Source organism: Lissotriton vulgaris, unplaced genomic scaffold (assembly GCF_964263255.1).
Source record: "Lissotriton vulgaris unplaced genomic scaffold, aLisVul1.2 SCAFFOLD_837, whole genome shotgun sequence".
Lineage (NCBI taxonomy): Eukaryota > Metazoa > Chordata > Amphibia > Caudata > Salamandridae > Lissotriton > Lissotriton vulgaris.
This window is the reverse complement of record NW_028247673.1, coordinates 674,488-746,576: the sequence shown is the minus strand read 5'-3', so window position 1 is coordinate 746,576 and position 72,089 is coordinate 674,488.

Genomic DNA, 72,089 nt, shown 5'->3' with positions numbered 1-72,089 from the left:
ACAAACACAATAAGTGTGAGCAGCAGCCACTAGAGTTCTGTCAGTTTGAGTTATTACACGTTTGCAGTAAAGCTGTTCTGCAAACTGCACGAAATGTGGTATTGTGCATTATTTAGAAACAAGCGCAATTTGAAATGCCTAAAATGATGCGAATTATGCCGGCATAGTTCGAATTTGGCCCGGACGTAAGTAAAACCACCTGTGGAAACCTGCCCGAACATATCCAACCAAAAGTTCACAAAATCTAGAAAAAATGGAGGGGCATATATCAAGCAACTTCGTTAAAATTATCGCCGCTTTAGCGGCAGGAAACCGCCGCTAAAGCGTCGATAATGGGCTTCATAATATGCTCTTGAGAATTCCAATAGAAGCCCATGTTCTGGTGTTAACATGGGCTTCTATTGGAATTCTCAAGAGCATATTATCAAGACCATTATCACCGTTTTAGCAGCAGTTTCCTGCCGCTAAATCGGTGATAAATGTAACACCGTTCCTTGATAATATGCCCCCTAGCGCTCAAACACGCGTCCTGAGGTTATTCCCCATTCTACATGTGAACATTGATGATGATGTGGTAATACTGTAACTAGTAATTCTGATGCTCTGTGATATTGTGAATTCCCGGTACAGCAGTATTTACATATTAGTTGTCCACAAAACATAAACACGAGAAACACTTTCAAAGACGATAGAGGGATGCTCAAGGGGACCCTTCACCCTGTCTTCAGGCAGGCCACGCCCCACGCCGCGCAGCTCCACCTGACTGCGCCTGTGATCCTGTGCTCCCGCTCCAGCTGCTGACTCGTTCCGTGGGTGTTCGAGGCCCCCCTCCACCCGCAGGCTACCACCTGCGCCTCATCCCTGGTGGCCAGTGGGACTTAGGTTTGTTGTTGCCACTTGTTTTGTGCCCCCAGTATCCTTTTGTGACCGCTTGTATTTGTGCCCCAGTTGTACTGTGACCGCTTGCATTTGTGACCGTATTGCCTCTGTTTTCCTTAAGATGGTGTTGTGTTCCTCAAAGTCTTTCCCTTAAATGAGGATGTCGTCCTGGAAGCAAATGGTATTCGGGAGTCCCTCCAGTACATGTTGCATGATCCTCTGGAAGGCAGCGGCTGCCGATGCCAAACCAAAGGGCATGTGAATGTACTGGAAGGCCCCTAAAGGGTTAATGAACGAGGATAAGTGGCGTGAATCTGGGTGCAATTCCACCTGGTGGTAGGCAGACGAGAGGTCTAATACCCTGAAACAGCTGGCGCCCTTGATTAGTGTGAGGACTTCATGTATGCGTGGCAATGGGTGCCTGTCCACCCATATATTGCTGTTCAAGTCTCTAAGGTCCACACATAATCTGATTTCCTTTATAAAAATGTGGTTGTAAGAACGATCGGGCCAACCATTGTGAACTATCTATTAGTTCAATGACCCCTTGAGCCAAAAGTTTGTTTAATTCGGCTTGCAGGGGTGTTTGCATCAAGTGAGGTATGGGTCTCACCCTGTGGGCCATTAGTTTAGCCTTACTCTTAAGCTTGATAGAGTGTTGGTAGTTCTTTAGTAGGCCCAGATCCTCTGTAAAAACTCTGGGGAAATCATCGCAAACTTCAGTGTCCCCCATGGACTGGTCCACCAGGAGTACCTGGTCTGGGCTATTGGGGTCTAGCTTGATACCCTGTTGTAATTGGCCCGGCCGCATTAGCGATTAGCTGAACCTACACGTTGTCCTCCTTAACTTGGCTATATATGAAAACGCCATTTTGAATGTTGCAGCGGCCATCTTAGATCATGAGCGGCCTCGTGGCTGGCGTGCCCTTTAGTCCGTTGTCCGTTCCGCTGACCACTCCTATCTGCCCAGCAACAGGCTATTTTTAGTACTGGTCAAGTCGCACATGCGCAGTTCCCACTGACCCGTAAACCTTCTGGAATGTGCACCAAACTGACCAGCGGAGTTGTGCCCCCTCCAATGAGCTGGCAGTATTCCAAAACATGACCATATATGTCCTTAAATGTGTCTTAACTTGTGCCGCCTATCTTTTATTGCCCCAAAACTGTATATAAACGGGGTCACACCGGTGTTCGGTGTGATACCTCTTGCATTACCGAAGGGTGCTGTTTGAGTGTACCACCACCCCATGGGGTCTTAATAAATTTGTTCTTTGCCTTTTACAGTTTCCGTGCCAACAGTTCTTGAGTGTAAGTGGGTTATCTCTGGAGTGTGTAGGCCTTGGGAACCCCGAATTACTTCAATTGGCGACCACGAAGGGACTCATCGGCGACTCGGATGCCCGAAGGAAAGATCGTGACGAAGGCTTGGAAACTCGCCATGGACGCGCGCTGCCACGAGTGACCCGAGTCTTGGCTGCCACGGTGTATTTTCCTTTCCTTCCGATCTGACCTTCCAGGTGGCGCCGGTCTCCGACTGCGTTTCCGAAGTGTCTGCATCGCTGAGAAAGTGCCGTTTGGCTGATTTGGCTTACAAGACCTTGGCAGTTGGAATCTGGACATTTGGGAATTTGGGTAAGCTTTGTGATCGGTAAGGTAGTCTTCGGACGCTTACTGAGGTCCTATGATTTGTGTTCGGTAAGGTAGTTTTCGGACGCTTACTGAAATTCTGTGATTTGTGATCGGTAAGGCAGTCCTTGGACGCTTGCCGAAGTCCTACGATCTACGTCTTTGATTTGAGTTAGCTAACATTGTGAATTCGTGATCTTTGAACTTATATGTGTAGTGCACTTCACATAGGCAGGCATGTAGAGATGTTTCTCTAACTTTGTTTTTTTTCCCCTGAGCGGCACACTTGTGTGAAGAACTGTAAGCGCCATTTTGTGTGATGTCACGTTTTCGTGATACTTTTTGAACATGCCTGTTTTCAGCACACTCCGAGGAATGTGTTGTCTTGGAGAAGGTACCTCAATTAGATTAGCAGAAGCACAGCCGGCTCCCCCAGAGGGAACACCAAATAGGGACATGTATATAAAATTTGGCCTTCCCCCTATTATGTACAGTAAATTATGGCATAAGTACACCAAGGCCGATCCTGAATTGCAATGGCCTCTACACGGGTCGTTTGATTTAAGTAAAATACAATTTGTAGAGCAATGTTTGTTTCAACGTAGGTCTAGACAAAATATGTTTGATTGTGTGCGAATGTGGGAGAAAGCGGCGCGTGAGCGAATGAAGCGTGAAGTTGCCTTGGCGGACAAAGAGCAGCGTAAGGCTGCTCGGGATAAGGCTTTACAGCTTGAGGAAAAGGAGGCTCAGGAGAAGAAAGAAAGGGAGGAACGGGAACGTAAATTGCAAACGACTGGTCAATTTCCTATTCGTCGACCACTCTATCCTGTCCTTAATAATGAAATTGATGATTTTTCTTTGTTAGAACGGTCACCGCCTCCGTATGTTTCGCCGATGGCTCCGGATGAGGATTCAGGGGACGACGGACGGCATAAGTCGGACAAGAAGGGTATATCCGCTCTCAGGTTCACTGCGGAGAGGTCCGCTCACCTACGCAGTTGGGTTCGTAAAGTGAATAAGCGTAGTATTACTCAGGAGCAATTGTTAACAGAAAAGAAAGGGTGGTCGGATCTTGAATTGATGTACTTTTTGTCTAGTCTGGCGGATGAAGTTGTAGGCGCATATCGTGACCTTTCTGATACGTTTGAGCCCAAAGCATTGTCAGTGTATCGTGAAAATTTGACTAAAGGTGATTTTGATCTTTCAGATGTTGATGACCTGTTTACGCAATTGATCAAGCTGCGGGATGAGACAATCCGATTGAGGGAGGAACGGAAAAAGAGCCAAAAGGAGGCCGAATTGGAGACAAATGGGCAGGCCAAAGAGTGTTCTCTCCGTGGTTCAGATAAGAGTTTTGCATTGCATGTTATGCCTATGCGTGAAGCCGCACCTTTGTATGTTCCGCCAAAAGGGGAAGGTACGGATGATGATAAATTGTCGAAGGATGCGAAAGGGTATTTTTTGTATAATTGGGTATATACGCCGTGGAATAGAGCGGATGTTATGGCATTGAAAAATTCTTTACCTGATCTTCGGAAGAATCCGGCGGCATTTTATGAGGGGGTGGAGGGGGCTATATCATCTTGTGTGATGACTCTTGTGGATATAGATTTGTTTTTTGGGCTAATATTACCACCTGATATGTGGAGGCAGATTCGTAAAAATAATGACGAAACGATGTTGGGGGGAACATGGAAGGAAATAAATGCTGCAGATTTAGATAGAGAACCAGCCTGTAAGCCTTGCCAGTTAATTCTAGATCTGCCGGCAGCTATCTTGAACAAATTAAAAACGCTTGTTCCCTCCAAAAAGATTGATTGGACTATGCTAACATCGTGCAAGCAGAAACCCGATGAAACGGTTTCAGATTTCTTTACACGCTTCGAGGAAGCATTTCATGATTACAGTGGTCAATCCTTGACAGACGATACGGGCCGGCATTTGTTTGTAGATAAGTATGTAGCTAATCTCCTACCAGAGATTGCAAAATGATTGAAGTCGAGTGAAAGTTCCTGGGCCACGGCGAACCCTGCGTCCTTGTTAACTATGGCTCAGTATTATGAGCGACAGGAAGTGGAGGCTAAAGAAAGTGTAGAGAAAAAGGCGAAGGAATTGAAAACGAAGGTGATGTTGGCGCAAGTTCGGGGAACACAGGGTAGAGGGAATGATAGAGGTAGACGAGGTGGAGGAAACGCATCGTATGGTCATACGGATATTGCGGAGGATCAGTGTGCTTATTGTAAGGAGTTTGGGCATTGGGCCGAAGATTGTCCGGTACTTCGTGAACAGCGTAGTCAGCGTGGTCGAGGAAGTGGAAGGTCGAGAGGAGGTTATGCTGGAGCGAGGGGTGGCGGAGGTGATCGTAGGCAGGTTGAGGAGAGGGGCCGTGGCCAGGACGAACGAAATACGTTTGATAGACGGAATCAATATCAGATTTTGGAAGGAGAGAATGTGGAACATCAGGATTATGTGCATGCATAGGATTGCGTAGGATGGGGTAAGGAATCAGTTGAAGTGCCGGTAGATCAGCAAGGTCCATATGTAACAGCGGGCATTCTGGGTTCTACTGATCAGTTTCTAGTCGACACAGGAGCTACTCGTAGCGCTTTGTCGAATAACTTGGTTCCGAGGGCTCCCCTGTCCGGCGAAATGATCACGTGTGTAGGGTTTGATGGCACACCCTCCCCCAGCCCATTGTCCAAGCCCCTTGCATTATGCATAGACAAATACTTTAGTTTTGGCCAATTTTTGTTATCACCCCATACCCCAGACAATATCCTGGGCATTGATTTGCTTAAATATTTTCGAGCGACAATACGTTGCGCTCCAGAGGGAGTGCGGGTTATCCTGAATGACAATTACCCTGACCCTGACAGATTTTATGCAATTTTAGACATTCCAGCTTTGGCCTCTCTACCGCATACGTTGTGGGCGACCTCAGATACGGATGTGGGAGAGATGCGTATTCCACCAATCCACATTACTGTTAAGGAGGGGGCCCCTCTACCACGAGTACCACAGTATAAGATTTCGAGAGAAGGTGAAATTGCATTGACACACATTGTTCAGGATTTGATTTCTGCAGGGGTTGTGGAGGAGGTCCCTTATAATGTTTGTAACAGTCCTATTCTTCCGATTCTTAAGAGAGACACTGATGGCAAAATCTATCGATTTATTATCGATTTGCGAGAGATCAACAAAATTGTCATTCCCCAATACCCGGTGGTGTCTGATATTACGACCTTGCTTACCTTGGTTCCACCGACAGCCACCACCTTTAGTGTTATTGACTTAAAGAATGCGTTCTTTTCCATCCCTGTTCATCCTGATAGCAGATATCTGTTTGGTTTTACGCTCAATAATAAATCGTATAGATTTTGTCGTGTTCCCCAAGGATATACTGAAAGTCCTAGCATCTATAGCCAGGCTTTGAAAAGGCAGCTAGATTCGTTTAAATTGCAGTCTGGCGTTGCGCTCATCCAGTATGTGGATGGCCTTCTGCTTGCTGCTGACTCTTATGCACAATGTGAACAGAGTACACTTGCGTTGCTTTCCTTTTTGGCACAAAACAATCACAAGGTTTCTAAGAAAAAGCTCCAATACTGTAGACCCCAGGTGACCTACCTCGGTCATCTGTTGTCTAAGGAGGGGCGTGCATTAACATCTGATCGAATTCAAGCAATTTTAGACACACCAGTCCCCCGCACGCAGAGAGATGTACGTGCCTTTATAGGGTTGACGTCTTTTTGTAGGCAATGGATCATGGGTTTTTCGCATATCATAAAACCTTTGCTAGCATTACTGTCCAAAGCCACACCAATGCCTCTTGAGTGGACAGATGAATGTCAGAAAGCTTTTGAGCAGTTGAGGCAGGCCCTTTGTTCCGCACCCGTGTTAGGTACACCAGACTATACGAAACTTTTCACATTATACGTGCATGAGAATGATGGGTGCGCGTTGTCAGTGTTAGTGCAATTACACGGGGATAAGCAGAGACCATGTGCATACTTCTCTGCAATTTTGGACCCTGTAGCGCGAGGGTTGCCCGGGTGTTTTCGAGCGGTAGCAGCAACTGCAGTAGCCATACGACAGAGTGAGGGAATAGTGTTATCACACAAATTGTTGGTGTTAGTTCCTCATGCAGTAGATGCCCTGTTAAACCAAACTAAGACCCAATACCTCACAAGTGCACGGCTAACAGGATACGAGCTGACACTCTTGGCGCCACATATTACATTGAAAAGATGCGCTACTTTGAACCCTGCCACTTTATTGCCCTATCCGGCCGAGGAGGGTCAGGAAGAAAAACATCACGACTGTGTTTTCCTGACCGAGGAACAGACAAAGGGTCGTGTCGATTTACAGGATGTGCCACTTCCAGATGTGGATGGGGAACTGTGGGTTGATGGGTCGTGCCTAAGGCTGCCAGATGGCACGACTTCCGCAGCATATGCGATCACGACACTTAAGACAGTGGTAGAAACAGCTAGGATACCACAAAAGTCGGCTCAGGCAGCAGAGCTGATAGCTTTAACAAGAGCTTGCGAATTAAGTGTTGGATTATGTGTGAACATATACACGGACAGCCGGTATGCCTTTGGAGTGGCCCATGACTTCGGGCTACTTTGGAGGGAACGTGGGTTTCTGACATCACACGGAGAGCACATTATGCATGGAGAGCTAGTGCGTGATCTCCTAAATGCATTGCTTGGCCCTAAGAAAGTAGCGATAGTGAAGTGCAGTGCCCATAAAAAGATTACGGATAAAGTGGGTCAAGGGAATGCCTTTGCAGACAGCATAGCCAGACAAACGGCTATGTCCCGAACTAGCTCCCCCATGTATGTGGTACAATCACAGGCTGAGCGATGGAATAATGCTAGAGCAGAAATATTGGATATTCAAAAATCAGCTACTGAATCTGAACTTGCGGCTTGGGCAGCAGACGGGGTACTAGATGATGAGGGTTGTTGGAGAAGTAAAGACATGGAGAAGTGGAAATTGCCTGCAGCTTACTTGCAGGCGATGGTCCAGATGACGCATGGACTAGCTCATGTCGGGGCTCTGGCAATCACTCGGCTTTTAACACGAGTTTGGGAACATCCCGAGATTGCTAATACTGCAACGAGAGTAGTGCAGACCTGCCTGGTGTGTTTGCAACACAATCCTGGAAAGGGGACCCATACTCCGAAAGGAGGTTTCGTTCCACCTTCGGCACCATTTGAAGTGCTTCAAATGGACTACATCCAACTCGAGCGCTGCAACAACCTGAAGTACGTCCTAATGGTGGTGTGTGCTTTTAGCAAATGGGTTGAGGCCTACCCCACGAAAGACAATACGGCTTTGACGACAGCTAAGGTGTTGCTTAAGGAATTCTTTCCTCGCTTTGGAGTTTGCAAATTTTTGTGGAGCGATAATGGGCCCCATTTTGTTGGAAAGATTGTGGAATATGTACTGAAGGGGTTAGGGATTCAGCAGAAGTTCCACGCTGTATTCCACCCTCAGTCAGCAGGTTTGGTCGAGCGGTACAATGCTACGCTGAAGCTCAAGCTAGCCAAAATTGTAGTGTCTACATCGTTGAAGTGGCCAGATGCTTTGCCGTTGGCACTGCTTTCTCTTAGATCAGTACCCCACTCACGAACCGGCCTTACGCCTTATGAGGTGGTGTTTGGCCGCCCGATGAATATCTGGGGGGTGCCCAAGCCGCGATTAATACATGATGTGCCTTGTGTTATGATGAATGATTATTTGGCACGATTAACAAATGATTTGCTCTCTATTCATCAACAGGTTCGAGAAGCGCTCCCTGACAACTCTACTGGAGAGGGCCATGATCTTCGTCCTGGTGATCATGTAATGGTTCGCTCGTTTGAGAGAGCAAGCAGTTTGGAGCCCAGGTGGAAGGGCCCCGAGCAGGTCCTCCTTGCGACCCGCACCGCAGTACGAGTGACCAACAGAAAGCGGTGGGTGCATTCGACACATTGTCGCCGTGTCTCTCCGGACCTGGTGACTCCTGCTGTGTTGACTGATTATAAGGAGATTTTGGAAAAAGAAAAGAGCCCAGCTGTGACGTCGCCCGAAGTTGAGGGAGCCTTCCCGGACCAATCTGCTACCGGAAGAGAGCGTTACGACTTGCGCCCACGATAAGAAGATTTTTGTTTTGTCTTTTTTTTTAATGACTGGTTGGTTACCGCTCCAGGTTTGTGAAACGGAAACCGGGAATTCCAAGGGGGGGGGATCAGTTCTGCCAGAGTAGCGACACCCGTCTTGGCCCGGAGAAGAAAACAACGGCTACCTCGGAGTTCAGCACCGTATTTTTCCTTTTTTTTAGGTATACACGTACGTGTATCTGAGACTTTGGTGAACAATTTGTGAACAATTTGTGCTATTTGAGACTTTTCACGAACATTCTTGAACTATGGCATCAACGGCATCCCGGGATAAGAAAATATTGGGTGCCTTTTTCTTTGTTTTGACCATTGTGGTGATAGCTGTTATAGCCTGGGTAGTTGAGCTTGTGGTGCCTGTACGTGAACATTTGCTGCCAACCACCCCTGCTCCGTCTGAACATTTGCATTTTACACTGCCCTTTCATGAAGAGCGACATCGCCAAACGTACTTAAATAACAGCTTCATTCAGATTCTTCACCACACACATAACATGACCAATACTTCAAATTGCTGGGTATGTGGGATGTTGCCAGGGCACCAGAAGAGAGGGGGCACTCCACTTATTCCACTCCCATTTTCCCATAATGGGTCATGCAACGCTTGGTACACCCTCCTCTTTACTATGAGATGGCCAACCAAAGGGGGGGTGCTTTTCCGTTTGAATAAAGTATGTTTCCATGACAAGGATGGGTTTCCCCGGGCTGAGGGCACTCGTTTCGAATGGGAAGAGTACAGGCCTGACAATGTGTCTGCCCCACGTGTATACAACAACCAGAGGAGCATTAATGTCTCTAATGCCCATGTTATAAATGTTATTGCTACAAAAGCCGATTTATGTATCAGGAATAAGGGTTCGATTGCAGTGGGGAAAAGCGAATGTAACACTACTCTCACGTTTGATAGCCCGAATGGTATTTCATTTGTTGCATCACGAAATACATATTTTATCTGTGGAATGAAGGGCTACCATCAGCTTCCATTGGGGTGGTTGGGCACGTGTTATGTATCGTTTGTGTTACCTCCCGTATTCATTGCCTCTCCGATGTATCACAATGACTATACTTTGTACCATGATTTTGTTCTGAATAGGGTTAAACGAACTGTTGTCCTGGAGGACATTGACCAAACGGACACTGCGTTACAACAATATGTGGACTTTAATCTGGGACTATTCTCCTTTGTGGGGGCTGCACTGAACAGCCGGAAAATCAGACGACTGACACGTGTTGTCGAGGCTGTTGCGAATGACACTGCCATTGCTCTGGGGAATATTACCGAGGAACTACAGATTTCCAGAATTGTCACCCTCCAAAATTGAATGGTATTGGACGTTGTTTTGGCTGATCGTGGGGGGGCATGTAGGATTATCGGAAGCAGCTGTTGCGTATATGTCCCGGACAATTCTCCATCTGTGTATGATGCTATTTCCAAGCTTCATAAAATAGCAGCTGAAATACACCCGGACAATGGAACTTGGACACTTTCGGGATGGTTTTGGTCTATGATTACAACTTGGGGCTGGAAACTGTTGACAATTCTCTGTATATTTGTAGGAGCCATGTTTTTTATATGCCTATGTATTCAATGTGGCCCAGCTTTATGTTCAATGTGTTTATCAGCTTGTATACCATCAAGACGAGCTCTTGCCCATGACAAAATGATGCTTCACAAGGAGGTAACACAAATAATGTTAATAGACATCGAGGACGAACATCCTGACTATGTTCACTATGAGGTAGATTCAGCTAACCGCTAAAAGGGTCGTCTGTTGTAATTGGCCCGGCCGCATTAGCGATTAGCTGAACCTACACGTTGTCCTCCTTAACTTGGCTATATATGAAAACGCCATTTTGAATGTTGCAGCGGCCATCTTAGATCATGAGCGGCCTCGTGGCTGGCGTGCCCTTTAGTCCGTTGTCCGTTCCGCTGACCACTCCTATCTGCCCAGCAACAGGCTATTTTTAGTACTGGTCAAGTCGCACATGCGCAGTTCCCACTGACCCGTAAACCTTCTGGAATGTGCACCAAACTGACCAGCGGAGTTGTGCCCCCTCCAATGAGCTGGCAGTATTCCAAAACATGACCATATATGTCCTTAAATGTGTCTTAACTTGTGCCGCCTATCTTTTATTGCCCCAAAACTGTATATAAACGGGGTCACACCGGTGTTCGGTGTGATACCTCTTGCATTACCGAAGGGTGCTGTTTGAGTGTACCACCACCCCATGGGGTCTTAATAAATTTGTTCTTTGCCTTTTACAGTTTCCGTGCCAACAGTTCTTGAGTGTAAGTGGGTTATCTCTGGAGTGTGTAGGCCTTGGGAACCCCGAATTACTTCAACCCAGTTCTCTTTAGTGCTTCCAACCCAACAAACTGGATCCTTTCTGTGTGACATAAATCTTGCCCACTGTGTTCCTACCTTTGAACCCTATGTTCATGGTTGTCATGCCTAATAAGGGTATGGGGTCCCCATTGTAACCCCCGGGGTGTATTTCAGGGAGTTGTATACTCTGTTGCCACAAAGGAAACATTTTGGTGAAAGTATCTGCTTCCACCAAGGTGTAGGGTGAGCAAGAGTCGGCAAACACGGTCACCTCCCTTTGGTCCAATGTAATGGTACAAGACGGGAAATCACTAGTCTTGTCCCCATTTTGTAACATAATCACCAATTTAACTTCTTTGGGAGGTTTGTGCTCAATGGAGAGAACTGCTTTGGGTTGGTGATCTCTACAGAGTCTGGCCAAGTGACCCCTCCTCCTGCATTTGTGACAGGTGACTGATCTGGCTTGACATCCTACGTAATTAGCCAGATGGCTGGGGCTTTTACACCTGTAACACTTAAGATTGGTCCCTGTGGGAAGAACGCTGGGCCCTTTACTCTTGTTTTCCTTATGGACTTCTTGCTTGCTTATTGCAGTGGAGAAGTGTGGCTCAATGGTTAGAGCAGCAGACCCTGATGCAGAGGTCTAGCCCGGGACCAGGGTTCAATTCCCCGCCTCGGCGGGTCTTGGGCTCAAAATTCCACAGACCTGATAATTCTTGCCTTGGTACCTATTCTAATGATGGAGTCCCACTCTGCAACTCTGGGAAATAGCTTGCTTAATCTCCACAACGGCCCCCACAACGCTAAGGATGCCTGGCCTCCACCCTGGGGGTGCCCAGGAGTGGACGCCTCACAGGGAAAGCCAGGACGGGTTCCACAGCGGTATTCGTACAAGCGCCTTGAGACCCTTGCGGGTGAGTAGTGCGCTATACAAGTATCAATTTACACTACATTACATTACATTTACATTTACATTGCGTTTACCTCTGTGCTTTTCTCTCCCTCTCCCTTCATGGCTACCATGCAATCTGCAGTGTGTTTGATCCCCACAGCAATGTCAATAGCTTTTTTTAGCAACTAGGAGCCTTTCCTGTATTTTGGTGTTGTTAGTGCACATTACCAGCTGGTCCCTAATGAATGAGTCTTGCATGGTTTCAAATGCACATGTGTTGTCCAGACATTTAAGCGCTGCAATATACGTTTTCACTTTTTCATTCTTCCCTTGTACCCTCGAAAATAATTTGTGCCTTTCCAACACAACATTTATAGTTTCATCAAAATGTTTTTCCAATCTGTTAACTGCTGCTAGGTATACATTTTCATCACCATCACTGTCTTCTTCTGCCTCTGCTGATATGTTATCATATGTTTTCCGCCCTTCAATTCCTAAGTTATGAAGTAAGGTATGTAGTTTTTGCAATGGCAAAAATGTTTCACCACCTTCTGCTATGAGATATGACTCTAAAAGTCCAAACCATTGTTTCAATGGTAACTGCGGCTCTCCCACTTTGTTGAGAAACGGTGGCGGCTGTAACATGTTTGTGCTCGCCATTTTAAGAAAGAGGGGTTAAGAAATATTCCCCGCAGGACCGCTAAAGGTGGAGTACTCTCAGATGAAGTGTCCCTTCCCCCCGCAAAGTAGAATACCTTCCGAGAAATGCAGTGTAATTAGAGCAGAAAGTCCAGCTGTGCCTGTCAGCATGTAAAAGGTGACAGGCTGGTGGAGGTTAGTAGCTGTGCTTGTCTGCTTGGTGGAAGGTGGACAAACTTTGTGCTCCTGGTGAAGACAGCCACAGGAAGGACCTGAGAAAATAACCCAAGGACACTGTAAAATAATGATGAAAGTATGCTGTGCCTATCAGCGTTATGGATTGACAGGTGAATCATGAACAAACAAAGCGGTAATTTATATCCATCTGTGCCTGTAGGAGAAGGATGAAACAGGCTATTGACTGCAGAAAATGGTGATGCAAGGGTAAACTTCTGCAGCGCGGCTCTGAGGGAGGCGCCGCTCGTTAGTGCCGCCTCCGGAGATGACGCGCTCCATTGAAGGGACGATTGGAGCTGCGTCATGAGGCAATCACCGCTCCCGCAGAGTTATGGATAGAACCCCCGGGGCTATCCCCTTGAAGCCTCCGATAAAGATTAGTTTATCCCCTGAGAATGATTTGCCAACGTTGGCCGGGGTGCGTTGTCGCTCTGCGCGGGAAGGCACACGCGCCCTCAGAACCGCCTCCGGTGATGACGCACTCCCCGGCGATGATCGCTAAAGCTACGCTGACAGAATTAGCTGCTGTTCTCTCAAGGAATCTCCCGCCTCCTCCGCACACCTCCAACGATGGCATAAACCCCCGGCTTCTCCACTGCTCAGGCTGGGGCGCTACGCTGCAGGTAACGGTGTGGTGACAATATGCCGCTGGCAACCGTGCGGTGAATTCCACAAGGCTCTTCTCCTCCCCTCGCAGACCTCCCCAAGGAATGTCACTGATACGGGCTGCCACTCGCCACACCGCTCATAAAGGCCATGGAAGCCGGCTTAATTGCCCCTGCTTACTCTCAAACAATGTGGCACTGCTGTGGGTTACGCTCACCTCACAGCATCGCTGTATGTGGCCATAGAAGGAGCTCCGGTGGCCGCTTTACTCTCTCACAGCTTCCATATAGGCTCTGGCTCTATTTCTTCTCGATTGGAGACTGCTCTCTCTGCCTTGGGGTGACCCCAAGATCCCCACTGCCATCCTCGGACACCTTCACAGTCAGTGCAATGTAAGAGGTACACTTCGCAGTATGAAGCTAAGCTCGGCAGGGGTTGCAGGATGTCTTGAATTACAAGTTCAACCTTCAGCATCAGGTAAGTCAGAAATCTTCCTTTAAATCACTGGCTGTAACTGGAGTACGTATTGGAGGTGATGATGTACCGTCCCCACACGGTTTTGCGTTGCCAGTGTTACAAAGAAGAGGTGCACAAGTAGATCATCAGGAGTCTTCTTTATTCAGTCTCAACACCATCACAGGTTCCAGTCAGCTGGAGTCAGCTGTGGAATGTTCGCACATTCTGCCGTGGGCTGTACCAGGGAAAGGAAAGGCAGGGGGTGGCGGGGTGTACCAAGTGAGATTACAACAGTAAACATTTCCTATTTTTAAATAAGAGATCACTTTCATATGAACAAATACAGATTGCAACCATGTTCAACTGGCGTGCAATAATTTAAAAGTATGACACCCGCATCACGCAGTCAGTTAAAAACGTAACCGCTTACTGCAAATCTATCCCTCACCAGAACCAACAATTCCATGGTAGGAACACCATTCCTTCCTTTAGTTGTTAAATTCGAACACGAACTATCCTACATCCAAAAAACACAGCAAACTAACAGATATAATGCCACCTTGACTATTTACCAATCCCATTTGTGATACTGAGATGGAGTCTGTACCAGAAGTACCCAGACTCCTCCCGGACTTTGCCCCAGAACTCGCTCATTTCTATCTATCTATTACAATTAGTACATTAACAGCATTTTTTGGGTAGCATAGTTGCTCAGCCAAAAGGATGTCTGTCGAGTTGAACGCTCACTGTTGAAATGGTGAATAATCTACATGCCAAGGGTGTGAATCCTGTATGTCTCATATTAATAACTTCTCGTGCATCTGAGAAATGTTTGTACCTACTTTATCGGGGGTCCACACAGATCTCACTTCTTCTGGAGCCAGCCGCTGCTTGCTGTTCCAGTGCTTTACTTTTATGCCATAGCCCCGCAGATGCTGCACCACTACGAAGCGCAAAAGACTCTTGTGATCGGTCAGAGGTTTCATACTTAATTACTTAAATGGGCAGCCCGGTCACCTCTTTTAAAGGAAAATTGGTTGCAATCGATTGGTTAGCCTTTGAAGTGCTCCAAAAGACGTATACAATGTAAAAGTTAAACAGGCCTTGGGATATATGCAGACACTCAATATTGCACTCAACCCGAAGTGGCACAAGCACTGAGACCCTAATTCAAACATTGCTCTACTTCAAAGCAGGTGTTTTCTAAAACTTTAGTTTGTTTAGTAATGTGTATCCATCCAGACTAGATGCATTATCAATCCACGCAGTCCCTGGTCAACTCACTCCTAGCCTGCCATCCTACAGATCATCCCGAATACTTCCTGGATCCCCTTAGTGACATCCTACACCCTTCGGTTGCCCACTTACTGACAGTTCCAACCGTAATTATAAAAACCTACTTCTTACACTATCGCTCACATTCTACGTCTCTCCACCCGCTACGTAAACACCTTCTCACTGTGCACTACTTGAACGATCTACTCACCGACTCACTCACTGAATCCCCCACTGACTTCCTACCAACCCATCACCTACTAAGCCCAGCTCCCCCTGTGGCACTTTGTCCCACTTGTGTCACTCCCGTTCACTTCCTGCCAGCCCTTGATTTACTTGGCCCGTCTGCCCACTCGTGTTGCTCCTGTACAACATCCAGGCACCAACATCCCTCCTGGGTAACTTGTCACTCTCCTCCCATTGTGCTGCTTGGTCTGCCTAGATAGCCTGTCTGCTGCTCCCAGTTACACTACAAGCCCACGAGCCATCCACAACAAAAATCCTCACCCTTCCTCCAAACCACTTTCAAATGTTGCCGTCAGCCCCACAGCGGTCAAGTCCCCGTCACCCCATCAGCAAGCTCCGGCCGGTCCCTAACTCTACCGGCATCCTAGACCCTGCGATCCACCCCTGCACCCCCCTTCCCTCTCCAACCTCTTGTTTCCCTGAACCCTCCCAGCGCCTTCTCGTCAGACTCACTCAGAGCAGCTTCAAGCCCCCCGTGCCGCTACCCGTCCACTGCTCCCATTGGCTAGCAGCGGTTCAATTCTCAGGACCCCGCAGTCACCACGGCGACAAAGGTGTCCGCGCCACGCCTGTCAGGCAGAGAGACGGGCGCTGATTGGCCAGATAGGACTGGAAGGGAAGGGGATAGGGAAGCTTTATTGAAACCGCAAGAGACAAATATCAGCTGCTCGCGGTCAAAGCACCAGTCAGGTGATGTTGAAAAGTAAACAGAGGGACAGATAACGAGGTTCCCAATGCAAATGGAGTAGACCTCGTGATTCAGTTTTTTTTACAAAGGTAAAATACACGTGAACAATAATACAAACAGCGCAAGTAAAACATAACCGTGGAACTCCCAGAAGCAATATCTTAAGGTAAAATACATGTGAACAATAATACCAACAGCGCAAGTAAAACATAACCGTGGAACTCCCAGAAGCAATAGCTTAAGGTAAAATACACGTGAACAATAATACCAACAGCTCAAGTAAAACATAACTGTGGAACTCCCAGAAGCAGTAGCTTAAACAAGCGCTCCCCACGACGCCGAGTTTTCTCTTTTCTGCTGTCCCACTTGGACGGCCCCGGCCTGCTGGCGTAAAAAGGTTTATTATCTTCTTTATTGGGACATCTGTTTGAACCCATAAAGAAGATAAGAAACCTTTTATGCCAGCAGTAAGTCGGGGCAGCCAGTCCGAATGGGGTGGCTCTAAAAGAGAAAAGAGTAAGTCACTGTAACCTCTTTTCCAATCGCTGGCCACCGTTTAGCATGAACGGTGATGCCAGCCAATGGAAAAGAGGGGCGGGGCTTAACCCTGCTAGTGAAATCTACCCAAAAACATAAGATCTTGCAAGCGAGACTGCGAATGCGCAGCCTACGCTAGCCGAGACCTAAAGAGGACATTCACAGAGAAAGGATGTTCACTAAATGATGGAAAACAATTCACTGGATGCTGCTGGCTTTTCTTTCTGCTCTTCTGCCACCAAACCAATCTCCTAATTAAATAAAAATACACCCAGGACTATTACAATTCATTTTCCATTAATCAATCCCCCCGTGCCTCCCCCAATATATAACATAAGGTGATGAATGTTATAAGAGGCGTTGTGCAGGAGACAGTGAAGAGACACTTTTTAGGTCTCGCACAGGCAGCGCAGCTGCCTCTACGAGGCATCAAGTAATCAGTATTACTACTGAAACTCCACCCATTGCATTTGTCTTTGTTTTGTCGCTTGCCACTGGTGGAATCTGGCATTGCTGTTCTTATCTTGCTCATTGTTGGCTTGTGTACCGATATATCACTTCCTTGTTCTTCTGTTTCTGGAGGAAGCAGCATCAATCAACTATAGTTAACTTACTCTGCTGGCTGTTATCTTTTTATTTAGGGACTACTTTTTTCTTTGTGCTGGCATTTCCCTATCTGTACCCAAAAAATACGTATCATTCATTCAATTTATTTGATTTTCCCTTGCATAACAGTAAAACAAAAAATCCTTCTGTAATATGACTGCTGCTTCTATAATGCATGCTAATACTAGCTGCTGTGTGTACTTAAAGGGCATGCTTTATATTTTTTACCATTTACAAAATTATACAACGAGGATGCGCTGCCTTTGTTACATGGTAATTGTTTTGTTCACCTATGTAACCCTTCAAACGCACACCCATGTTCCTCCCCACCACACAAACACAGGCACAGGAAGGTACAGATAAGGGCATGTTCGCAGTACGTGCGTCCAATACCCCTGCACACAGAGCCGCACGCTGTGCATCGTGGTGCACACAAGTCAGCCCTGCCCTTCACAGAGTCAGACTGGGAAGATGCCAGTGTACCAATCACGTCAGCAGAATGTGACCTTTATAACCTGCAAAAGGCGTTGAAACCTTCCATCCCGGTGGTGTTCTTCCCCACCCGGGCTTGAATAATGATTATAAAAAGCATTCTGTGTTTCTTTTTATGGCACCTTTTATATATTTTCTCCTTTAAACCCCATTCATATGCTGCTTGCCATTTGTTTTGCAGTTGTGTTTTATTTCCGTTTGTTTTGCAGTTCTGTTTGAATAAATTTTTAAAATTTATTTAAAGCATGTCATGTGGAGGAGATGTCCAGTAGCACACACTCACGAGCGCAGGCACACGACATATTCACACGCACACACATTCATAAAGTAGTGCACACGTGTACGTTTAAAGAGCATGCCACACTACCCCAGCACACGTGTGATGGGGAGTAGGACCCTGGTAGGTAAGGCCTGTTGCGTGGCAGGGACACAGACACGGGTGAATTAACTCAGGCCACACATAAGGAAAGGGGGGACCGCTCGGCCCCCACGAACACATGCCTGGGCCCGGCCCCCCTTCACCGCCCTGATTGGTCCGTGGGTCCCGCCGTTGACCCGGAAGCTGTTTTACTCTTCCGGGTCAAGGAGGCGAGACCCGTAGCATAGGGGGGGGTTTAAGAACCTGGGGAGCGCGGGAAGCGTCCTCTTTGTGCCCCGCGCTCCTCAGGCTCGCTCCTTGCCCCGCCGTGGGGCTTGTAATTTTCAATGCGTTTTATTGCAGGTTTCAGCGATTTGGAGCGGCAGTCGGCGTGCTCGTCGAGCAGGAGGAGCAGGATTGCTGATCGGGGACGGCATCCAGAGGTTTCGATTCCAGCGGTGCGGTGTTTCTGTGGGAGCTACAGGCACACGCTCCTCGCCGTTGTATAATAAGGTTGTATAGACCCTGTGAGGTTGAAAGGGCCTGTGTATTATTAAAATCACTGCTAGGTGCAGGTGCCCTCTACCTTCAACATGGCTGCCATAGACCCCTGCTACTGCAGCATGGTCTTGTTAAGGCGCATTCTAGTAGCCAGGAGCTGGCTGAGTCCCCTTACATTGTTGCCATTCCAGCCTGCCTTGCCTGCCCACAGTTAGAGTAGGGAAGCTCCTGGCATCTTCTAGAATAGGGGCGGAGCCTATTTTTGCAGCCTTAGAGAGTGGTCACCTGACCTGGGCATATATAAGCAAGGGAGGGAACTTTTTCTAGTCACGTGACGCCTCTGACCTGTGGCCGACTGTCCCCGCGCTGTGACCAGCACCGTCATTGACCCCCTCGGCGGCCCCCGGTACCAGGAGAGGGCCGCCGCATCAAGTTTGTCAGGCCGCGATAGGCCTGAAGCCTGCCTGGGCCCCTGTCACGTGAGCGGGAGCGCCGCCGCGTCATCGGGCGCGCCCCCGCCCAAGCCTCGCAGCCATTGGCTGTCCTCGCCGAGCCTCGTGTGGAAGGCCCGGCACCCGGAGCAGGTCGCAACTCCTCGCGGAGGGGGTCAGGAGCCAAAGATGCCCCTCCGCTTTGCCCCGCAGTGTGTTCCCTTGTCCCCGGCGGCGGTGCGCTAAGACAGCGCCCTGCACCACGCTGGGCAGCGGAAAGCCACGCGACCGGCGGAAGCTTCTCCCGCCTACGCCCAGACATCGCAAGGGCCCCGGAGGGCCGAAGTCCAAAGGTAACCCCCAGGGGAGGAGTGCGGAAGGCCGGTTTTTAGGCCCCGAGTTCGCCCCTCCCCCGGGGAGCGCTGTGACTGGGCCCTGTTGGCCCCATTGAGCCCAAGCAGTCGTGAGGCCTGATTTATGCATGAGGTGCTGGGGCCAAGTAATTGTACAGGCCTGAAGAGCAGGCTCTATTGAATTAACTGTTTCCAGCCCCTTGGTAACAAGATCGGTCAGGTCATTGACTGTTGGTGTTTCAAGCCTGCTGACAAAGTGGTGATACTTTTCACTGTACTGAATTTCTTGCAGGGGCGGGCTTCTACAGTTCCTGATAGGGTTCAATCCTAATCCCTAGGGATTCAATTCAGCACTATTTTGATGATCTGATTTTGGTTACTAAACTGTTGATATTTACAAGAGGAAATGCTTATAATTGCTTCTTTCATGCTAGTCCTTGGTTTATTAAAGTACCCTTTTAGCCTGCTGAAGAGTAGACGCAACAGGCTGTGTTATTTCAAGTTTTCTGCTTTACTGGAAGTATTTAATGAAATGTTTCACCATTTTACAGGAAATGCATTTTGGAAGGCGTCCATGAAATGCTGTAATGTGGTACTTTAATGAAATGCTGATGATATGCTAATGCATTAATTGCTTTGATCTAAAGCCTACATAAAAGATCTTGATTTTCAAACACAACTACTGGTGTGGTCTCCATTATTGCGCCCACTTCGTGTCTCAGTGGATGAGTGTGTTAAGTAGCTGCTTTACACGTAAGCCCCTGGCTGCCTTCCTGCTCGAGCCAAGCTACCCACCGGAGAACTGGTGGTCCCAGTTCCTACAGTTTCTTATCAGGAAACTGTGTGGCTACAGCAACGGGGCAGGTGCTTGCAGGGCACCGCGTTCATCATAGTATATTCATAGGTTATCAATTGGTATGGTCAACGCTTGTAAATGTGGCAGTGCACTGGGGGGTGCCACGCCAAAGCTTGTAGTAAGAGGCCTATGATGGTGCCTATGGCAGCAAAAAAACAGGTAACAGCAGTAGTGAGGCCTACTAATTGCAGATCATAACACAGGGCTTCATATAGGGCTTCATATGCGGGGAGTCGTGCTTCTTGAAAGACTGCATCCGTTTGTGCGGCAACAGCAGGAAGACAAAAGGAGGACACATGTAGTATGGGTAGTCGGTCATTCCTATGTGAAACGTGCTAAACCAATTTTCCTTGCAGGAGAGGGTAGACGGAGGGCGGACTGCGGGGGTCTCAATGTTTCCTTCCATGGATGAGGGGGGCATCACCTCAATCAGCTTAGGGGCTACATGCCAGATTTACTCAGAAGTCACACCTCAACGCCCTCAGTGGTCATCCTGCACCCGGGGGGGGAATGATTTAGTCGACTTGGGCAGAAGGGTCCTGTTGGAAGAAATCATCTCAGCAGCAGGGTGGCTGGCGAAACTGTTAGCGGATTGCACTATAGTGTGGTCACAGCTGATACTGAGGCTTCAATGGAGGGGGGATGAATCAGTCAGGGTGTTGAATCATTCGTTAAAGAGAGTCAACAATAAAATAGACAAGCTTTTTCGAACTCCTCACCTGCAGAGTATACCTCATGGGTGCATTTGGGGGGAACAGTTCTACTTGCGGGATGGGGTCCACTTGACAGAGTCAGGGAACGCCCTATTGATAGGGAACATACTGCCATGGGTAGGAGGTTTTGCTAGGAGCGTATGACCTTTCAGTGTAGGCAGTTGGGGGGGCCAGATAGTCGGTCATCTATGCTGGCCTGTGGCGGTGAGGTCATAATCGGTGAGCAGCAATTTAAGGTCCTTAGGGGGCGTCAGCATTCTCGAATGGGGTCGCCAGGGGGAGGGGCCAATGGTCTCTCCCAAAACTTCAGGGGCAGGATATGCGCTTGGTCGGGAGGGTGCGGGGGAGGGAGTCACGCTTTCCTCAGGCTGGTAGCCACCCCGCACATACACTATGACGTCATCAAATGGCACGAGTGTAAGGACCCTCCTGTTATGGTTAAATGGAGTTTGCGGTGCGTACGAGGGTAACCAGGAGAGGTACGTACTCTCCCGGTAACTAGGCCCTTGTTGCGCATGCGCACTCGTACGTGAGGGTGTACCTGGGTAAAGGATCTGACACCGGTTAACGACCTTGCTGTAGGACCAGAAATTATTAGAATGCAAAATTGATATGTAGGATGTTAGATTCGGTTAGGAAACACGCTGTATTAGACATTTGTTAAGGTTAGCCCATCATACATGTCTAACTCGCTGTAAATCTAATCTCTGAATTTTGCATTTAATAATTATGTAAATAATGTTATTTTAATTTTGATTTGTTTTCATATTTTATTAAATACGGCCGGGTGGTCGCGAGACCCCCTGCCTTCCAAAGAGTTCTGTTGTGTGTCTGATAAGTGTTTACTATAGTTTGCATGATAAGGCGGGGTGGCCGGCAGTCCCAGACCATGAGGAAAGGGGGAGCCGCTCGGCCCCCACGCACACATGGCTGGGCCCGGCCCCCCTTCACCGCCCTGATTGGTCCGTGGGTCCCGCCGTTGACCCAGAAGCTGGAGAGGTGGCCGGCAGTCCTAGACCATGTGCTATCTGTGTCGGAAGTGCCGCTCTCGAGTGGGTGCTTCCCATTTATTGACGCTGTAGGCCACGCCTGGCTCGCCAATGACGTGTGGCTGTGTTTCTGGCTTTCTGCCGGAAACACAGAAACGCTGACCACTACAACACGCATATAAATGCGAAAGCATGCTGCTTTGTAACTTTATTTCTAACATTGCAATCACCACCCCATCATGGACCGGACTGTTGGCTGTATTTATTTAAACGTCAAAACAACATTGCAGTCTCAATTTAAAAGTTCCCATCCTGTTGTTTATAGAGCATCCATCAGTGTGAACATGGCGTTAAAAGATACTTATGCGCAGACCTACAAAAGATGAACGAAAGAGTGAAGCAAGTCGAAGTTGTGACTAAATCCCTAGTAGAAGACGTGTCTGAGCTACAAGTAGAAATGGGAAAATTGCAAGCGGATAACAAAACACTTAGAGAGAAGCTGGACGATCAGGAAGGACGCTCCCGGAGGAACAACGTCCGAATATTAGGAGTGCCGGAGTCGGAAACCACAGGAGCTATGAACCTCTATGTAGAGGATATGATCAAAAACCAGCTCCAACCCAAAGGTCTCTCACACTTCTTCTCTGTGGAAAGGGCCCACAGAGTGCCAGGAGGGAAGCCGAAACCGGGGGGCCCGCCGCGGCCGATAATAGCGAGACTCTTTAACTTCCGTGACCGTGACGCCGTTTTGCAGGCGGCTAGAGTGGCGCCGGCCATCCAAATTCAGAACTCTAAGGTATCCTTTTTCCCACACTACACGGCGGAAGTATCGCGGAGAAGGAGGACTTTTCTCGAGGTTGAAAAGACGCTGCGAGAAAAAGAACTGCCCTTCTCAATGCTGTTTCCAGCCCGGCTTCGGATAGTAGCTGACAAAAAAGTCTGGTTCTTCGACACCCCTGATGCGGCCAGGGACTGGCTTGAAGGATGGCGCACATCAGGACCTCCACGCAGAACTCACAGACCAAACCACGGACACGGCGACGACAGCAGGACCGGATCACAGACGTCAGGCAGAGGAGGCGCGGGCAAATCACCGACACAAGAACTTACTGAGGCCGACGGAGGAGAATAACTCGGAACGTCCGGTGCGAAAATGGCCGCTGTCTTTTGCTAGTTGAACTAATTACTTTGCAGTCGCGGCTGGACGCTGGCCTGGGTAGCCCGGACGAGTGCAGGGTTGCCGCCTGCCTGGGAAGACGCACTCCCCCAACACGCTAGTACTCTGGTTTTGGGATGGGTAAAGCACTCTTCTCAGTTGGGGTGGCGGGCAGTTGAAAGTCCGTTAAGCAGGGAGGCAGGGAGGGGCGGGAGAGGGGGGGTTGTTTCGGAATTATTAGAAATCCACATGTAAGGTCAGTATGTACTGTTTTACTTCTGAGCTGCTTAGCAATAGTAAGGAATTCACAAACAAGGTTGAGATATGATGTTTTACATTTGCGCCACTTAGCTGATAGGAAGGAGCAAAGAGTTCAGGTCACGAACCATGATGGGCACACACATAACTACATAACTACATATGGCGGACGACCCGATACGTAGTGCGGAGGGGGTAGAGCCATGATCACAAGGCTCCCCCCTACGAATACTGACGTGGAATGTGAGAGGCCTGGGAGATAAGGTGAAACGCGGACTGGTATTGACCGCACTGAAGAGGCAGAAGCCTGTCCTAGCAATCCTGCAAGAGACACACTTGACGGGGGGGGGGCATCCAAAACCCTGGATAGGAGAGGGTACAAAATGATAGTACATTCAGAATTTACTCCAGGATCTCGGGGTACTGGCATTTTAATTCAGAAATCCTCACAATTCATTCCACTAAGCACCCAGACTGACAGATAGGGGTGTTTTGCGGCCCTGCAGGGACAGTGGGAAGGGAGGCTCATGAACCTAGTTTCAGTATACATCCCCCCGGCGCTCCACTCAGTGAAGCTCCCGGCACTAGGTGAATTTTTATTGACCCTACCCGAGGGAGATGTCATTCTTGGAGGAGACTTCAATGCCACAATAGATACGCAGCAGGATAGATTCTCGGCAATGGCACTCACTGGGGGACCTTCCCGCCTCCAACGATTCTTGACAGCTATGGGTCTAATCGATATATGGCGACATGCTCACCCTCAGGAGCAACAGTACACCTTCCACTCCACTGTCCATGGCAGCCTGTCAAGAATCGACTACTTCTTAGCGCTGGGCGATGGTATACAACACGTAGACGCCATAGACATTCATCCAAGGGGTATATCAGATCATTCCCCAATCACCCTCACAGTTTCCACCCAAGAGAAGTCTCGTAAACGAATCTACCCCATACATGCCGTGTACTTTAAGGTCCCTAAGGTTAGGAGAGCCCTCAAAAAGGCGACAACACAGTACTTCACGGAAAATGTTGCCTCGGTGCGCTCCTCGGAGGTGCTATGGGAAGCATATAAGACGGTACTAAGGGGCCAAGCCATAAACTCGATCACGGGCTACAAAAGGGAAAAGACAGCCGAGCTAACCAGACTAGAATTGACACTGCGAGATATGATAGCAGCGCATGAGACACACCCCACGCCAGACACGTCCCACGCACTACACCTCCAACAACAAATGTACATGGATCATGTTTGTAATCAAGTTAAGGGGCAAATAACTGACACACAGAACAGGATTTATGATGTGGGGTATAAGGCGAGTAAGATGTTGGCATGGCTGGATAGGAAGGGGGGAGTTCCAGAGGTATCCAACAAATGAGGGACGGACTAGGAGAGGTACACACAAGCCCTGAACGGAAAGTAGAGGCACTCGCAGCACACTTCGAAGAGGTATACACCCCAGAGCGGGAAGTATCAGCAGAAATGGCTAGGGCGGCATTAGAGCCGATTGAGATCCCGGCACTGCGTCCTGAGACAGCAGCTGAGTTAGATGCAGACATAACTACGGAAGAGGTCCACATGGCTATACGTACACTGAAGCCCAGCAAGGCACTTGGACCAAATGGCATCCCTATAGAGTGGTACCAGACAACGCCGGAGAGGTTAAGTAAATACCTACTGGCTATGTACAAGGAGTGTTTAGAGAAGGGCGTGCTTCCACCATATCAGAGAATGGCCACTATAGTAGCAATCCCCAAACCGGGGAAACCACCAGAGGATTGCTCCTCATACCGCCCTATCTTGTTACTTAATGCAGAAGTTAAAATCCTGGCCAAAATCCTGGCTACCCGACTTATGCCACATCTACCCGACCTCAAACATCCAGACCAATCCGGATTAATGCCTCACAGAAATACGGCGCTGAATCTACGCCGAGTGCACGGGGTGCTGGCAAGGGCGGAATCGATCCCTGAGCAAGCGGTTATACTGGCCTTGGATGCGAAGATGGCCTTTGACCTCGTAGAGTGGAACTATCTGTTTGAGGTCCTTGCCTGTCTGGGTTTTGGCTCCAAGTTTATAGCATGGGTTAGGCTATTGTACACTGACCCGGTTGCACAGGTGGTGGCAAATGGCCACATCTCGCGAACATTCCCTTTGGGGAGAGGCACCCGCCAGGGCTGACCCTCTCACCATTACTCTTTGCAATCGCATTGGAACCATTAGCTACTTTGATACGAACAACGCCACTACTGAAAGGAATACATTGGGCGGAGGGCTGGGAGGACCGGCTCTCCCTATACGGGGACGACATGCTGGTGTACCTAACGGACCCAGAACATGGGGTGCCGGCGCTCCTGACTCTCTGTGATAACCACGTCAAGATATCGGGCTACACGTTAAATTGGAATAAATCAGTGATGTATGTTTTGAAGGGCCCTGTCCCGACACTGAGTGCACGATTGCCCCTTAAGGGCAGCTGGCTCTTCCTTTAAATACTTGGGCATCCATGTTACAAGGGACCCAACGGAATTTAAGCATAAGAATCTGACGCCACCCATGGAGCGACTTAAGCAGGACGTTAAGTTCTGGGTGGGGCTGCCTCTAAAGCTGTTGGGTAAAGCGGCACTTTATAAAATGATGTCTCTGCCCCGCTTCTTATATATACTTGAGAACACGCCATACCCGGTGGCACCAGGATACTTCAGGAAGATAGCGGCATTGGTGTCAAGACTTCTATGGGAAAACCGCCCGGCAAGCATTGCGCAGGCCAAATTACATAGGGGATGGTTCGACGGGGGAATGGCGTTGCCTAATCTGAAATTGTACTACTGGGCAGCACAACTGAAACCCATTAATCAATGGATCCATGCTCCGCAAAATGACCCGGCATTCCAGGCAGATAGGGCGCAGATCGGCACAAATTGCCTGCTGGCCCCGATGTACGATCAGCGAAGAGTGCGTAAATTGAAGGGACCCACAAGACTTACTGCAGCGCTATGGCACGCAGCGACAGCGGCGCTAGGCTGGAAAGGGAGAATAACCAAACTTACACCACTGTGGGACTCCCAAGCCCTAGGAAACCTGCGGAACAGCAGAGGCTTCTCCCATTGGGATACTATAGGGATATCTACGGTGGGTGACCTATGGGGAAAGAGTGAGGTGATTCCATTTGACCGATTGAGGGAACTATACGGCCTGGGGGTGAGGGAGTCATACCGATATGTTCAGATACGACACGCATTGCTCGCTGCAATCTCCCCTGAAATGGAGGTGCCAGAATCCTCCCCGCTTGAGGATCGCCTCCTCACAGATTTCATGACTGAACGTGCAACATCACTTACATACCGCAAATTACTCAACAACTTGTCGGACCCAATGACTCCATTGAAGGAGGAATGGGAGGGTGACGTCAATGCTATGGACGAACACGAATGGAATGAGGCGATGGCGTCACCAAAAGAAGGTGGCATCTCTGCGAGACTAAGACTCGTACAGCTTAAAGTCTTACATAGGGTATATTACACAAGGACGACACTGCACCGCATTTACAGAGCACAACACCCCTATTGCCTTCGTGGATGTGGGGAGGAGGGCATGTTCTTTCACACAATATGGGATTGCCCACGTATCCAGGAATACTGGAGACAAATAATGCGGACTATATCACAGACATTAGGGACCTCCCTGGTTCCCGAGCCACGAAAATGCCTGCTAAATATATGGGACCCCAATGATTTGTCCAGGCATGGTCAACTCTGGGTTACTTTAGGCATGATAATAGCTAAGCGAGACATTGCGCAGCGCTGGGGGGCGGCGGAAGTACCAACGAAAACACAATGGTGCTTGAACATGGACAGGGTGATGGTAACGGAAAGGGCGGTATCCTCTGGCCGGGCCTGCCCAGGGAAATGGAATAACATTTGGACTCCATGGAATGTATACAGAGGGGAGATCTGTGATCCCTTAATGGAGGACGATCAACCAACGTCGGACGAGGAGGGGGAAGAGGACTAGCATACTCCAAAGGTGTCCTAAGGGTAGGGAGATCACGGATCACGGGGCAGACCTAGGATTTAGATGAAAAGGAGTGGAGGGAATAGAAGGGGGAGATACCTAGGGAGCTACATCCAGGAGAGCCCACTCACTCCTATCATTACGTTTCTGTGCAGACTCTGAGGGAATTGATATAGGTATACGCGGTGGGAGCACTACTTGACACAGCTAATGCGGATAATAACTGATAATGGACGACCGCAATGTGATTTCCAAATGTTTTTTGTTGTTGTTTTTGTTTAAAAATAGAAAACCAAAACCTGTATAGATCGGGCTACTATCGCGAACTATGTGGCTTTTTAATGTATTTTGTAGTTACTACTGCCAAAGCAATACACCTAGTTTCCAGCTTTACCCTGTTGAACTGTAACTATAAGAATGTGATTGCGGCCGGCCCCACGAGTTGTAGGCCAACGGCTGTGTGAAACTGAAAGGTGCAATAAAGGTTTTAATTTTTTTTTTTTTTTAAAAAGACACTTATACAGCTCGCAACAATGATAAGGATCTTAAGCACTAGGCTACCTTTCTCTTTATTTTACCACTGCAGTCTCCAATTTAAACACCTCTGAAAACTATTAAAAAAATTCACAGGACTCCAAGCTTCATGGCGCACCATTCTTTCTTCCTACGAGAACAAGGTGTGAACACTCTTCAAACAGGTGTAAAGGTTCCATATGCCACAGCAACACTGACAACTGTCTTAAATTCAAAGCTGAGGTTCAGTTTATTATAGGATTGCTGTTTCCTTTCATAGCCGATTGTGAAACATTGAAAACGTTTAGGCCACTCCAGACCTTGTGGCACACCATTTTCTTGTTTTTTATAAATAAAAAAGTGTGTATTTAATTGAATCTGCTTGCTAGCCCTCCTTCTACTAAGACACTGTGTTTTACTGCCACATAAGAAATGGCGTTCCTTTCTTTTCCTTTTCTATGTCTGTCTGGAGCAATTAAAACACATTTTAATTCTAAAACGCAGTGTATTTTCTAATTCAAATAACTATTTTGGTCTCAAAAGATATATTTTTATTTGCAAAACACCTTGTGTGAAAATCGATTTACCTGTTTTTTCTTATGTGCAAAAATATGTATGTGCTGTTATTTGAGGTTGCCTCTTGTTAGTGCATTTTGATAACAAAAACAAAGGCCTTTCTAGTGTGATCTATATATTTCGGACTAGAAGGATTTATTTCTATCACAAATAACAAGGGAACTACAAAACATAGCAATAAAATCAACTATAAGTTACAAAGTAAGTTGTCAACTGTCATTTGCTGTTTTAGGTTTGATATTCATTTGGTTTTGGAAATCTTTTAAATGGTAAATAAACGTACATTTATCCTTTAATATTTGTATTCCAAATACATTAATATGTACAACGCTGGTTCCAATGCTTGTTATTATTTGTGTTAGTTACAGGAATAGGAGGTTACTGCAGCCAATGAGCTGTGAGAAGATTTACATGGAGGGGGTGCCTGAATCCCTTGCATGCTTCAAGAGAAAGCTGTGGGGTCCCCCCCAGAGATCTGTCTGCCCAGAGACCAGAGCTCTACTGACACGTCATCATGTCCTGGACCCCCCTCCTCCTCCTCGTGCTCAGCGCCCTCTGTGCAGGTCAGGGTGGAGCACGATCAGTGCTCGTGCACCTAACACACATAACACTTAGCGTTAAAAATGTCTAACATATTACTTTGAATGAACGTTTTTGTGATAACAGCATTTTATCATTGCAGGCGGTGCTGCCCAGTTTGTGCTGACCCAGCCGTCTTCAGCGTCAGTGACCCCCGGACAGACGGCCAGACTACCCTGCGTTATGAGCAGCGGGTTCAGCGTCAGCAGCTATAGGATGTACTGGTACCAACAGAGACCAGGGAGTCCCCCCAGATTCTTGCTGCATTATTATTTAGAATCGGACAAGGGCCAGGGCTCCGGGGTCCCCGCTCGGTTCTCGGCCTCCAAGGACCACTCCAGTAACACCTTTCACCTGCTCATCACCGGGGCCCTGGTAGAGGATGACGCAGATTATTACTGTCAAGCATATTATGGCACCACTGCTCAGTGTCACAGTGACAGAGAGTGAGGAGGAACTGAGACAAAAACACCCAGTGAAATCTCTTCCCCTTGGGGGTCTGTTGTCTAATGCCAACTCCGAGCAGCTGGGAGGGGGATGGGGCTGCTGACAGCTGATGACACAAACTGTGAAAAGAACTACAGAAAGTTGCAACATGTGCACAATCTCAGAGGAAGTTTTAGGTCCCTGTAACAAATGTAGCAGGCTAGGATCGCTGAGACAAACTTTGGGGGGGTCTCTGTTGGGTAGTGGAGCTGTTCCACAAAACACTTAAACTTAATAACTAAATAAGAACAGGCAGCTAAAGTAAAGTGACTGGCAGATACACCAAAAGTATAAAATTCATTAGCGAAATTTATTTTCTTCCTCCCAACTGGGTTACAATCTAAAACATAATAAAAAACAATTAAAAAACCACCTCAAATGGTGATGCAATAGATATAGTTACAGTCAAAGTAAAAAAAGTCAACGCGGCGTTTCGGTGCTAATCAATCTTGACACCTTCATCAGGACATTAAGGACATTTGACTCCGTATCTACAAATTAAATACCAGTGTTTTAGCATCATTGTATGCTTTGTTGGTTATTGTTACACACACCCTGCTCTTCTTGTGTTTTAGTTTAACATTATTCGTCCTACTAGACCCCTTCTATTTTGTCACCCCATTCTGAGGAAATGCTAATGTTATCTAAACAGAACACTGATATTACCCGTAATCCATTGGGTCCACCCGTAATCTATTGGGTCCACCATCATATTCCTATAAAGTGTTTATGGATGTACCTGTATTTTGGGTTAAAAGAGCTTTTCAATTGCTTTCCAACTCGCTGTGGGCTTCTCTGATAATAATCACAGTCTTTTGAGCTACAAAGGTACAAAAACAATGGTACCCCATTACTTCTTCCTATTCATATGGGTATCTTACAGGTTGTGCATATAGTTAATTAGGTTGTTATTTACCTTACAGATAAAATATAGTGCCTTCTATGTGCACGGAGGAGCCACCGTTGTTGATGGGAGTAGCTTCTTGGATACTTTTTCTTTGTGAAGAAATTCGGGTGCAAGTCAAGAACAGATCATTATTATAGCTCAACAGGATAATTGTTTACCTAGTCTCTGTGTTAGACTGCAAAGACATCTCCATTACAGGGAATTAATCAGCATACATGCAGTTGATATATTTGCATCAAGCACAGATCATGACTACAGCCCCTTCCCCTTTTTTTCGCTTATATCCATAGATATCTTCTTTTCTGATCATGAAAATATCCGGATGATCGGTCAACATCAATTGTCTGTACCTATATACCCAACTGATACAATAGTTGGTGAGTATTTATCTAGACGATATGTATCAAAACGTCAGCTTTTACAACTAGGTAATATTAGCATTGGACTAAATAGACGTGATCTTTATGTATATAGGTCACGAGGAAAAAGTATCCAAGAAGCTACTCCCATCAACAACGGTGGCTCCTCCGTGCACATAGAAGGCACTATATTTTATCTGTAAGGTAAATAACGACCTAATTAACTATAGGCACAACCTGTAAGATACCCATATGAATAAGAAGAAGTAATGGGGTACCATTGTTTTTGTACCTTTGTAGCTCAAAAGACTGTGATTATTATCAGAGAAGCCCACAGCGAGTTGAAAAGCAATTGAAAAGCTCTTTTAACCCAAAATACAGGTACATCCACAAACACTTTATAGGAATATTATGGTGGACCCAATAGATTACGGGTGGACCCAATGGATTACGGGTAATATCAGTGTTCTGTTTAGATAACATTAGCATTTCCTCAGAATGGGGTGACAAAATAGAAGGGGTCTAGTATGACGAATAATGTTAAACTAAAACACAAGAAGAGCAGGGTGTGTGTAACAATAACCAACAAAGTATACAATGATGCTAAAACACTGTTATTTAATTTGTAGATACGGAGTCAAATGTCCTTAATGTCCTGATGAAGGTGTCAAGATTGATTAGCACCGAAACGCCGCGTCGACTTTTTTTTACTTTGACTGTAACTATATCTATTGCATCACCATTTGAGGTGGCTTTTTAATTGTTTTTTATTATGTTTTAGATTGTAACCCAGTTGGGAGGAAGAAAATACATTTCGCTATTGAATTTTATACTTTTGGTGTATCTGCCAGTCACTTTAGTTTAGCTGCCTGTTCTTATTTAGTTATTAAGTTTTAGGGGTCCATTACGATGTCGGGCGGTTTGCCTCCGCCAGGCTGGCGGTGGCAAACCGCCCGACATCGCAAGCCCAAATCCCCCCGCCATATTAGGATGGCGGAGGGGAAGGTGGCGGTGCAAAATACCGCCCGCCTGTTTTCCGCCCCGGTCGCCTTGCGGCCGGGGCGGAAAACGAGTAACATGCAGGCGGTGTCTGTTAGACACCGCCCGCAATATTACAATGGGCATTTTTCAAAGCCTTTCCATGGCGGCAATGCTGCCACGGAAAGGCAGGCGGTGATTGCTGCGGGGGCCCCCTGCAGGGCCCCCAGGTTGCCACCACTGTCGGGGGGCACATGGGGGGTACCTATGGTACCCCCCCACCTTTGCATATGCAAAGCGGCGGGCACCGCGCGGTGCCTGCCGCTTTGCATATGCAAATGCAAAAAAGCATTTTCAGCATTGTGGCGGGCGGTGCAGAGTGCACCGCCCGCCACAATGCTAAAACTACAGGATGTGCCCGCCACTGTGGCGGGCACATCCTAATTCCCCCCACGGGACCCCCGCCCTTATGGCGGGCGGTCCCGTTCTCCGATAGGGTGGCGGGCAGACTAAGTCCGCCCGTCATCCTAATGGGCCCCTAAGTGTTTTGTGGAACAGCTCCACTACCCAACAGAGACCCCCCCAAAGTTTGTCTCAGCGATCCTAGCCTGCTACATTTGTTACAGGGACCTAAAACTTTCTCTGACTAAATATCCCCCTCCCTGGTACATATAACAGGGGAACCTCCCATTTCTTTGAGTCACAATCTCAGAGGGTCTGAAGTTTTTTTTTCTTCTTTTTCCCGCAAGTTCAATGAGAGTTTAAAAAAATCACAGTCTTGATAAACTTTATGAAGATTCTGAAGTTTTTTTGTAAAAAATTTCATTTATGATACACAACAAATACAATTACAAGTCACATCTCACAGTTCACAGTTATATCATCGCTAATTTACATGAACAGCACTATGAAAAAACCAGGACCATTTGAATTATATGGCAGGGGAGGTCCAAATTATGTGGCAGGGTTGATTAAATGAAGCAGCAAGAAAAAAATAATTATGTGACATAATGTTGCACATTATCGTGCTGTAATTTTGACATATTTTAACACCAAGGCACACATATCACATCATTAGTACAGGATTGTAACCCATAATCAGCTATAAGCAAAATATAGATGACCAGTCAAGCTTTGTGAAGGATCTTCCACTGCGTAGCAACATGTCACCATGTTTTAGTAACTTTTGGACCCTTTGAGCTAGTAATAAAACATGTTTGTTAAAATTGGTAAATTATGCAACAAACGATTGGTTGAGTGGCAAATCTGGTTAATCATAACTATGCAGAAAAATGCTGCAAGCTCCTAATCATATATTTCCAGTGTGTAAACTAGGGGCGGACGGCTCTGCCGGATGAGTTCGCAGAGTTTTACCCACTCCACGTTGCACTGGCAACGCAGATTTCTGACAAAACTCCACCAACTGATGCGTGGCAATGTGTTTACTTGCATGCAGCTTGCCAACATTAAGTTGGCGAGCGAGAATTTGCCTCAGATAACACAATTCTTTGGGGATAGAATGCCAACTGGCGAAATTTTCTCAACACGGGCAATCACGGCAGGTTACGACTGTTTGCACTGAAAAAGCTCCAGCTTGAGTAGAATATCTACCCAAGTGGCAGAAGGAAGCAGCTCCCTCTGGCATGCTGCACTGTGCTGTTTACACTGATTTTACAGTGTGAGACAAGCTCCCAGCTCTAAAAATCAGCGCAGCATGACTAATTCCATCTGCTCACAGAACTCAACGGAATCGCATTGATTTTTTATGTAACTCCACAGAATTCCGCTGAGTGAAAATCCTCGAGTTCAGCCAACCCTAGTGTAAACCCAATCCGTGTTTATTTTAAACTAGAAAAAGAAATAGCCAGGGCATAGGGAAATCCAAAGACTAGCGGACAGAAAAAAATGTTATTCATAAAATACATAGTATGAATTCACAGGTTTAAATTTCTGAAGTCATGTTAAAAACATATAACAAGGGAAAACATTAGTTTATTGTTTGTTTGGGAAAGAATATCTCTACAAAGATCTGCATTTTATTTGGACAACTTGCTTGCAAAAAAGATTTTTAGAGAACATTCTATTAACCCCTTCCATGCTGATGACGGCCCCCGGCCGTCATGCATCACGGTGGGCGTGTGCTGATAACGGCTGGGGGCCGTCATGAACCTGCCCACTCTCTAAATCGCCCGCACAGGCGCAGAATCGCGGCCGCGCCCAAGGGGTTAAAAAATAAAGTAATATCTGTGCAACCAAAGTCATGTTGGCCTATAGGGCAATGAGACAATGCCAGATGTGCTTGTCTCACAAGTCAGTGTGAGAGTCGTTTATGTTTGTTTGTTGCCCTGTTTTTAGGTCTGTTGGGCTGGTTTTACTGTACACTTGCCTGACATTAAAACAAACATTGCTGGCACTAAGCTCAAATCCCTGCAGCCTTCCAAACTTTCCGAAGCTGCCCTGATTTGTAAAAGTTGACCAATTGTTAGCTATCTAATTCACTAATGGGCAGACCCTCCAGAATTTCACAATTTGGAAAAAAAATCATAAAATCAGCAGTTTTGTAAAAAGGCCGCGATTTGTACAAAACTGCCTGCGAAATTTGGAGACCGTAAGCATTTTTTTCCTCGAGGTTATGAAAACACACCAGATATTGTTAGGCATGTATTGCATCTCTGGTGGCAGTGAACTCGTGCTGACCTCTGAATTCTTATCATGAAGAAGCTGCAGCAGCCGTCTCTCTCGCGGATCAAATGTTACTCATGGGGGCAGCTGCCCGCTTCTGCGTGCGGGATGAATCACAACCACAGACTAATGTCTGCACAAAACACTAAAAGGCCAAGTAGTTTGCAAAAAATGCACCATAGAAATACCCTGTGACATATAAGCTTAGAGAAATATCAGGGTGCAGCCAAAAAGAACAAAATCCTGTTCTGCAGGTCACATCTGAGGCAAAACAGATGATTTTTCCATGCCTGAACTCTCCACATAACTGGCTTATAATTTTACTGAACTCCTTAGTTAAATATGTAAATTATCGGAGAGATGAGTATAACATTACAAGCAACATCATGGCTGCATCTGAAAAGTCACAGACATTGTAACGTGCAGAAATAAAAAAAACGTGCATTGAGATCAGCAAATACAGAAATAGCAGACAAAATTAACTTTCAAACATTCCACAAAACCCACAATTGCTTGGCAAATAAAAAACAGACCAAAACAACATGTTGCATAGCGTGTGCACATTGTATGTATCTAAAAATATAGATATATTATTTTTGAAAGCAGGGGACCCCTATATATTAGACAAATTTTACTTGCTATACATAGGGAGGTAACTTAGGTTGAAAAAGGTCTATAGCCAAGTACTTAAATCTTATAAAAACAGTTTGATATTTCTAATGGTAAGTTTCCAGTGTTATAAGTGAAAAGGTCACCAACAGAGCCAATTTAGAAACAAATTATTTCATTTATTTATTGTAGAAATTAGTTCCAAAAATATATATATCTTTTTTAGTAATATTTTTGTAGTTTTTAAAAATGATTTTTTCTTATTTTTGTATACAGTTTGTTAAATCATTGATAATTCATATACATTCATTCTGCAAATACTTTTAAACACACAGTGAATAGGAAAAGACAAAAGATGTTAGCAATACGGCAAGGTGGATCACGACGCGCGTTTCGGCCAAGTAGCCTTCTTCAGGTGGCCGTGTATTGCTCTGAAATTTTAAAAAAATATTACATATAAGACTCAGACACTATAACACACTGGACCATATATTACACACAACTATTTACACTATCTCATAAATACCACGCAGTTTATATACATTTTTTAAAAATAACAGAGAGACAAATATATAGTTACATATTGTCCACAATAGGTGCATCTCATCATAACTCCATACCATCGTATGTACAAGTGAAATTATTGTATTGATGTTCAGAGATATATATTCTATATTTTCATCCTAGATAATACTGCAGATTAAGTTTATAAACTTCATTTTTGACATCCTTTTGACACCATTTTGGCACCATTTTGACATAGCACTTTTATGTGTAACAACCTTATCTTCTATATCCAGATTTGTGAATTTGACATAGCTTTTCCTTACTTTTACCCTTCTTTCACGTTTTATAATAAGACAGGTACATTCATGGATATACTTAATATTTATGCGACCAGGGAAGTCCGGATATTGGTACTTACACTAGAACGGGTTGTAAATATATACAAAAAGTCACTTACTTGGAGGCTATTTTAAGGGATCTTCGAATAGCCACACTTTACTAATTGATGCGTTTTCTATTTCTGTTTAAAATTGTGTACCTATTAATGAAAGAATAAAAAATTGCCATGTAATGACTGGATGATTAGAAATATAAATTGCAACGGAGAAGGGCAGCTGATCATAGAGAATCTACCTATAGTATCACGATACTGCCAGAATGTATGGAAATGGCCGTCCCAACGGTGAGTGTCCGGGTAGAAAGCTGTGGATAGATATAATGAGAAGGTGCTTGAATAGTGTTTCTATTGAGGATTGATTCACAAAAATTAATGGTACTGGTCATTGGTTTATACCTGATTTTATAATTTATTTGCTTCTTTGATTATCTTTGATCGTGGATAGCGTCTCTTTATGAGTAATTTGCTGGATAGGGTAGCTTTCAAGTAGTTTTCACTTAGGGGTTGATTTCTTTAGCAACGATATTCTAAATATAACATAAGATAGAAATCGTTAGAAGTTCACTAGGTGATATGTAATAGACTATAGGTACGATATAATACAGCTAGTCCGGTTTTTTATGCCTGCCTAGAAGCCAAGGATATGCTCGGGTTTTTAGATGGATTCAGGGCGAGAATTATGTATATGCAGAGCGATCTGCTATCCTGTTCTATGACAAGTATTTCCAGGTATTACAGTGTCTCATTCTTTAACGTGGTAAAATGAGACAGAACGATCGGTGCAGTTATATCGGCTATCCGGTTCTAATTAAAAATCGGCAATAATCAGCGCTATATGAAGCGTGCGACTAGATGAGAGGTCGAGACTGATCATATTTACCTAGGCAGTCAGGAATTCAGGTGGACAAGAGGCTCAGTTCTATCTTTTTAGGGTCCGTTTCTGGGACTACGGAGAGGAGAAGTAGATATGCAAAGAAATGCGTTAATAATTACTCGACAGTTCTTTAACGGAAGAAAGCGTTAATAGTTACTCGACACTACTTGCACACATATACGTGGTCGCGGGTGGATAGTCTTACCGATTCACAACGTTGGTGACGGACAGGAGCCTCTTGGTGTTAATGCTGCATCTCGGCTGGTCTGGCGTGATGTGTGATGTCTTGCTGGATGTAAACATTTGTCACTCCAGCGGCGCCTATTATATATAGGTCGTTTTGATTGGGTCAGGCATAGGTGCAGTATCAAACATAGAAAATGGACTAGGGTCGCGTCAATATGACGTGGCTTAGAGGTACTCGCCTCGGTAAGAGATGACTAACCGATATGTTTGTTGAATAAAGGCTCGGCACGCCTAGTCTATGAAAATAGAAAGCGGGCTAGAAAAGGGGTTGATTGTTAAGCTACATAACAGCCAGGAGGCTATAGATGACTGACCAATAGGTGTATTGAATCAAAGCTCAACGCGCCTAGGCTATGGAAATAGAAGGTTATGGAAATAAAAGGCGGACTGGAAAAAGGTGTTTTTGATGTTAAACTAAATAATAGCCAGGAGGCTATTGCTATGTAAATTATGTATACAGTATTATTAGGTGTGTAATGGCAATAATACATGTAAGATGTAAGTTATAAATGTGCATAATTAAATTAAATTAATGACGCTGAAAAATGCGCGTCTAGTGTTTTAGATCACAGTTCTTTAGGTCACAGTTCTTCCGTTTTGGTTATAACCCAGTCAATCGCGGAGTGGGCAGTTTTAATTTCTTTTAGGTGGCATGCATTTCAAATGGATAAGATGAGATGAAGGTCAGAGAATACAAATAATTTGGCCTTAGATCTGTATTACTACGAGCTTAAAACGTGAAAGAGTGGTAATTACATAGGTGATAAACATAAGTTCTGTTAGACATCTCATCATTAGTGTGTGCATGTTGACCAGGTAGTATATATAATCTTCCCTATATAATTGCATGCTCCCATGCAATTTCTGAATTTAGGCCATTAGTCACCGTATTAAACATAAACATGTGGTAGACCTCTCTTTTTTTCCTTACTTGTTCACAGCAGAGCTAAAAATATAGATGTCTGTTATGAATTATCTTGTATTAAAAAGACTTTAACTTGTACTAAAAACAACACCACAGAAGAATTAATATGTTCACAAAATTTGACCATTCACCATACTAAATATATTTTATCACCATTTTAAAACGTTTTCTTCTAAATTGAAATGGGAAAATGTATTGATGACTATTACTTAACACAAAGTGAAAAGCGTATTACTCTCAAACATCTTTGAGAGATGCTAGTTTGTCTTTGGTTAACAAATTCACTTGCAAAATACTTTCTGGATTAAATCAGGATATCAACAAACTTGGCAGGTAATGTGTGGGTGATGACAGAAATTCTTTCCAACACTTTTGAGTAGCTTCAGCGTCTATAATAAAACTTTTTTTTAAATGCCTTTTCGTTTTTAAATAGCTTCATTTAAAATATTCAATTTTATATACAAAACGTTAACACAAAGAACAAGATAGGATATGATGCCTCGTTACAAATACTAAATCTAGACACAAAATCCTGCAGTCTTGATATAATAATAACATTTTTACCATCCAGTACAATTCTGTTTTGAGTCTTATTTTTTAATCCACAGCCTGATGGATATTTCATTTGACCAGTTACAAATGGTTTTTACTGGCTACAGTTGTGGATGTGTGTATGTCCTGTGCACGTCCTGGTTTATATGTAGGCGTTACTCTAGAAGCCGATCTGAAACCAAAATGCACTATTTGAGTCTTATAAAAAGTCTTGAGGTGTCCTGGAATCAAATGGAATCTTCTCCATAGAACTTGAGAACGCTTATGCTACCAAATAGATCCAGTGAAAGCTTTTTATAGCTGGTCAACTTGAATTTGCACCAGAGAATGTGTGCATATAGCGCTGCTTAATTTGAGCCGGTGGTTTCCGGTGCCCGGCACCGGCACTTAATCTTCAACTCCGGCACTTATAGCACTGTTGCTTATTCCGTGGGCTGTCTCAGGGGCTCTGAAGTTGATGTAAGGTGGAAATACTGTCAATAACTTCAAGCTAAATTTAAATATTTAGAGAAGGCATGCCAGACTAGAAGAAAAGACCAGAATATTTAAAGTAAAATCATTTGCACGATCAATTAAAGACAGACCACTAACTTTTGGAGCAAAAATGCTGACCGTGCGCTTTTGTGCTTGGCGTAACCTATGCTCCGGACTGTTACCACAAAGGAGAATATAGCAAAAAAACTCTCTCAGACAGTTTATAATGCCTATTTCAAAGTTACATACTCTGCTATATCAGTTTACATTGATTTGAGGTTGAAAAAGAATGATTACAATTAAAAGAAAGTGCAGCAATAATGCCGCTAAATTTCCATTTTTGCGCTGCTAAATTTCCATTTTTATGCCGCTAAATTTGCAAATCTATGCCGCTATATCCTGGGGGGTCTGAATGGGGCCACTTTTATTTTGGTGCCCGAGAATAATTTTGGTCCCGTTCCAACCCGGCATGCAGCCCACATATCACAACAATGTAGTTATGTGAGGATGAATAATTCTCCAAAGTTTACAAAATGGGAGAAGTGAGAAAAATATTACCCAGATTTGGAGGGTGAGGATTGAGGGCCTTATTTATGAGGCCTTACGACGCTGTTGCTTTAATTTTTGTGACACACTGGCAGCGTAAAAAACGCGCCATGATGTGCCCTGTTTACAAAGTTACGCATCTAGGCAGATATGTCACTTTGTAAACTCCTGTGCCACAATTATACCTGTGGCAGGTATAATGAATGCAGAGTGGGCGTTGCCCCGCAAAAAGCCTCTAGAAATGGTGCATTGAAATCTGTAAGATTCCACTGCACAAATTTTATGACGCTACTGCGCCAAAATCTTATGCCTGCCTCACAGCAGGTGTAAGACTGATGCAGGCCCTTTCACATTGGACTTGTCCCTTGTGAAAGGACACATTGCTGGAGTTGCGTCTGTATTTAGACACACCCCAGCAATTCATCATTTTTGCACCGACAGATACGTCAGAAATACTGACGTATCAGTATATGGAGCGCCGTACATTAAATATGGCGCATCCATCCTGTCGCAAGCAGGGCACAGTGAAAACGGTTGCATTGCTGTTTTCAAGCAGCGAAGCAACAGTTTTAATAAATGAGGCCCTGAATCTTTAACCCCCATCAATACTTGTGTACGGCTACCTCTTTTCTCCAATGAGGTCCTTTGAATCCTTCATGCTCCACGTGTTGCCTGTGTTGGAAAGACAAATAGACACACCTTATGCAATGATAACCCTTTTCTCTGTCAATCAGAGATTGTTTATTTTTTATTTGTTTTTGTTTTAATTGATTATCAATTTACTAGGCCCTGCACTTCAATTGTGGTCTGAAGCATCATTTTATCAGGGCTGGGATAGTCTGCTGCACTTATTGCAACCAGCTTCTCCTTGCCTCATACCATAGCTCCGCTGTGATTATTTTAGAGATGAAACTCTAGGGAGAAGGAGAGACAGGAAAGAAAAAATTTGGGAGCCAAGTGGAGAGATTATTTGAGAATATATTGTATAAATTTGTGACATCATAAAGATATTATGACGGCATAATACACCATCCACTGCATGACCAAGGAAAGCTCTGGAGTGGGGGATGCTTTCAAAGAGCCATCAGAACATAGATCCAGAGACAACAGCAGCCTCAGACTAGTTAGAGCATTCATCTATCTAGGACTTGAGACAAATATTGCTGCATCATTCCACATCCCCAGACGACATGGTAGTAATCTGCCTGAGGAGAGACACATAGTGGACACACGTCTGACCGCCTTGGATAAATTCAGGCTATTTGGAGAGAGATACATAAACTCGAGGTACATCATGAAACTTTGTGTATTGAAGGCGTTGGTTTCTATTTTCTCTCTACATATATGGGAATATGTGACCATACATCAGCCCATAATTTTGTCTATCAGTTCATGTCCCATACACTATTCTCATATTGTTATCTACATAAAATACAGGGTCAGCACAGAGCAGAGCACAGAACCTACCTTACTGCCCGTTCCCTCTGTCGAAATCAGTAATGCTTTGCTTCTAAGTGGTTCCTTCCCAGATACACCTCTTGTCTGTCTGAGAGTGTTTGTCAATGGGGCAAACATCAAACACTGCCCACTATGAAGACCAACATCTGTGCAGAGGTCTTCAAAGAAGCTCAAAGCCCATTTTTTAGAGGTCTCCAAACACTTCCAAACACACATCAGTCATACCTTCTCATTGGACCATGTCAGTGTTCTGTGGCCTCCCATAAAAGTCTGGACAGGTATTTCATGAGTTTTAGGAGAAAGCATGCCCACTGTCCAGGATACTTGAATACTTTATCCAGCGTGAAGCAGTGGTCTGCAGAGCCCTGGGTGCCACCAGTGAAGTTGAGCCGGTCCAATTACAAGAAATATAGCGCCCTGATGTCCCAGAAAAAGCATAATCTCTGCTGCCAGTGAGTCTGAGACTCCCCCATCAGGTGCATTTACCGCTGTAGCTGTGCTGCAAGGCACTATGCCTCATCATTAAGGGCCCCATTCCTCTCTTGTCACATCTACAAACGCTCATTCAATGAACCACTTTCCAGCTATTAGCACTCAGGCTTTCCTGGACTTATTATCCAAAGTAAAATCTGGTTCCCCTCTGGACTGTTGCCCCCGCATATTCTAAAAGAAATCTTCTCTGTTATACCACAGCCTGCTGTGTCCCTTTTGAATGAGTCGCTGTCACACGGTTGCGTCCCTAAAGTATTTAAAGATGGCATTGTGGTCCCTCTTCTAAAAAAACCTGGAGCAGACCCACTAAACTCCTCAAATTACCGCCCTATATCCCAGCTCCCCTATTTCGACAAAATCTTGGAGCCCATGCTTGTCTAATTTTGTAAAACAATCTGGCTACTTAGATCCTCATCAGGCAGGATTCCGCCCGCCCACTTCACCGAGTCAGTGATACTGGCAATTCTGGATGATCTGCGCGGTAAAGCAGACATAGGTATCCTACAGGCTTTGGTGCTTCTGGATTTATCTGCCGCGTTTGACCCGGTTGACCACAGGATACTGAAGGACCATGTCAGACTGGCTGGTATCCAGGGCACAGCCTTCAATTGGATTGAATCCTTCCTAGAGGGCCGTACTCAAGCAGTACGCTTGGCCAACTACACAGCACCTAAGCTAACTATGACATGTGGGGTCCCGCAGGGCTCCTCATTATCCCCCCACCTGTTTGATTTGTACCTCCTCCCTCCGATTCTGTCTCTGAAGGAAAGGAATGTGACTACATTCAATTATGCAGATGACCTTCAGCTCACATTCACCATTGATAACTCCCATAATTCAGTTATCAACTTTCAGGAAACTATGCTCTACATCCATCATTGAATGGATCATATTCACCTGAAACTCAATCCAGGGAAGACTGAGCTGCTGTTAACAGGGGGAAGCCAGATCATCTGGGGTCCTCATTATTGGCCAGTGGAACTCGGCTCTCCTCCTAAGCCCTGCACTTCTGTAAAAAGTCTAGTGGGTGATTATCAACAGCGATTTATCACTGAAATCACAGGTAGGCACAGTAGTATCAACCTGTTACTTTCAATTACGAAAGACTCGAAAGTTCAGCTATCTGCTCACTCATGCAGCACTGATACAGGTGGTGATAGCTATGGTACTATCACATTTGGACTACGCCAACTCGATATACCTGGGGATGCCAATCTTCCTGACCAAACGGCTCCAGACGGTGCAGAACCAGGCAGCAAGACTGATCCAACAGCAACCCAGGTGGCAGTCTGCCAGACCTCTTTGAAAAAGATTTCACTGGCTTCCGCTTCCTCAATGGACTGCCTTTAAGACAGGTTGCCTAGTCTTTAAATCATTACATAGTCAGAGCCCCAAATTCATCAATAAATTGCTATCTAGGTACAACCCTTCCTGTAACCTCTGTTCAAAACATCTCCAGTTATTAACTATTCCTAAATTTAAACGGAAACGGCAAGTAGGCTGTCGGTTTGCATACTTGGCTCCACAATTGTGGAACTCGTTCCCCCTGGAGATCCAGTCTTGTACGGAACTACTGAGATTTAGAAAGTTGCTCAAAGCATAATTATTTGAGCAAGCACACCAATAAGGCCCCCATTAGGATGGCAGGCGGACTTTGCCAGCCCGCCACCGTTGCGGAAAACGGGACCGCCCGCGAGCTGAGCCTTGGTCCCGCACTGCTTGTTAGGATGCGCCCGTTACAGTGGCGGGTGCATCATGCATTTTTAACATTGTGGCAGGCGGTGCTCTCAGCACCGCCCGCCAAAATGCTAAAAATGCATGTATGCATTTGCATACACAAAGCGGAAGGCACCGCGCGGTGCCTGCCGCATTGTGTATGCAAATGGTACCCCCGATGTGCACCCCCACACCCCCTTCACTGCGGGCCCCCAAAGTGAAGACCGCATGTCTTTCTTGCCGCCACGGAAAGGTATCTGTTTGAGCCCATCATAATATGGCTGTCGGTGTCTAATAGACACCGCCACCATATTAAACGTTTTCCGCCCCGGTTGCCTTCCGACCGGGGCAGAAAAGCGGCGGACGGTCTTTCCGTCCACCCTGCCATCCTAATATGGTGGGGGGGAATTTAGGTGCAGATGGCGGGTGGATTGCCCCCACCAGGCTGGCGGTGGCGACCGCCAGCCTGGCGGGGTCAATCCACCCGCCATCCTAATGGGCCCCTTAATACTCTCTCCCCGGTTCTGACCAGTCACAGAGTAGCGCCATGAAACATCTTGGTGTACGTGCGCTTTACAAGTTCCTTATAACATTAACATTAACATAGGGGCAGATTGCTCTTCTGAATGTCATCCATCATCTAACTCGACTTCAAATTAGAGAGGTGGAGAGACCTGCAATCCTTTAAAGAAGTTTCCTGTGACCCCGAGAGGAAGGGGTGTGAAAAATACAATAGTCTGAGGAGAATTAGCATTTTGGTGATTGACACTCGACCCATCGGAGACAAACAGCAACTCCGTTTAAAGGAGAAGGAAACATTTGAACACAAATTATATTTAATTGTTAAATAATTATTCTAATACTTTGAAAAAAAAAATATTGAACTGGAATGGAAAGAGAATTTATGTAGCGCGATGGCTACCCAAGGGCGTCCCAGCGCTGTACTTAACTGAATTTAAGAAAATATAAATAACATTATAAACTGAATGTCAAGAATAGAAAATAATTAAAATACATTCTGCAAAGAGCTTTTAAGCAAATAAAATTCACATAAATAAAAGTGTTACTGGGTGTCATTTTTTAAATATATTATCATTATTTAAGAAATTGTATTTATAAATTAAATCCAAACATTTTAATTATTTATCAATGTAATACACATGTATTTCATGTTTTAATATTCTCCCACATTTTCATAAGCCTAGGTGTATATTAAATGCTTTGAACAGTTTTAGTTATACGTTTTATATTAAATATTTAAAATATTTTTTAATGATAATAAACTTTAATATTTTTCTCTATACTTTCCTTTAGGAATATTATCTAGTCGGTAGTGGAGAACTCCCCTTACGCGTCAAAGATGATTAGTAGTAGCTTTAGACAAAAAAATCCTTTTCCAAGAGTCTCAACCAGGGAGTGGATGTGTACGTAATTCTACATTTAGGTGTACATTTACGCTCTGAAAAGGTGTATAGCAAAAAAGTATGTCATAACAAAAAAAGTGTAGGGGGCAGATTTACAGGCCCCTTGCGTCACTTTTGCATCAGTTTTAACATGGGAAAAGTGACGCAAAAGTGGTGCAAGGGGTTTGTAAATCTGCCCTTAGATTTCCACCTAGGTGCAGTAGTTGAGATTCACCTGGGTAAATCCACATGCGTTCATTTATCTTTGTGAATCCGATCCATTCTGTTTGGTGGAAATTGTTGAAAATGAATGTTGTTGAGGCCAAGTTTTGTTTATTCATGTCTGAGATTCATATTGGACAGTAGGTGGCAGACTCATACTGTGCTTACTGTGAGGAGGCTGCAGAAATTAAACTGTGTCCGCTCTGCTGCTTCAGGTGCTGTGGTCTGGTCACGTGCATGGAGATGCTCTTCTTTTGGACTGCTCTGCACCCGCTTTCTTCTGCTATAGACAGGCCCTTAGCGAGACATGGCGGCGGGGATACTGATTGACTACTATCAATGATTCTAGTTGGTCCCTTCCTTGAGACCACCTATAATGAGTTACTCGCTAAGGAATCAGGAATAAACATGTGCCCTGTTTTTTCTGGGTCAAATTCCACACAGAATCCCTCTTTCCTTGCAGATTAATGCTCACATTTACCACTTTATTTAATCAGGTGGTAAATGGAAGACCAGGGGACATAGCAGGGTGGTGGGTGGTGGAAGAGGGTGGGGGGGATGAGGGTAACAGGGCAGTTGGTGAACTGGCAGAGAAGAGCATAACATATCCCCTCCATGTTGTAGGAGGGGTTCAGATGGGTTTGCTGGTCTCTCGCCAGGAAACTATGGTGTCGGAGCAGTGGGCCTGTCATGATTAGGCCATGCGATACCTCCCCTGGAGATACAAATTCCTCGGGTTTGAAATTCGGGCCTTAGACGGAAAATATAATGATGGGTGTTAATATTTAATGGATCTGAACATCTGTAATCCCTGGCTTACAGGACGCCATTGTCTTGATGACCATTTATCAATATGTATCATTTAGGTTTGTTGTCTGCTTCCACTGAGTGCTAAAGGACATTGGGACCGATTCACAGAACTAACTTAAGACAAAATACTAAACTTACTACTTTTGGTATTCACAGAAGTTAGGATTTTGTCTTAAAACAGACTTAAGACAGACTTAAGACAGACTTAAGTTAGGATTCTGTCTTAAGTCTGTCTTAAGTCTGTTTTAAGACAAAATCCTAACTTCTGTGAATACCAAAAGTAGTACCTTTAGGATTTTGTCTTAAGTTAGTTCTGTGAATCGGGCCCATTGTCTGATCTGTCTATATCCTATTTCTGCACATTTTTTGCTTGAGTGACCTGCACATTTAGAATTATGGGAAGCGAAGACCACTGGATGACCAAGATCAACACTCATAAACAGAGAAGCAAATATGGGAATGGTCCCTGAAAGAGGTACACAAGAACCCGTCTTCCTCAGCACAGGGGAACCGGGTGACATATTCAGGCAACAGCAGTGCTTAAAGTCCATTTAAAAGAGGACCTTGGATGGTGGTTCTTTCAGCATCGTTCGAGTTCGCCTCCTATACTGCTCAGATGTCCCCGTTTAGAATGTTCTACTTTTTATGTTATCACTACATACATTTCTTGCTTACAAAATCTGCTGTTGGAAAGTAACACTCCCCATCATCAGCTGTATAATTCCTGATTTGCCCTCACATGCCAGCATCTGACCACTGCAAAGGACAAAGGGTAATTAGCTGGTTACTACTCTAAAGAAGAATGTATTATTGGGTGCACAGTCAAAATATTGATTCCTAATTATCGACCTACAGTAATATTGAGTTGAAAATATTGAAAGTGAAGAATATCGAGATCAAGAATATCGTTGGACAGAATATCGACCCTGAGGTAAGTAATATCGATTTTTTTATATTAATGTAAGTAATATCGATGTTACTAATATCGATATTTGTTTGTTGTTATGTATTTTATTATGTATTTTATATGTATGTGTTATATGTTTTTTGTTAAGTATTTTATTTGTTTTAAATTATATATGTACTATTTTTATATATTCAAAATGTTATTTTTAATTTAATTTTATGTTTTAGTACTGGAGCGGGTTGTGGGTTTATAGGGGAATAGGGTGAGAAGTAATTTAATTATAGTAAATTAATTATTAATTTTTAGTAATTGTAAATTAATTTTAATTAATTTTTGTGTTTAAGTTCTGTAGCGGGTTGTGGGTTTATAGGGGAAGTGGGTGGGAAGTATTTTTTATTGGTATTGATAATTATTTTATTTCCAATTAATTATTAATTGGTAATTAAATATTTTAATTGGTAATTCATTTTTTAAATTGGTAATTAAGGTTTGTAATTGGTAATTACATGTTTTATTTGTGAATTATTTTTTTAATTGGTAATTAAGGTTTGTAATTTTTTATTTGGTAAATAATGTTTTAAAATTGCTTATCGATATTTTCAATTGTTAATTACTTTTTATTGATTGGAAATGTATTTTTATTATTTTTGTAATTAATTGTTCATAAAAAATATGTTTTATTTAATAAATGTATCATTTACCATTTTTTAATTGTTAATCAATTTTTAATTATTAATATGTTTAAAAAACATATTTTAGTGTTCTATATTTATTATTTGGTAATTTATATTTATTAATTATTATTTATTGGTATTTATTGTTAATTTATTGTCAATTAATTACTCATTTGTAATTATGTTTTTAGTAATTATTAATGGGTATTTTCAAATGATGTAGAGTTATAAAAAAAATTTTTTTAATTATTTGCTTTACAAAAAATATTTATAAGTATGTTATATTTAACTTCTAAGCTATCCAATGCTTTCCCTACTGTTGCACTCTCTGGAGTGGGAATTGTAACTTTTACCCCTACGCTATCCTATGCTTTCCCTACTGTTGCACTCGCTGGAGTGGAAATAGTTATTTTTACCCTTACGCTATCCAACGCTTTCCCTACTGTTGCACACTCTGGAGTGGGAATAGTAATTTTTTTTTGTTTAATAAAGTTTTATTGAAAATTTTGCAGAGAGCAGAATACATGCCATAAGTGAAAGTATTATCATCATGAATAGGAAAAAACAATCAGGCATAGTATGAAACTATCAAATATATCAAAAAAGGATGGGCAGGGGATGAGATAGGGGGAAGGAGGATAGAAGAAAGGAAGAAATAAAAGAAGAAAAGAAGAAGAAGGAAGAAGAGAGAAAAGAAAAAAGAGAAGCGAATAAAACTCATCTAGCAGGAGTAGCAAAGGAAAGATAAGAAGTAAAGGGAAGCCATAAAAGATCAGATTTTATTTTTTGAGGGATGGAGGAGGAGGAGACAGTGGCAATCCTATGCTCATCACATATAAAGTTCCACCACATGAGTAATGATAATTTAGAATTATCTTTCTATGACGATAAAATGACCTTAAAAGCTAGAGCAATAAAAAGGTCAAACAACTTAGAATCAGTAGTAGCTATATCCATTTAAGACAATAAGGATCCTAGAAAAACATGTATAAATGATATAGCAGTATTAAACTTGAAAATTGACATGCAAATCTTCCAAACTGAATTCCAAAAGGAAGAAACAGCAGTGCATTCATATAATAAATGCATTAGTGTTCCTGTAGCTTTAGAGCAAGACCAACATAGGGGAGAGGAATGAGGAGAAAATTTACTAATGCTGACAGGAGTAATAATCGCTCTATGATAGACAAAATATAAAGATTGAGTTATACGTGCAGCTGCAGAAACTTCAAATAGCTTAGACCAAAGTTTTTCCCACAAAATAATAGGAAAAGAAATAGATAAATCAGTTTCCCAAATAACTTCAACATTAGATTTGGAGCGCATTTGAACAGTAGATAACAATATGGTATAAACAAGAGCAGCCTTAGGTCTGTGGGTAGAGAATAAAGGATATAATGAAGTTGAAGGTGTGATGGAGGGGAAGTCAGTTGGAAGGGAGAATGTAGCTAAATGAGATTGGATAGCTGTAGTAATAATAGTATATTCACTAAAAAGAGTGTCAGGAATTTGATAATGGAGTTGAAAATCTTGGAAGGAAATAATAGTGAAATTTTTGAGGAATTGATAAACAAAAGATATATTCTTTTCTTTCCAATATTTGTAATAGAACGATTTACCTTTGTATTTAAGAAATTTATGGTATCAAATAATGGAGGATAAAAAACATTGCAAGGGAGTGACATCTTTAGAAAAGGTATGTGTGATGAGAGCCTGTGAATATTTCAAAATGGGATATTGGGATAGAAAGGAGCAATTGGACATAAAAGCAACATGTTTAAAAGGGAAATCCTTTAAAAGTGAGCGTTCAAAGAGAACCCATCTAGGGACCGGCATGGTTCAAAAATCATAAGCTAGTGAAAACGATTGTTTGGTCATAAAAGCTGAATGATAAGCTTTAAAATTAGGAAATCTGACACCACCTTCAGCTTTAGGACGAGTAAGTTTATGCAGAGCAATACGAGGGTGTTTATTATTCCAAAGGAATTTTGTACATAAAGAGTTTATTCGGGAAAAATACACATTGGGGATCTTAATTGGAAGCATAGGCACAGTATACAATACATGAGGAGTAATCATCATTTTAATAGTGTCCAATCTGCCCCAACAAGAAAGAAATAGTGGGGACCATAGAAGGATAAGAGATTGAAGTTTTGTGATCAAATTATTAAAGGTCAATTTCAGGGTATCTGTTAGGGTGGATAAAAAACAAATACCCAAGTATTTAATTTTGGAAGGGCACCAGGTAAATTCAGTATCAGAGATCATAAATTGGGAGCAAACAGAGTTTAAGGGTAGGACTTCAGTTTTAGATAAATTAAGTTTATATCCAAAGAGGGAGAAGTGTGGCTCAATGGTTAGAGCGGCAGACCCTGATGCAGAGGTCTAGCCTGGGACCAGGGCTCAATTCCCCGCCTTGGCGGGTCTTGGGCTCAAAATACCACTGACCTGATCATTCTCGCCTCGGTGCCTATTCCAATCATGGAGTCCCACTATGCAACTCTGGGCAATAGCTTGCTTAATCTCCACAACGGCCCCCACAACGCTAAGGATGCCTGGCCTCCACCTTGGGTGTGCCCAGGAGTGGACGCCTCACAGGGAAAGCCAGGATGGGTTCCACAGCGGTATTCGTACCAGGGCCTTGAGACCCTTGCGGGTGAGTAGTGCGCTATACAAGTATTAATTTACATTTACATTTACAACTTCATTCATAAAATGTGGCAATGAATCAACAGGATTGGACATATACACTAAGATATCGTCCGCATAAGCAGAAATTTTTGTGTCGACAGAGGAAAATATGAAACCTGTAATCAAGGGATTATTGCGAATGCGTTCTAAAAATGGTTCAAGGCATAAAATAAATAATAAGGGAGAAAGGGGGCAACCTTGCCTTGTACCACAAGAAAAGTATTTAGAAAACTGATTATTGATAAAGATACTGGCACGGGGATAGGAATATAATAATTTAATAAAGGAGATAAATGAGGGTCCAAAACCAAACCATTGAAGGGTCCGAAACATCAATTGCCAATTAATTCGATCAAATGCCTTTTCTGCATCCAGAGAAAGAGCAGCAAGGGGGTCTTTAAATTTCTTACTAAGGGAAATAATATTAGCAAAAATATGTGCATTATCAGATGCTAGCCTGCCCTATACAAAGCCAACCTGATCAGTCTTAATCAAAAGGGGAATAATATTATCAAGGCGAACAGCAAGAATCTTGGCAAAAATTTCACAATCGTAGTTAATTAAAGATATAGGGCGGACATTTTTGCAATAAGAATGGTCCTTATCTGGTTTGGGGATAATAATAATTAATGTGTCCATAAAGGATCCAGAAGCTTTGGCTTCAGCAATAAAATAATTGAAAAGTTGTAGAAGTTTAGGAGCAAAAATCGAGTGGAAAGTAGAATAAAATTCAATAGGGAGGCCATCAGGACCGGGTGCTTTAGATTTTTTCAAAGAATGAATGGCAGTAATTACTTCTTGGAGGGTAATATCCTTCTCTATATTAGCAAATTCATCAGGGATGGCAGGAGGAGGTGGAAGACCTGAAAAAAAGGGTCACGGTTTTGAGTAGATGGAAAAGTGTCATCTGAGTAAAGAGACTGATAATAGTTTTGACAGACATCCGCAATATCTTCATCGGATGACCCTAATTTGTTGGTAGATTCGTTAAGAATGGGACCAATGGTTTTGCGTTCGGACTTAATTTTCAAATAATTAGCTAACATCTTGCCTGCTTTGTTTTAACCACCAAGGTATTTAGATTTGATTTTTTAGTAAAACATTACAGGCCTCAACAGTTGCTAATTTATTTAGTGCCGTTTTTGCTGCAATGAGGTTATGAAGGGCAGTGGGGTCTTTGGAAGTGAAGTAAGTGTGTTCAAGTCGTTTGATATTTTGCAATTGAACCTCATAATTAGCTTTAGCAGATTTTTCTTCTTAGAGACAAAGGATATAACAAAGGCACGCAAAGTAGCCTTAAAGGCATCCCATGTATTAGGAATAGATGTATCCGAGGGAACAATAAATTGAAAAAAATCATTAATAAAGGTGGTGAAATTTTTGATAAAAACTGGGTCAGATAATAGGAAAGCATTAAATTTCCATCGACTAAATTTCAAGGAAGTGAGGGAGAAATCAAGTGTAGCATAAACAGGGGCGTGATAAGACAGAAAAATAGAACCAATTTCCGATTTCTGAATGGATGGAAGCAGGGATTTACTAACTAAAATGTAATCGATCTAGTATGATGCACATTTGAGAAAAAAGTATATTCAAAAGAGTCAGGATTGCACAATTTCCACACATCATAAAATGGACGAGAGGCAATGGCCGATTGGAATGATTTGTGAGTTTTGTCAGGTTGAAATTTACACTTAGATAATCTATCAGAGTAAGGGTCCAGCCATTGGTTAAAATCCCCAGCCACAACAATATTAGGGCAATTGATGGAGGATAGGGGAATTTTAATATCCGACCAAAATTTGGGATCTGGACGAACAGGGCCATAAATATTCAAGAGAACTTGCGTCTTGTTCTGGACTACAATCTTGGCCATTACCCATCGTCCGTCATCATCTTGTTCAGTAGATACAATTTGTACTGATAAGGCTTTGTGGAATAATATAGTGACACCACCTTTTTTGTTAGCAGCGGCGGAAAAGACAACTTAACCCAACCAATCCCGCTTTAACTTTAACGACTCCACATCAGAACAATGTGCCTCTTAGAGAAACGCAATTTGAGATTGAAGTTTAGATAAATGTGACAATACCTTTTGACGTTTGACAGGGTTTCCAAGACCACGGACATTCCACGAGACAAGATTACACATAATGGAGGATTGGAGGGATGGAAAGCATATGAAGGGAAGACACTTCAGGAAGGAGACTACAAAGGAAAACACAGTGTTACAAAGGAGTAAATCATCAGGAAAAACGTCATAAACAAGACAAGCAAATTTTGTCACAAACAGCAGTATGAATAATAAAAAAAAAGAAGAATAGAATGACCAGTAAGTGAAAAAGAAGTAGGAAGCAGGAGGCGAAAGAGGGGAAGTAAGAAAAAAGAGAAAAAAGAGGAGAACAGCAGGAAATAGATAAGAAAACAGATCAAGGCAAAAGAGCCAGGTCTGAGAAGAAAGATGTAACCAAGACATCGGGGTAGGAGACGCCAGTGAGGACAGGATCTCACCGAACACCAGCAGAGCAGAGACGGGCAACAAAAGAGGGAAAAAAAAATGAATCCTCAAGATAAGAGATGACACAAAAACAAAATCATGACATAGTTAGAGCAATCAGAGAACCAAAACAGTTTCAAGTATGCAAAAGATAATATCAAACATTAGTGTCCATAGCAGATGCAGAGACAGAATGAAGATAAGCGTGGAGTTTCTGAGGATCATCAAAGGATCTAGGATGGCCATTATGCGTGATCTTGCACAGACACGGATGGAGGATGCCATATTGGATATTGAGCTGTCGCAATTGAGGGCGAAGATTCAAAAACTCCTTACGTCGGGCATTAGTTGCGTTGGAAAGGTTCTGTGAAATAAAAATATTATGCCCTGACCATAAGAGACGACGCTTAAGTCTGGCAGCTTTGAGGACATTCATTAGCTCAGTAAACTCAAGAAATAAAATGATGAGGCCCCGAGGCTTGGAAACGTTAGAGTTGAGGCAACCTAAGCGGTGAGCACGCTGGATATTAAGAGGGTTGGACGTAGGCTGGAGGTCCAAAAGTTCATACAAGAATTTTCGAATGAAGGACACCACATCCGAACCCTCAACATTCTCCGGAACACCATAAATGCGGAGGTTGTTTCTTCTATTACGATTTTCAAGGTCCTCTGTGTGGAGCTTGAGCCATTAAATCTCTTTTTCCAGTGTGGGATTTTAGATGAGATATCTTGAATGTCACTGACACGTTGTTCAAGATTAAGGAATTTACCTTCCATAGTGACCCATCTCTCCTCTATCTGTTGCAGCCTCTCGTTAGTAGCAGACATAAAAGGCTGTAGACCTCGAACCTCCTCCAGGATGGAGTCCAAAATAGGATTCGGAGATGTGTGAATAGGGGAGGGGGGTCCTTTTTGGGTCTCTTAGGTTTGGTGCCTGTGAGAGACGATTTAACATTACCCGCATCCTGAGACATTATGGCACCAGGAGGACACAACAAATTCCAGATGAATATGGAGACCACTAAGGTAAAGGATGCGAGACCAGCAGAAATCACAGAGAGATGAGCACAAAAACAGGAGATTGAAGAGCACACAACGATGGTACAAGAGTATATAGGTAGCTGCAGATCACTCCTTGAGTAAATGACCAAGAACCGCTGTCCACAGGACTAAATCCCACTCATGAAAGGCAGGGAGCTCTAAATCAGTGATAATATCATGAAGAGGAGTAGAAATAGGAGGAAGAAGCAAGGTGAAGAAATTCCTGGCGGAGAATTGCAGTCATGACCGCAGTTTGCGTAAAGAAAAATACAGTTTTATTCCACATCCTAAAATGGACGCCAAAGCCTCAAAGGAAGAAGCGCTGAAGAGACAAGTCTCTATCAAGGCATGCTGGAAGCAGCGCTCATTATCATACCTTTTGTAGAATCAGGAAAAATGAAAATCGCCACCTTACTGGAATGCTGGAGGGAATAGCGCAGACAGTTGAAGAGAGCTGGCAGGCTGATGAAGGAACACGGGGACAGCGGCTCAAAATGGCGGCTGCCCGCGTTCTTTGGTGAGAGGAAAATGCCGGAGTTCGTTACTGCTTTTAAACAGCACATACGGCGCCGAAACCGCTAGCAGTAGCTAGAACCCATATTCCGCCACATGTACCTCTTGAAATCAGGTATCCATCGGCGGTTTTGAGGGATCCATGGCAAGAAGACGCCTAGTGCTCTACGGAGCTCACAGGAGATCCGTCGTCTGTCAGCGGAACGTAAGCCACGCCCCCAGACATAGTAATTTTTACCCTTACGCTATCCAACGCTATCCCTACTGTTGCACTCTCTGGAGTGGGAATAGTAATTTTTACCCCTACGCTATCCAACACTTTCCCTACTGTTGCACTCTCTGGAGTGAGAATAGTAATTTTTACCCCTACGCTATCCAAAGCTTTCCCTACTGTTGCACTCTCAGGAGTGGGAATAGTAATTTTTACCCCTACGCTATCCAACGCTTTCCTTACTGCTGCACTCTCTGGAGTTGGAATAGTAATTTTTATCCCTATGCTATCCAACGTTTTCCCTACTGTTGCACTCTCTAGGGTTGAAATAGTAATTTTTACCCATACGCTATCCAATGCTTTCCCTACTGTTGCACGGTTTGGAGTTGGAATAGTAATTTTAACCCCTTCCCTATCCAACGTTTTCCCTACTGTTGCACTCTCTGGAGTTGAAATAGTAATTTTTACCCCTACGCTATCCAATGCTTTCCGTACTATTGCACTATCTGGAGTGGGAATAGTAATTTTTACCTCTACGCTATCCAATGTTTTCCCTACTGTTGCATTCTCTGGAGTTGGAATAGTAATTTTTACTCCTACGCTATCCAACGCTTTCCCTACTGTTGCAATCTCTGGAGTTGGAATAGTAATTTTTATCCCTACGCTATCCAATGCTTTCCCTACTGTTGCACGTTTTGGAGTTGGAATAGTAATTTTTACCCGTATGCTATCCACCGTTTTCCCTACTGTTGCACTCTCTGTAGTGGGAATAGTAATTGTAAGGTCTATGCTATCCAACCTTTTAGTATTTTTATTTATTGAGCTATTTTTTTTTTAAAATAAATTTAGATAATGTAGTATACAATTAATTTTAAAAATATTAAAATTATATTTAATTTTTTAATATATTAAACATAATTTCATACTTTTTATTTATGTTTTTTGTTTTATGTTTGTAAATGTATTTGTAATTTATAATATTTTTTATTAATTAAAAATGTATTAAAATAAGTATTACAACTTATTGTTAAGTACGTATATATTATATATTTTCTGTATATGTTTAATTAATGTATTATGATTATATATGTATTATTTATAAATTTTAAACATTATTAGATATTTTTAACTATGTTTATTTTATTTATTAGTGTTATTTACTTTATTTTACATTTATATTTTTACAGAAAAAAACGATATTTTTAACATCGATATTTTTAACATCTATATTTTTTTCTCGATATTTTTGTACTTACCATGTTATAGATAGGATGTCGATATTCTCGCCTTCGATATTTCTGCATCGATATTCCTGTAGGTCAATATTTTCTAGGTCGATATTTTGTCAGTGAGTATTATTGATATAGTGTAAATAGCAAGTGCTTTATGATTTTTATTTTGCAAGCACTGTCATTATTTTCATAATGTGTGTATTTTCTTTATATGTACATGCTATGGTGGTGTAAAATAGCATATTAGCCCTCTGCTGAGGGTGACATTGTTAAATGTCCTGAACTCAAGTTATAAATGTAACCTGCAGGGGTAGACTTGTAACAAGGCAGTTGTCCTGTAACGATTGGTAGAGACCAAAGTAGGAGTATGCTGGTGGCACATTCCACCCCCTGTGGATAGAAAGTGCTAATTTAGGAAAGGGGGAAACAGAAAGACAAACATTGGAATATCGGATCCGAAGGACTATACCACCCTTTATTGGCCCTGAGGCACACATGCTCTTCTATTGAGCTCTAAACATTCCAATGTTCTAATAAATGTTTTTAAACTAAAGATTGTTCAGAATACATCAAAACTGTACCCGTACCCAGGGATTACGAATTAAGGTTTACTCTGAATATCTGTGTAGAGTCCTTTTATGTGAACTTTTTCTGAGCCCTCACAGTGGGCCACTTGTGCAAAGGTTAGTGTTTGTGATTACCAAAGTAACAATTTTTGTGATTCACTTTCTGGTAATCGCAAAGACCGATGTACAAATGTGTGTTATATACATTTTGCGATTCTCACTGGGTTGCAAATAGACATACCTCGTGAGTATTAATGAGGTGAGGGTCTTGGTTCGTGACCCATTGGAAATCGTAAAAATCACATGGATGGTGGCCTGCTGGAATTAGCAGAGCACCATGTCTGTGATTGCTTTTCATTAAACAGTCTTTATTTATTTTTTTGAAATGCAGCCTGTTTTTCTCAAAGGAAAACAGGATGTGTTTCAAAAAAAAAGTGAGCTTTTCATCATTCAAGTGTAGGCAGTAGTTTACAAACATCCACATAGGGGTGGATTCCGATTCGTGAAAAACCGCTCCGAATAGCCGTACGGAGCGTTTTTCCCTTACAAATCGTACCCTGCAGCGTCCCCCGTACGTACGACGAAGTACGATTCGTACCAGGAGCTGGACTCCATATGAATCGTACAGAGACCGAACAAATCAAATCCCTGTACGAATCTCCCTCAGAACCCGCTGTACGCGACATCAGTACGGTACGCGGCTGCTTTTTCTGACCCAGCAAGTACGATTTGTGTGGGTTACGCACCGTACAACGCTTTTTCTACGGGAGCCGAAAACATCTGGACAAGCAGAGTTCGCCTCGAAACAGGTACGGAACGCCCCCCCCCCCGGGTACTATGCGTACACCCCATGATCGCAGGGGCATGGTGTGTACCCCTGCGATCATGGGGTGTACGCACTGTATGCCGCAATCTTGGGGTGTACGCACTGTACCCCATGTTCGCTGGCTGTATGTTGCGTACACCCTGCAATCGCGGGGTATGGTGCGTACACCCCATGATCGCAGGTGGTGGTGCATAACCCTGCGATCCTGGGGTGTACGCACCGTACGGTGTGTATGTGATTGTGTGCTTTTCCGAACGAATCGCCCTTACCTGACGTGGACCATACAAATCACATCCTCATACCCCGGTCCGGACCGTACTCGTCGGGTCGTACGGCATGTGTACGGATGGATTGACGAAATACGGATCGTACTACGCGACTCGGATGGCCGGGTACGATTCGGACGGCGAGGGCTCTGGATACTGATCGTACGGATGTTTTTTCCAGGATCAGAATCGGCCCCATAGTGTAAGGGATCATTTGGGTACCCCTTCTCAGTTGCAAATTGGTTGCCACCTACTTAAAGTAGATGGTAAAATGCAAATATGTGCAACTGCATTTAAGACACAAAGCATTCATACATACAACAGTAATTCGTTATTAGGAAGGGATGCTTTAAACACACCCCTTCCTAATAATGAATCGCAAATAGGGATTTGTATATTCTGCAAATCGGTACATTTACAAACACAATAACACTTGGTACATGTGGCCTAAAGTTCCTCACCTGGATACACAAAATAGTACACGAGGCAACATCTTCTGTAGCACAATAGTCTATTCCCTGTAGTAACTTTGTAAGCAAAAATTATTCAAAGTGTGTCCAGGAAGGCTCGGTTCATTCCAATTATTCAACCAAATTGTTGGCTACTTAAGTTCACTTTATACACAAATATTTCACAAATCAATCTTGAATGTCTGGCATGGATCCCACCTGTCTTGGAATAAATGGGACACAACTGCTCCAGACTATCACTAGTGCTGGTTTTATCATCCTGTGTAAAGACTGTGTGTAGTAATCCAGAGAAAAGGTTGAGTTTTAAGAAGTTTATTTGACAGCACAGCATAAGATCCTTGTACAGCTAGAACAGGATTCAACTGACATAAGATACAGAATGCTACATGAGGAAAGCTCTGTTCAGAACTTGGAATGTAATCAGAAACATAACATGTCTCATGCTATTAAAGGAACAGTCTTACAAGGCTAATACATAAATGAAACTATGACAGAATGTAACACATCCCCCTCATTAAAGGAAAAAAACACACAAAAGAAATCTTGTAAGGAGATTGGTATTTTCCTGATTCGTGTATCATCTTTGATTCTTGAAGCCACTGAATCAGGGAAAGAATTATTTTTTGTTTTAGCTTTATCAAAATCATCATGAGGCTGAGATTGTACAACATTTTGCATTGGGCATTTCACAACTTTACTCACATTCCAAACTTTGCCATCCTGGGTAATAACAGAATTACTGAAAACTTTTTTCACTTGCATAGGCCTGCCATACTTACTCATGCCCTTGCTGATCATAAAAGGTTTTAAAATCCTGACCCAATCACCAACCACAAAATTATGTTCTTTGGTTTTCCATCTTCTATTATACCACAAGGCTGACTTGCTTTGCTTGCTACTAACCCTGTTGGCAATTCTTCCAATGTCCACTTCATCTTTTGCAACATTCTTGCATTTCTCCTTAAACCACCACGGGCAAATAGCTGAGGCAGGATCTCTACCTTTAAGTAGTTTGAAAGGACTAACCTCCGTGGTAGTATGAGGAGTTATGCGATAAGTCCACAACTTCTCTCTAAGCACACTTAACCAATTACTTTTCTCCTTAACCGCATCAGCAACAAAACCCTTCAATACCCGGTTAAAGCGCTCAACCTGTCCGTTCTCATGTGGTTCATAAAAGAGATGTCCGAATATGTTTGACATTACAACCCTTTAAAAATGTTTGCATCTCAGAAGAAACTAATTGCACACCATTGTCAGATACTAGAATAGAGGGAGATCCATCTCTCGCAAAAACCTCTTTGAAAAAGGAAATAACTACTTCAGAAGTAACTTTAGACACAAACTTTACCTCTGGCCACTTAGAATGGTAATCTATCATGACTAATGCAAAATGAGAGGCTTCCGGTAAAATATTGAAAGGGCCTGAAATATCAAACGCAATTTTATTCCAAGGTAATTCTGGCCATTGCACAGCTTTGAGCGGTGGAACCTGCACCTTAAGCATTTTGTCATTGGAACAACACTCATTACACTCCCTAACTGTGGGGTCAACAAACCTGTCCATCCCTGGCCACCAAAAATCTAACCTTATTAAGCGCTTCATGGCTGAAATTCCAGGATGGGTCTTGTGAGCTAACTTAAGAATAAGTTCTTGTATTCTAACCGGTGGAATGCATTTACCAGATTTGAAAAACAAATCTCCCTCACACCATAACTCATCTGCCACATTATAAAATGGAATTAAATCATCTCTTACACTAGTTTTATTAGGCCAACCTTCAAGAAGATATTTCCTCAACAAAACCAACTTTTCGTCCTCCTCTTGACATTTCAACCATCCTTGCTCAGTAATGTCCTGGTACATAGGAGAAACCAAATCTGACAAACCCAACACAAAGTCAACCTCCCTGAAACAATTAATTTTGTCAACCGTACTCTCACTCTCACAAGGTAAACGTGACAAGAAGTCAGCAGTGACATTTTTCTTCCCGGGAATATATTCCACAGTGAAGTTGTATTCCTGTAATTTTGATGCAAGACGTGCAATCCTTGCAGTGGAGTTCCAACCTCCACCAACCGATAAAATATGCACCAGCGGCTTATGATCAGTTCTCAGAACAAACTTACTTCCCCATATATAAATTCTAAAGTGCTCAATAGCCCAAACGCAAGAAAGCAATTCACGTTCAATGACTGCATACCTGCGCTCTGTCTCATTCAAGGTCCTGGAAGAAAAGGCAACATTCCATTCCATGACACCATCTATCTGGGACAACACACATCCAAGACCATAAAGACTTGCATCAGTGGTGATAATACATTTTTTACCCATTCTAAAAGGTTTCAGAGTTGGCGAATTTACCATATCATTCTTAATGTTCGTGAAAGCTTTTTCCTGCTCCTCTTCCCAAATAAACTCATTACTTTGACTTAGTAGTCTCCTTAATGGTTCCATTTTGGTGGCGAAATTCACAACAAATTTACTGTAATACTCGCACATGCCCGAGAATGACAGTAGTTGTTCCTTATTGCTTGGAGAAGGAGCTTTGAGGATAGCATCCACATTGGATTTTTTTGGAATTAAACCTTCCCCCGACAAAGTATGGCCCAAATATTCCACAGACTTGCAAAACAATTTACATTTGTGTGCCTTGAGGGTAAAACCAGACTTTTCCAGCCTAGTACACACTTCATTTAAGTGTGTGACATGCTCAACTTCATCTTTAGAAAAGATCAAAATGTCGTCTTGAAAACATTTAACGAAAGAATCAAGATCTCTAAAAATTTGGAACATAACCAGTTGGAAAACAGAGGCAGCAGATGCCAATCCAAAAGGCATTCTTCTATATTGAAAAAGACCCATAGGAGTAATGAACGCTGTATATTTTTTTGATTCTTCAGTGAGCTCAATTTGATGGTACGCAGATCTCAGATCTAATGTGGAGAAAATCTGCGCACCATCAAAAAGGGAAACAAGTTCATTAATATTTGGAAGAGGGTGACAATCTATAACGATGTTTGAATTAAGTGCCCTCAAATCAATGCAGACTCTCAATTTTTGATCAGATTTCCGTACTAAAACTACGGCCGAAACCCATTCTGATGACTCAATGGGTTCAATAATGTTATCCTTAAGTAAATCATTCAACATTTCCTTTAACTCTTCTCTAACATTGAGAGGAACTCCTCTTAGTTTCTGTTTAACTGCAAGTGCACCTTCCTTCAGCACAATTTTATGTGTAAATTTTTTTAATTTTCCCAACTGGTCACAGAAAACTTTATCAAATTTGTTGGTCCAGAAAGAAATATCTTTTTTTTTTAACTTCAGTAGTACAAATGGCATTTAACATATCTTGCTCACTACAGAGAGAAATAGGATCTTTAGCATGTGGATTTAAGGTGATGCCAAGTTCCCATTGGTCATGCCAACCCAGAACATTGACGCCTTTACCAGCAATATACAACTTAATATAGGCAGATCTTCCCTTAAAACTTAAAGGAACTTTGAAATAACCTTCAACATCAATTTTGTTCCCATTGAAACTTTCAGCTAAAATATCAGATTCTTGAAAACTAGTAACATGACATACATCTTGTAATTTTTCATTAAAATATTCTCTAGTAATTATAGTCCAAGGGGACCCAGAATCCACCATAAGCTCAATAGCAATATTGAAAGCATGAAAAATACATTTTGGAGATTTCTTACTAGTTAACATAATACAACCACTTTCAACAATAGAGACCACAAAACCTCTGTCAAGATTTTGTTCAACACACTCGCTACTACTGGTACCTATAGATGAGACTTTGGCGGAAGTAAAACTGTTTGAGGATGGACGTGTTTGTCCTGTTCTTGATTGATTATTAAAACGTCTCTCTCTACAAACATTAACGAAATGTCCTACTCTTCCACAATTATTACAGGTTTTGTCAATAGCAGGGCAATCTTGAAATGACGCAATGTGTGATTTGTTCCCACACCTGTAACAAGACATTGAATTATTACTTATTTCTGTCCTCCTATTGTTGATGCCATATTGATTCTTAGTTCTTACTTGTGCAGGAATAACATTTTTGTTGTCAATTTTAGGTTTTAAAACACATACTTCTTCTTCAGAAGAAGTTTTACCAGAATTCGAATTTTGTTTGACAACAACATCCATCCACTTTTCTGACAACTCAGTAGATTTAGCGATGGCAATAGTTTCCTCCAAATTTGGATCACCTATACACCATGACTTATCTTGAATTTTTTTGTTTCTAACATGAACAATAATCTGATCACAAATCATTTCATCAGACATAGATCCAAAATTACAATGCAATGTTAGAGCCCTTAGAGAAGTAAGAAAATCATCAAATGACTCTTCTTGCTTCTGTGCCCTAGTATAGAACTTGAAACAATTCAAAGCAATGTTAGCTGTAGGTTTAAATCTTTTTTCCAATCTATTGAGAGCTTTAGTATATACATTAATAGTATCCCCACTACCCGTAGGAACTGACAACTGTGGCAAAGTTCTGAAAATTTCCTGGCCCTCAGAACCTAAACAATGTAAAAGGATACTTTTTTTCCTTTGAGCACCCATTCGCTCCCCATCAATAGCTCTCATGTAATTGAAAAATTCCTCCTTCCACCTAGACCAGGGCATAGGAGGATCACCCTTAATTTGAAGGAACTTAGCAGGGGGATCAAATTGCATTGTGAAATAAATGGAAAATAAGAAATAATAGTGTAAAACACTCAAACTAACACAATAATAAAACAGTGTATTTAGAGTTCAAACAAGTACTTTGAAGAAACACCCTGGATTTGAATAGAAAAGTACTTAAGTTTTTTTTTAAGAAGTGTCAAGGATTTGCTTGCCTGGCAGGAAAAAGTACATAAAGAGGAAAAACGTGGAAAAATCGGAAATACCAATAAACACGAAGGAAGTGGATGTTTCGTGTAAATGAAAACACAATGCTGGTTGCTCCGATGCTAATGGTTGCTAAGAAACGCTGCCGGTGGAGGAATGGTCTGTAAATGGCAATAGGATTAAAACGCTAACATCAGCGTAGTGCAGACCAATGCAAATCTTCCATCCGCGTAGTGCAAACCAATGTAAATCCTCATGGGAAAGTAGCGCTCGAATGAGAAGCCTCGTAGGAAAACAGGGCTCACTCGCTACAAACCAATGGAAATTGTCATAGAAAGGCAGCGCTCCAATGAGCAACGTTGTAGAAAGGCAGTGCTCGCTCGCTCGCTCGTGAAAGGAAACACAATAAAGAATTGAAAAATGAATACGATCCAGTTAAAGGTGAGCCTCGAAACTTTAAGGAAATGGGAAGAGGCTTTGGGAAATCGAGCAGAGCGGAGATAAAACAGCACAGAGATAATGTCAGCAGTGGAGCGCTCAAAACGCGAAGCGTGAGCAGAAGCGGCTTGGCAGGCAGGTAACCAGGCAACAGTAGTTGAAAGATGCAAAGTGTAAAACAAACACTTGAAATGGTGTAAAAAGTTTAAAATAACGCAGGATGGCTTCCAGAAGTAGTACTCTTTAAGAGAGAACAGTGTAGAAAGTTTCTTCCAGATAAGGTTGCACAGGAATTAGAAATCCAAAGGAAGAAAAATCCAGAAATGTAGAAAATTGTAAAATTGGGTCCAAAACTCCGCTCCTGTGCTGTAAATGGCTGGAGTAAGGTTGTCCTCGTCGCCAAATTTTGTAGTAATCCAGAGAAAAGGTTGAGTTTTAAGAACTTTATTTGACAGCACAGCATAAGATCCTTGTACAGCTAGAACAGGATTCAACTGACATAAGATACAGAATGCTACATGAGGAAAGCTCTGTTCAGAACTTGGAATGTAATCAGAAACATAACATGTCTCATGCTATTAAAGGAACAGTCTTACAAGGCTAATATATAAATGAAACTATGACACTGTGTGCTTTTATATAACAACTAGCAGCCCGTCCCGACGTTGTCTGGGTATGAATTGCTGCCGGCCAGTAGTATATTGTTTTGTGGGATTTCATTTAGATAGCATTTCTTATCTGTGCCAGGCCTGTGAAACGCTCCGATTCACAGTGCACTGCTGATGCACTTAAGAGTGCATGTTCAGTATTGTGTGAACTCGAGTTTCCCTACTTTATTTTTCCTTGCAATATTATATAGCGCGAACTCGACAACATGGCATGAGCACAATTTACATTTCAGAAAAACACATTCATTTGTGGTAGGCACGGGGAGACAAAGCGATTTGCCTGGAATCACAGGATGTCGAGCTGATACCGAGATTCGAACGTAGTTCCCCAGCTCTAAAGTTAGCAATTCTACAACTTGTGGCGGGAGGTGTGTCTAAAAGTGTATGTAGGTGCTGGCCATCAATGAGAGAGACCTGTGCATTTTTCAAATGGGTGGTGAAAAAATATGATTATGTTGCTGGAGATGTGGGCCGCCGTGCCACCAATGTACTTACCGGGGGAGGGTAAACACCCATTATTCCGCAACTTTCTTTCCGTATACCATGACTCCGCATACTTTCATTACGAAAGTACCATGACTCCGCAATGCCATTATAACGCATGGCATTACATTTTATATGCTTTTACCACGCATACATTTACAACGAAATTCGTTGTAAATGCATTAGTAGTAAAAGCATGTTTTTTTAATGTTTGGATAAGGTAAGTATGGGTATAGGGGTATATGTTTTGGGGTGTTTAGGTATTTTAAGGGTTCAGATATCGTTTTGGGTTATGGGGTATAGGGGTAGTTTTAGGGTTTATGGATAGGCATGTGTTTTAGGGTACAGGCGTATTTTTAGGGTTCAAGGCTAGGTTATGGTATAGGGGTATTTTTATGGTTCAGGGGTAGGTTTGGGTTTTGTGGTACAGGGGTATTTTAAGGGTTCTGGGCTAGGTTTGGGTTTTGGGGTACAGGGGTATTTTTAGGTTTCAGGGCTAGGTTTGGGTTTTGGGGTACAGGGGTATTTTAGGGTTCAGGGGTAGGTTTCGGTTTTGGGGTACAGGGTTATTTTTAGGGTTCAGGGCTAGGTTTGGGTTTTGGGGTACAGGGGTATTTTTAGGGTTCAGGGGTAGGTTTGCGTTTTGGGGTACAGGGGTATTTTAAGGGTTCAGGGCTAGGTTTGGGTTTTGGGGTACAGGGGTATTTTTAGGGTTTAGGGATAGGTTTGGGTTTTGGGGTACAGGGTATATTTATAGGGTTAAGAAGGGTTAGAGTTTAAGCGTGTTGGGGTATTTTAAGGCGTAAGGGTGGGTTATGATTATGGGGTGCAGGGGGATTTAAAGGGAGAAGGGGGGATTAGCACACGATATGAGACATGGCATGAAGGGCGGAACGTACCACACGCCCCCAGCGTTTGTCACGCCCCCAGCACACGCCCACAGCACAAGGCGGACACACCCACAAGGGACTACTTTGCTGGCACGGTTCTTTTACCTTTTAAATGTATATGGTGGACGTCTGCATAGCCTATGTCCTTCTGCTGCAACTGCCCTTTGCAAAACTGTATTGGGTGTTGTGATTGGTGCTGTGGTTCCTGTGATTACCCGCCTCAAAGGTTTGGGATCTCTCTTTATTATATTAGTATGGATAAGGGTGTGACTCTAATCAGTAAGGCTGAGTACTCTAAACCAAAACAACGACCAAAATGCCAGTACTGATCAACAATTTTAAATCACTTTGGAAATTGGTGTGAAGACCATCAAGCAATGCAACCATAAGCTCATCAATAGCTTTTTGTTTCAATAATACAAATTATAAATTTTTCTTGTATAATAGTGTGGTCTGGTCTTGATGAGAACCCTGTGATCAAGGGGGTTTGAAACACATAGACCTTGGTTATTGTTTCATGCAAACAATTGTTATTAAAATAGTTTTGGTTATTTTGTGCACATTTAATTAAATGTAAATTTTTGTGAATATTTCATAACGTGCACTAGGAACTTTTGGATTAACCATTGCTTTGTTTGGGTGTTGGTTAGGGCGTTCTACAAGTTGTTGAATCGAATTATATTTGCCCCTAGGACTACAGTTATGTGCGGTGAATGTGGTGATTGAATGAGGAAGTAGGATTGAATGAGGGAGTTTGAATGTAAGTGGAGTGTAAGTGGATTCAAGTATGATGGGTGAATACATTTTTGTGCTGTTTTGTTAAATTGCTTTTGTCTATTGTATGTAGTAGAATGTTCCCTTTTTGATTCAAGAAAAAAGAATACTTTGTATTATTGAAATAAAAAGCTATTGATGAGCTCATGGTTGCATTGCTTGATGGTATTTGCGTCAATTTCCAAAGTGATTTAAAATTGTTGATCAGTATTGGCATTTTGGTTGTTGTTTTGGTAAAGACTGTGTGCAGCGGGAGGAGAGACTCTTCTTAAATGCCTCCTCCTGACCCCCTCTCAGCTCCAATGGAGTCTGACCTGTTTCTGCCTCTCCCACCACTGTTCACATGCTGCTGCCTTTCCTCCATCCTGCTGCTTGTCCAGTATCTCGAGGATGTTTTAGGTCTAGTAATCAGTGGTACTTCAACCAAACAGTGGTGCACCCTGGGGTGCAGATGTGGGGCACCCCTGTAGACTGTTCCTGGCTTCTGGCAGTATTATCCTGTCTCCCCACACAATATATGCATAAACCCATCAATGTCAAAGTCTGGGGTCTCACAAATGTTACATTTACTGGTGTGCTGGAATAAGCATTAAAGAACATTAGAAAAACATTCTAGTTTTCAAAGCTCTGGGGTTAAAAGTCAACAGACCAGATTGTGACCCGCTAGTTATAAATATCTGAAAGAGACCACCATGAGAGACTTGTATCGACCCAGAGGAGGGGTGAATGAGTTCAAATATTCAGTCTAAGTATGGAAAGTATGGTGCTCACTCCTGTAGAACCGCCCAATGTGTAATAAACTGAGAGCACATTTGCATGGAGGGGGGGGGCACTCCCAGCCCTGCAGGGGGTTAAAGGAAGAGCTGCGGTGCCCCACCCCAGAGACCTGTTTGCATTAGAGGCCAGAGCCCTGCTGACGCTGCACCATGTCTCGGGCCCCCCTCCTCTACCTCCTGCTCGCGCTCAGCGCCCTCTGTGCAGGTCAGGGCATAGTGCGCGCGCCTCTCAGTGTTCTGTCATAAAACAAACAATGATAATATCAACAATTATCATTATGCACTCATCAGAAAAGTATATCTGAGATATTGTTTGGAATTCATGTTTTGTGATAACCCCACCCTCTCATTGCAGGCGCTGCTGCCCAGAATGTGCTGACCCAGCCGTCCTCGCTGTCAGTGACCCCCGGCCAGACGGCCAGACTGCCCTGTGTGATGAGCAGCCGGTTCAAGGTCAGCGACTACTGGATCCGCTGGTACCAATAGAGGCCCGGGAGCCTCCTCAGGTACCTGCTGTATTACTCTTCTAGTTTAAGCAGAGCCTCAGGGACCCCCGAACGCTTCTCGGCCTCCAAGGACCCCTCCAGTAACACCTGTCACCTGCTCATCACCGGGGCCCTGGGGGAGGACGAGGCGGATTATTACTGTAAAGCAGATATTGGCAGCAGCTCTTACCAGTGTCACAGTGACTGAGGAGGAAGAGGAACTGAGACAAGAACCCCCCTCGGTCTGTCTCCCTCTTGGGAGTCGACGCTGTAAAGTTGGTGAAGGGCCCTAGGCCCGCATGTTAGGAGCAGCAATGATGGACACGCAGACACCAGATGGGGGTAGTGGGAATGGCCACGAGCACGTGCGCTCGGCCCCATTTATTGGCAGCGTCATGTGACACCATGACGTCTGTGGTGGGTGTAAAGTATGTTACATCACTCCTGAACACTAGAACGCATCCATGCTAGGACACTACATCCCTCCCATTTTTTTATTGCAAAGACCCACATTCAGAAATCAACCTGTGGGGAAAATAACATGTATCAGGATGCAGTAAAGTGTTCAGCTTCCGCAGTGTCTTTCTATCCGCCGCTGCTTGGAATCACAGATGATGTTCAATCTGTTGCGGGGAACATCAGTTCACAGTGGCACTGGTTTGTGGTGCTCGATGGAAAGAGTCTGTTGACGACTTGGCAACCAAATTGTCCACACAGTCTTTCTTTTGTTGACTTCCGTGGCAACGGGTGCAGTTAGAGTTCTTGTTGTTCGCCGTGGGATGATGTTCCCATACCGGTCTCTGCCTTGGTTTCACTAGTGGTCTTTGTCTTACTTAGCAAAGTCAGATCTGTTGAAAGGCATCCCTCTCACCAGGATGACTTCTCTCATTGGTGTTCCCCTGCCACGGGATATCCTTGAGGTCCTCCTTTCTCAGACTTGCGCTCGGCTGGATGTGCCACATCAGTTGCTCTAACGCCGCCGTCAGTGGGGGTATGGAGGAGACGATGTGCCTCGCCTCAGATTCCGCAGCCTCGTCCCGAAGGTAGCTGTTGGTTTCTGTCTTTGCTTGCGATGTCTTCGCCCTCCCCTGACCTTTCGGATGGGCGTTGGATGACCATCTCTCGTCGTGGGGACTGTCGTCCCGGAGGCCTCTGCCCCTGGGCCACCACGGCTGGCATTGTACAGTGTCCGTGTGACCCCAGAGGTGGATGTCACAAACGGTCTCGCTTGCTCCTCTCCGCAGATCCTGGGTGTGCGGAAACATCGATCAGATCAGCTGGCCTTCTTTGCCACTGGTATTCCTCTGGCCTGGTCTTCTTTGTCACTGGTATCCTTCCGGCCTCGTGGTCCTAGCACCGTTGTCCTGGCACTTGTCGCCTTCCTTCTCTTCGGGAGTGTGAGAGGTCTTCCTGCACACCTCTCTCTTTCCTTGGTTGGTTTACTGTGGGGACGTTGCTCCACACTGACTTCTCCTTCCACTCTTAACTGTGGCAACAGGCCACGTGGATATACTTCCTTCCGCTCTGGCAGTGGCAGACGTGCCACTCTGATCTCTCCTTTTCTTCCTTCCTTTTCGCGGTGGCAGACGTGCCACTCAGATCTCTCTTTTTCTTCCTTCCTTTTCTCGGTGACAGATGTACCACTCAGATCTCTCCTTTTCTTCCTTCCTTTTCATGGTGGCAGACGTGCCACTCAGATCTCTCCTTTTCTTCCTTCCTGCTTCGCGACATCACTTGGTCCGATCTTGTGTCTTCTCTCCTGACCTGGCTCCTCCATGCAGGGCGCGCCCGCTACATGTGTACCCCTGGTCTTGTCCCCGTTGGAGACACTTTCTCCTTCTTCCTCAGCAGCCAGAGTTGGTGTCGCAAACTCTCTTCTCTTGATTCTTGTTGGTGACGTTCATGGGTCCACGTCCGTAGACCTTGTCTTGGTTGAACGTCCTAGACCGTTTGGCGGTCCACTTCTGCCGATGTCTGGCAGGTTATCTTCGGTCGTCCTGTCGGACTTTGCGCTTTAACAATTTTTTTGTTTGGGGACCCGTCGCGGGTCAGCACTTGATGGGCGATCATTCTGCTGATCGGCTCCTGAGAGGCGCCACGTTGTGTGGTCGTCCACAATGACTGTTCTGCGCGATGGCGCTGCCTGCGCTCTTCTTTCCCTTTGCGGTGGCGTTGCGTTTCCATGTGGCACGTTTCTGCGCACTTACTGTTCAGGGTTCTTGGATGCCTGTTGCGAGTCGTTGGGTATTTGCTGCTTTGGCTGTCGTCGGGTACTTGCTGCATTGGACCGTTGGCGGGAGTAGTTGATACTGCGGTGAACACCTGTGGCCACTAGGAGTCACTGCTCTCTCCGTTTTCTGATCGCGGCAGTCTTTTCCCTGGACGTTCTTCCAGTGCTTGGCAGTCGTTTCCCTCTAGACGTTCTGTCAGTGCTTGAGTTCTCGCTGAGGCGTTCGTGCCTCTTCCCACGTTGCGCTGGAAGTGGCGTCTGCCGACTCCTTGCTGGTGTGTGTGGGTGTCTTCTGCGTGGTTGCGCACTTACTTGCTGCGTGGTAGTAGATTCTCCTTGGGGGCGTTACTCAGTCTGTTACCCCTTGCTACTGCTGATTTGACTGGTATTGTGCAATGCTTGTTTTCTTTCTTATTGATGCAGGTGCACTTTTCCTTTTGGCCACTAGATGGCGGTAGACTCCGATTTGGCAGCAGCCTGCCTGGTGGCTCTTGTCTTCCCTGTGTTGTGGGCTCTACTGTCTGTCCCTCACCGGCTGCACACAGGGGTCTGGAGCTGCTGCTGGTCACCTGGCCTCACGCTGCCTTCCTGGTGAGTCCCTTCCCTGCTTTTGTGTACTTTTGGTGGCGGGAGGGCACAGGCATGATGGCGAGGCAGTTCTGTGGGTATGTGGTGTGCAGGCCCCGTGTCTCGCACACTTTGAAGTTTATCTTTGGCGGCGCTGGCCGCTTGCAGGCGCTTCCTTCTTCTCCTGCTTTACCCTCCCTGCCCGCGGCAGCCTCGGCAGTCCTCACGCGGGCGGGGGGTGTTGATGCTTCCCTCAGGCAGGGGAGCGCGTCGCTCCCGGCACTCTTCCCTGGGCCGGGGCACTCAAGGCAGGCCGCGGGTGGGCTCCGCCGGCTCTGCCTATTTAAATGTTGGTAGTTCTCTGGCCCTGCAGGCTCCACTCTCCGGTCTCCCGCCGCAGCAGCTTCACCTTGCACACGCTGCGCGGCGGAGACCTGCCATGCTTGTCGCAGGCCGCGGGTGGGCTCCGCTGGCTCTGCAGTGTCTTTCCTCGCTGGGGTGCCGCCGGCAGGCCGCGGGTGGGCTCCGCTGGCTCTGCTCAGTCGTTCTTCCGCTGGGGGCCGTCGGCAGGCCGCGGATGGGCTCCGCTGGTGCTGCTGAGTCTTCCTTTGGGGGGGGCGCTACCGGCGGGCCGCGGGTGGGCTCCGCTGGCCCGGATCACGTTGCGAGGGGGGTCGGGAGGCGGTTAGCTACTCCACTCCCTCCCCCTCGTTGTTTATGTTAGTTGCGGGTCCGGCCGCACTTTCCCCCACGCGTCACTCGTCTCTGGGCCCCACCGCTTCCAGTCACACACGCGGCGGGGGCAGGGGACGACTCGGGCAGGCCGCGGGTGGGCTCCGCTGGTCCTGCTTATAATTGGGCATAGTTCATTAAAGTCACTTCGCCCCTGGGGCTCACCTTCGGCCGGCGGGCCTGATGCTCTGTTGCGGTCGTGGCGGGTGGGCTCCGCCCGGCCGGTGCCCCTCTCTGGTGGGGGTCGCTGCCTCGCGGCCATCCCAGGTGGGCACTGGGCGGTCCGCTCTTCCTTGGTGGCACTTGTTGGTGGCGGCCGACGCGGGTGGGCTCCGGTCGGCTTGCTGTGGACCTCCTGGTCGCTGCGGGGCTCCGACGTGCCCACTGGCTTCTCGGCGCGCTGCGCCTTGCTGCAGGGGATGCCCTTCAGGCGGGCAGCTCTCTTCCCCTTTTACTTCTAGTTGTGCTGTGGGTAGTGGCACGCATGGGCTGCACTACCGGCTTCGTCGCCAGTGTAAAGTTGATGAAGGGCCCTAGGCCCGCATGTTAGGAGCAGCAATGATGGACACGCAGACACCAGATGGGGGTAGTGGGAATGGCCACGAGCACGTGCGCCCGGCCCCATTTATTGGCAGCGTCATGTGACACCATGACGTCTGTGGTGGGTGGGTGTAAAGTATGTTACATCACTCCTGAACACTAGAACGTGTCCATGCTAGGACACTACAGACGCCTCCGCCCTCGGCGGCTGTTTGACTAAACTGAGGTTTCCAGTCAGTTGTCCTGTCATGGTCTCATAGATCACTCTACGGGTTGTTTTTTGGCTGCTCGTGGGCCTGTTTTATGGTTGCTGGCCGGTTTTTACTGCTGATTTCTCTGCTTTTATCACAATCATTGCCTGCAGCAGGCAGGGATGTGTGTGGTCTTCCATCCTTGTAAAACACTCCACAGCTGGTCTTTACAGGTTCGAAAGTGCCCTGACTAGCAAATGCCATCATGGTGATGAGGGCAGTGGGGTGGTGATTATTATTATTATTGTTGTTATTATTATTATTATATCAATTAAAAGCTTCGCTAATGCGGGGGGGGGGACTTTATTTACTAATGGGGAAGGAAGGCTTTTCGTGTGGTGCCCAAGTCTTTTTTCTATCCCAGTCTAGCCCTGGTGGGATGGCTGGTGAAATATACACAACTACATCCAAAAGACACCTGAAGGAACCCCTTGTCTGCAGGTCTTTGAAACTCAGAGTAGGCTGTAAATATAACAAAGGAAGCCAACTCTTAACAACCCATAATAAGGAAGAGTAAATACAACATCTGGCCACCTTTGCAAATAAAAGTTCACCTTAGTACAAATCAGCCAAATGTGTAAGAATTATCAGTATGTTATGCTATGAGGGAGGAGAGGATCTGAAGGTGGAGGTCGGGGATTTTGAAATCAACCCCTGCTGCAGCAGCAACATCTAATTCAATCAATGAAAGTGTCCCCCACCCCATGGTTTGGTGGTAAAACAGTCAACAATGATTGAGGGACTTCTGCTTGATCCTCACCATGTGATGTCGTCTTAGCGAAGGCCACTTGTATTGGCTGACCCCCAGCGGCACCGTGTGAAATGGCTCCTGTGTCCAAAGGAGAGACGGCTCATCTCAAAGAGTGCCTCTGGAGACCAGGCGCGTCC